Raw genomic sequence first — 60,948 nt, forward strand, 5'->3', positions numbered from 1 at the left:
TTTGCTTTGTGTTAAAGTGGGAAACAACGGAAAACCATCTTCAGCGCTGCCGACAGTAGGGATCGAACCCACTATCTCCCGGATGCAAGCTCACAGCTGCGCGCCGCTAACCGCACGGCCAACTCACCCCTTCAGATAGATCTTATGGCGACAATGGGATATGTGAGGGCTAGGAGGGCAAAGGAAGCGGCCGTCACCTTAAATAAAGTACAGCCCTGGCATTTGCCTGGTTTGAAAATGGGAAACCACCAAAAACCATCGTAAGTGCTACTGACATTGGGGTTCGAACCCACTATCTCCCAGAGGGAAGGGAGTGTCTACATGGCCCAAACTGCTCGGCTACTTTCTCGGTCGGCACCATATTAGTCTCTCACTAGTCTACAATGAGCTCGATTCGAAGCTACGTCCCGTCTTCAAACGAAGAAATATGCTTTGCTGCGCAGAAATGAAATGGGTTTCACGTCACAGTGCATCGGAAATTAGCATTATAATGCTGGGTGCTAATTTGTATAATTCTCCTTCATTTACTTGTGACCTTGTATGGCCTAATTAGTTATCTAGTCCTTGTCCTTTTCGCTGCATATTGGCTTGAGGCTCTTGCAGTTCTGAAGGTTAACCTTCTCCCGGAATTCCCTCTCATAACAACACGTCGTGCATTGTACAACATCCTCTGTACGTGCGATGGTGGCATACAAAACTCAGTTTAACACTTTCTTCGCCATCCCGACTTTCATTGTTTTATATTTAGTCAATTTACTGTCCAGGTGTACAGTATTCACTTTGCAGGTTAGGCTAATGATGAAAAGACGTTAAGAACTTTCAACAAATCCTTAGAAAAATGTAAACTAAACATAAAACAAAATTCATGTTAGTAGACAAAAGAAGCCTACAGGTAAAAAAACAAACTTAAAATTAAATAACACACCGATAGAACAAGTCACTGAATTCTTCTATTCGGGTAGTATAATTACCTCTGATAACAGGACCATCTCGAAAATCAAGAAAAGTATAGTAGTAGCGAAACAAACCTTCCAAAATAAGAAAAAACTAATTCTAAACAACCATCTCAGTTTGAAGACCAGCAAATCATTTCTCAAGACCATTCTTTGGAGTGTGCTACTGTATAGATGTGAAATATGGACATGAGGGAAGCAGAAAGAAAAAAAACTTAAGGATGTAGGAAAGTAGTTTTGGAGAAAAACTACAAAAACTAGAAACAAAAGATCTTGTTTTAAAGAACGTAAAGGATGATCTATGTTTATTAAATACAATATAGAAGAGAAAAGGTCCTTGAACTCGCTTCTCCAAACCATCATTGAAGGTAGTACTGGGAAAGATACCCAGGGAACCTCCAAGGGTGTCATACATCAGGAATTCCGTCCGTGAACTGGCATGTGGTTCATATAGTAACATGAAGTGGCTAGCAGAAGATAGTCAGATGTGGCTACAGCGACAAGGCATTGGCTTGACGGTCCAGGTTTGGTTTGTCCCTCGGACTCAGCTAGGGTTCCCACCTCTACCACCTCAAGGGCAATGTCCTGGAATGTGAGACATTTGGTCAGGGAGGAGGACCAGTTCCTCGCCCAGGTGGCCTCAACTGCTTTGCTGGACAGGGCCTTATAGGGATGGGAAGATTGGAAGGGATGGACAAGGAAGAGAGAAGGATGCGGTCATGGCCTTAAGTTAGGTACCATCCCGGCATTTGCCTCGAGAAGAAGTGGGAAACCACGGAAAATAATCTGAGGATGGCTGAGGTAGGAATAGAACACCCCTATACACAGCTGACCTCCCGAGGCTGAATGGATCCATTGCAATCCTCGTACCACTTCTCAAATTTCTTAGAAGAGCCGGGAATCGAACTGGGCCCTCCGTTGGTGGCGGCTAATCACAATAACCACCACACCACAGCCGCGGATATTATTATTATTATGATGATTTTGTTTTTCATATTGATTCTCTATGGACTGCGTGTTTAGAAGCAATCTAAATTTCAATGTATGTGTCTTGTTCGTCTATCGGCTTTGACATCCTGCCAGTATCTCTTGAGCCCATCCATCACCACTTTCTTCTGCTCCTCTGGTAAAGGCATCTCTGGTTTCTGTCTCCACCTGATAACTTTTCACCATCCTTCTGAAACTATCCCTGTTATTGACTTTATCCGCCGTAATGCCCACCTTTCTCGGATCTTTCTCACGCTCTTCGAACCATCTCAACTTAGACGCCTTTCGTTTTAGAAAATTCCACATTTTCTTAGTGAGTCGATCATCATTCATACGGAAGATGCGCCCATAAAACAGCAATCTTCTCTTTCTAATTGTTGTTGTTATCGTTTCCATATTATTGTTTATTGGTTTTCAGTCGAACCTACCCGGTGTTGCATTTGTTTGGAATTTTTATATTTTTACTAAGATGATCCCCACCTATTGCTAAGTCTAATAAAGTTTTTGATGTGATCTTCCAACAATTAAAAATATATAACTTCTACAATAATTGGTCTAACTGAATGAAATCAGACGGCATACATCCTGTTAGATGTCAAAATTACAGAGGTCTGGTAGGAAAATTTTAGTTTTTAGATGGCACTTCCTGATTTCTTTACGTGGTCCTAAACTTTTGATCTGTACTGTATGGAATGGTGTCAGAAAGGGTAGCCGATAGTAAAACATAGCCAACTCTACATGTGCAGCACTGTTCGCACACGTGGCTCCACAGGTGTGGGGAAAAACGCTAGAAGAATAGAAAAGTTCATCAATAAAGGTTTTCACAGCCGCAGATCTTATAATCACAGCAATAGAACCAGCTTTTGGGTGGTTAGGCCGTGTGCATAATGCAGAGTTTCGTCCAGACGTGCCATTTGGACTCATCAGCTGGAATGGCACGCCCCTCCAGGACTCTGCTTAGCAGAGGCAGACCAAACGGTGTGGCCCCGCCGAGTTAGCAAATCAAATTTGCTAACCTGCTAAAGGAGAAAAGATTTCTCCGTTCAAAAAAATGCTCCCCCATTGGAGATACAACATCAATAAAGGTTTTCACAGCCGCAGATCTTATAATCACAGCAATAGAACCAGCTTTTGGGTGGTTAGGCCGTGTGCATAATGCAGAGTTTCGTCCAGACGTGCCATTTGGACTCATCAGCTGGAATGGCACGCCCCTCCAGGACTCTGCTTAGCAGAGGCAGACCAAACGGTGTGGCCCCGCCGAGTTAGCAAATCAAATTTGCTAACCTGCTAAAGGAGAAAAGATTTCTCCGTTCAAAAAAATGCTCCCCCATTGGAGATACAACATCAATAAAGGTTTTCACAGCCGCAGATCTTATAATCACAGCAATAGAACCAGCTTTTGGGTGGTTAGGCCGTGTGCATAATGCAGAGTTTCGTCCAGACGTGCCATTTGGACTCATCAGCTGGAATGGCACGCCCCTCCAGGACTCTGCTTAGCAGAGGCAGACCAAACTGTGTGGCCCCGCCGAGTTAGCAAATCAAGTTTGCTAACCTGCTAAAGGAGAAAAGATTTCTCCGTTCAAAAAATGCTCCCCCATTGGAGATACAACATCAATAAAGGTTTTCACAGCCGCAGATCGCATTATGCACACGGCCTAACCACCCAAAAGCTGGTTCTATTGCTGTGATTAATAGAAAAGTTGTTTCAGATGTAAGTTCATTGCGAACCGTGATGCATTACACACACGTTTAAAATGCCTGAATTGTACCTTACTTCGGTTACCACAGACCTGTATTTAATAAAATTAATGTCAAGAAAAATGTAGAAGCTCCGTGGCTCAGGCGGCAGTGCGCCGGCCTCTCACCGCTGGGTTCCGTTGTTCAAATTCGGTCACTCCCTGCGAGATTTGTGCTGGACAAAGCGGAGGCAGGACAGGGTACTCCGGGTACTCCTGTTTTCCCTGTCATCTTTCATTCCATCTACACTCTCCGATATCATTTCTTTTCATCTGTCAGTCATTAATCATTGCCCCAGAGGAGTGCGACAGGCTTCGGCAGCCGGCACAATTCCTATCCTCGTCGCTAGAAGGTGGCTTCATTCGTCTCATTATATTTACACTAAAACGATCCCCAGCTATTGCTAAGTCTAATAAAGAATCTTGGTGGTAATGCATGCAATCAGCTAGGGTATATAGTACATTATATTTCAAAAAATTGTATGTTTTTGATGTGATCTTCCAACAATTAGAATGACTGGAAACAGGCTGTGGATTTTCATTAAGAAAAATGCTGAGTCGCCGCGCTGCCCTATTTAAACAGAAAATTTGCATATCTACCTGACCATGTTCAAGGCTGACCAGCTTCTTCAGGCCAGTTCAAAGCCAGATAGTCTCTTAATGTTACTAGCTGTTATTCGCCGCGTCTCTCGCGAGGATTTCGTAATATGATATAATTATTCCTTCCTCGGTACTGCACTAAGAATATCCCTAAATTACTACAAAAACTCACCAAAAAATTACGTTTCATTCGTCCCAGAACCTCCTTGTAAACCACGTTTCTGGATTGCCTTCTGTAGTTAAGACAATCAGGCTAGTGACAGAGCTAACTCTGAAACATGCGACATGGAACTTTACACGTGAAAAACAGTCCTCTCTCAAGTAGAATACAAAAATAAGTGTTTCTTTATTTGCAAAGGAGATTCTAAATGCCAATTTTCATGTCATTTACGTCTTCAGTTTTTGAGATATAGGTATCCTCATAAAAATAATTCAACTCCTTGTTCCCTTCTTTCCACCCACCACCCCCTTAAGCGGACTTTTAAAACACAAAAAGTACTTATTTCTTTATTCTGAAAGGAGATTCCAAATACCAATTTTCAGGTTTCAAAGGATTCAACCCCATTTCGCTCCTTTTCAACTCCCCCCTCTTTAATTGAATTTTTCGAAAATCGAAAAAGACTTGTTTCTTTATTTTTAAAGGAGACTAGCAAATGGATCCGTGCTTCGCTAAGATACAGTATTCTACGTTGTACACGGATATCGAAGTAAATTACTGAACATGCAGTGAATAAGATATTTTTAAATCGCTTGTCTCTTAGCGTTATCCAGAAACGATTCCCATACGTTATTTCCAATGTAAAGTGCGAGTTGCGGAGTTGTAATGATAACGGTAGGCTCAGTTGCCTACCGTTATTCACTATCGAGTAGGTAAGTTTTCATTACAATGGGAGGCCCCATTATCTACTACGTGGTCATAATCGATTTAGGGAGTTTTCTTTACAATGGCAGGTGCCTTTTCTCTTTCCAGACAGATTACAGTTGAGGAGTTTTTATTATAATAGCAGGACCTTCCCTACTTCTAGTCAAAATTGAGTTGTGCTGTTATCATTATAATGACAGTTCCTTTTCTTAATGACAGTCACACCGAATTGGTGAGTTTCTATTATAACAGCAAGGCCACTATGCCTAATGGCAGTCACATTTTAGATGGGTAAATTTGTTTATAATGGCGAGCACCCTTGCCTACTCCAAAACACAATCGGATAGGGGAGTTTTGAACAAAATTGCATGCCTCCTTGACTTTTGACAGTCAAATGGAGAAGAGAATTATAAATTACAAAGGTAATCCCTCCTTACTAATGCTAGTTACAAAGGAGTTGGAGAAAGATCCCATTCCTCCTGGCAGTCAAAGTCGATGTGGAGAGTAAAGATTACAATACCATACGCCCTCCTGCTGAGAGTCACTATCGTTGTAAAATATTAATTATAATGGCAATCACACCCTTCTACATCGCTACAAAACGACTTCAATGAATATAATATATTCGTATATCGATCTATATATTATGTATAATCTATATAAATAAAATCGTAACGACCGTGTGTCTGTACATTGATTATTTTGGCGAAATTTCCGTACAGTTATCCGTTTCAGGTGTAATAATGACCATCTGCATCATTTTTAGCTTTGGTGTCTGTTTGTCTGTCTGTTTGTCTGTTTGTCTGTTTGTCTGTTTGTCTGTTTGTCTGTCCTTCTATAACTTGAAAACTACTGGATATATTTCCACCAAACTTCATATTTAGAATCCACCTGTCCTTGGGTAGGTTTTAGCGCAAATATCGTTTCTAAATCCCTGAAATGAATGGGGATTTTTACGAAACCGAAACCGTGATTTTGCACTCCCTCAAAGTATACACAACCGAACTTAATGGAAATCTACCTGCCTTAATGAAAATTAATTTCTAAAGATTTTTCTCATGTACATCATTTCGATAATAGGATTTAATAAGGGAGATATCATTAACGGACCGTTTTTCGGTACAAATCCCAGCGGACTTTACGCAAAAGCGGGTGCGTGTAAAGCGTATTTCTTACAACTTGAAAACTACTGAAGATATTTGAACCAAACTTTATATATAGCATCCATCTGTCCAAGGGTAGGTTTCCTTGGTGTTTGTTTGTTTGTTTGTTTGTTTGTTTGTTTGTTTGTCTGTTGGTCTGTTTGTCTTTCTATAACTTGAAAACTACTGGATATATTTCCACCAAACTTCATATTTAGAATCCACCTGTCCTTGGATAGGTTTTAGGGCAAATATTGTTTCTAAATCCCTGAACTAATTGGGGGTTTATACGAAACCGAAACCGTGATTTTGCACTCCCTCAAAATATACACAACCAAACTTAATGGAAATCTACCTGCCTTAATGGAAATTAATTTCTAAACCTTTTTTTCTCATGTGCATCATTTCGATACCAGGATTAATAACGGAGATATCATCAACGGACCGTTTTTCGGTACAAGTCCCGCCGGACTTAACGCAAGAGCGGGTGCGCCTAAAGCGTACTTCTTACAACTTGAAAACTACTGAGATATTTGAACCAAACTTTATATTTAGCATCCACCCCTCCAAGGGTAGGTTTTAAGGTTTATACCATTTCAAATTCCCGTAATGGACTGGGGTTTTATAGGGGACCGAAATGGTGATTTTTACTCTCCCACAATATATAAAGTACAAGACCAAGCTGACTGGAAATCGATCAAACTGTTTGGAAATCCAATTCTAATTTCTTTTTCTCATATGCATTTTTCAACGAGAGGATTAATAAGGCAGATAACATGAAAGGTCGGTTTTCAGGCTAAATCTAGCGGACATAGCCCGAAAGGTATTATACGTGGAGCAGATTCCTTATCTATCTAGATAAATGATATCGTAACGACCGTGTGTCTGTGCATTGACTATTTTGGCGAAATTTTCGTACAGCTTTCCGTTTAAGGGGTAATAATGACCACCTGCATATTTCTTAGCTATAGTTTCCTGGAAGTCCTAAATTTTACCCCCCCCCTCGCCCAAAATCAAGATTGCCTCACAATCTGCCACACGAGCTCAAAAATTGAAATTAAGCAAATTTATACGTTTTAACCGGTAACCTAAGGAAAACTTCCAAGATCTTTAAATATTTCACTTTTCATGCAGAATAATTTCGAAATATAGGCAATTTAATGACGGTGCAGACCTTCGTTTCGAGGTATTTCGTTGCTAAACGGTGAGTCCTGTGACAAAACGGATGGCACGATCTCCGTTCAGTTTCGAGTGATCTACAACTTTGGTCCTGTGATATTTTGTCATCTCTCTCTCTCTCTTATAGGGTAGATTTGGCTGTATACTTAGATGGTTCGTAAATTTTGTGCTTTTTACACATGTATTACTTAGTTTGACACACATATATTAAAGGTAGAGTAATCGAATTTGGAATGCACATTTACACGACCAATGGCTATACGCGAACCCAATTTCATGATTCTAGCTTCCACATAATTATGTTTAATATAGTGTAAAATATTAAAAATGTACTCTAATTTCACCCCAATCACATATCGTAACTCAATCGAACCCATAAATGTGTGAGATACGAGAAAATGTTTTAACACCAAACATGTAGAGCGATGAAAGGGACGTCTGAGGGTTTAAACCGTTTGTTGGTATGATGTACCGTTTAGGAGCAGTAAATCTCGAAAAGAAGGTTTGCACTTTCAAACGTGCCCATGCTTATCTGTCATCTATATAAATATAATCGCAACGACCGTCTGTCTATACATTGGCTATTTTTGGCGGAATTTCCGTACAGTTATCCGTTTCAGTTGTATTACTGACCATCTGCATATTTCTTAACTTTGGTGTCTGTTTGTCGGTTTGATTGTATGAGTTTATATAACTTGAAAACTACTGAATATATTTCTACCAAACTTGATATTTAGAATCCACCTGTCCTTGTGTATGTTTTAGGGCCAATATTATTTCTGAATACCTACATTTACTGGGGGTTTATCCGAAACCGGAACCATTATTTTGCACTTCCTCAAAATATGCACATCCAAAATTAATCGAAATCTACAATCCTTAATGGAAATCCATTTCTAAAACGTTTCTTCTCATGTGAATTTTTCGACAGGGGGATTAATAAGTGAGAAATCATGAATGGTTGGTTTTGCAGGTTAAGTCCAGCGGACGTGGCCAAAATGTGTTGTACGTGGAGCAGATTCCTTATCTATCTATATAAATAGAATGGTAACAACTGTGTGTGCCTGTACATTGACTATTTTGGTGAAATGTTCGTACAGATACCCGTTTGAGGGGTAATAATGATCTTCTGCATATTTTTTGGTTTAATTTCCTGAATGACATAATTTTTACCCCCTCACCCAAAATCCAGTTTGCAGCATAATCTGCCAGATAAGCAAGAACATTGAAATTTGGCAAAATTATACGTTTCAGCCTGTAACGAACGAAAAACTTCACAGATCTTTAAATTTTCATTTTTTAATCCCCGAAGAATATCGAAATATGGAAGCAATTTTAATGACGGTGCAGACCTTCGTTTCGAGGTATTTTGTGGGATGAACGGGAAGTCCTATCACATAACGGATGGCACAATCTTCGTTGAATTAGGAGTGATCTTCAACCTTGGTCTTATGACATTTTGTCGTGTCTGTATCGCTTATACGTTAGATTCGTCTCTATTTCTCGATTTTAAGTAAATTTGGACTATTTACCTATATAATTCATACCTTCAATCACTTACAGGAAAGATAGTATGATAAAACTCTACACGAACCTTGGCCTACCCAGTACCCATATGTGAGCCAAATGCTATGTCACATAATTATCCGAAAAGTAATGCAATGTAAGATAATCTTACACAAATTTCAACCTATTCAACGTTTTTGACTCAATCTGACCCATGAATAGATGAGATGCGAGAAAATATCATAGGGCCAGCCATTTAGATCGCTAAATACTGCGCCTTACGGTACAATCCTTTGTCAATATGACGTACCGTTTAGCAGCAGTTAATCTGTAAATGAAGGTCTGCAATATTGTAAACATGCATATACTTCCGTATGTCCATCTATATATATTCATTGATTTGTGGCGATAGAGAAAGGGTGTGTCTGCTATTGTAATCAGTACTCCGTACACTGACTTTGACTGCTGGCAGTAGGAATGGAGTCCTTCTTCAACTCCTGTGTAAATGGCATTAGTAAAGAGGGCCTACTATTTTAATGAGTAATTCACTTCTCGATTTGTCTTGCAGAAGGCAAGGGATCATGCAGTTTTGTTCGAAAGTCCCCTACCCTATTGTGTTTGGCTCTAGGCCAGGGTGCCCGCTGTTATAAACAAATGTTCCAATCTAAAATTTGACTAGCATTAGGCATAGTGGCCTGCTATTTTCATGGAAACTCACTAATTCTGTGTGACTGGCAGTAAGCTGGCTGGCGGCAGTAAAAAGGGCCTGTCATTATAATGATAACTGCACAACTCAATTTTGACTGGTGGTATGGAAGTTGCCTATTATTATAATAAAAACTCCTCAACTGTAATCTGTCTGAAAGTAGGAAATGGGTCTGCCATTGTAACTAAAACTCCCCAAATCGATTGTGACCGCGCAGTAGGCAATGGGACCTGCAATTATAATGTAAACTTGCCAACTCGATTGTGAATGGCAGTAGGCAAGTGAGCCTGCCGTTATCATCACAACTCCGCAACCCTCACTTTACATTGGAAACAACGTATGGGGACCTCCCCATGCTATTTCTCGGATAAAGCTAAGAGACATGCAATTTTAAAACAATCTCATTTACTGCATGCCCAGTATTTACGTCGATATCCCTATACAATGTAGAATACCGTAGCGAAGCACGGGTACATTTGCTAGTATATAATATATTATATATTATATATCTCTCCCTCATTCTCCACAACCTGATGGTTGGTGGGTAGCATGACTGTCCTCGTCCAACGACCTTCTATCCTGAGCCAGCTGCTTGATTAGTTGATATGGACGTTGCTCTTTAATGCCATCGAGGAACCCTGCTCTTTGTCGTCCTCTTCTAGTCTCTCCTTCCAGTGGTGCACCATGATGAATGCTGGAGTAAATTACCTATCTAACTACACCTTCTTTTCGCGATCATTTCCTCTGTACTGATGGTTTCTTCAGCTCTCTTGAGAACTTCTTCATTTGTTAGCCTTGTGAGTCCGGGAAATTCGTAACATTCGACGCCAGCACCACATTTCAAATGCATCTATTCTTTTCTTATCAGCCTTTAATAGAGCTCAGGTTTCAGAGCCATAGGTCGCAATGCTCCAGATTAAGCTCTTAATGAAATGCTTTCTTACTGGTAGAGATATTGCCTTGGAAGTCAACAGGCCTTCTTTTGTGTTGACACTTCTTTAGCCTGGGCTATTCGAGAACGGACGTCCTTTTCACACCTATATTATATATCGATATATATAGATCGATATACGAAGCCTGTGCATGTTTACAATATTGCAAACCTTCATGTACAGATTAACTGCTGCTAAACGATACGTCACATTGACAAACGGATTATATGATAGGACGCCTCATTTAGCTGCCTAAATGGCTGGTCCCATGATATTTTCTCCTATCTCATCCATTCGTGGGTAAGAATGAGTTAGAAACGTTGAATAGGGTGAAATTTGGGTGAAGTCTTCTCACAGTGCATTACTTTAGGATACTCATGTGACAGCTACAAACATAGAATTTGGCTTACATATGGAAACTGGGTGGACGAATCTTGTGTAGAATTAGATGATTATATCTTTCGTATAAATGATTCAAACTATGAATTATACGTGTACAAAGTGCAAAATGTACGTACAATCGAGAAATAGTGACAAATCTAACGTATAGGGAACAGAGATACAACAAAACGTCATAGGACCAAATTTTAGATCACTCCAAATAGAAAGGCGATTTTGCCATCCGTCTTGTGATACGACTTCCCGTTTAACCACGAGATACCTCGAAATGCAAGTCCGCATCGACATTAAAATTACCTCAATATTTCGATATTTTTCGGGGGTGAAAAGTGAATTTTTTTTTGCTAGTTGCTTTACGGCGCACCGACACAGATAGGCCTTATGGCGACGATGGGACAGGAAAGGGCTAGAAGTGGGAAGGGCTGCCGACAGTGGGGTTCGAACCTACTAGCTCCCGAATACTGAATACTGGCCGCACTTAAGTGACTGCAGCTATCGAGCTCGGTAATGAAATACTTAAAGATCTTGGAAGCTTTCCGCCGGTTATAGGATAATACATATAATTTTTCCAAATTTCAATATTCTAACTCGTCTGGAAGATTGTGCCGGAATCTTCCTCGTGCGGCAGAGGGGATAAAAATGAGGACTTTCGGAAAACTAAAGCTAACAAGTAATCAGATGATCATCATTACACATGAAACCGATTACTGCACGAAAATTTTCGCCAAAATAGTCAGTGTGCAGCCACAGGGTCGTTATGATTTTACTTATTTAGATAAGGATTCTATTCCACGTACAACACCTTTTGGGCTATGTCTGCTAGACTTAGCCTGCAAAACTGACCGTTCATGTTGTCTCCTTTATTAATCCTCCTATCGAAAAATTACACCTGGGAAAAAAGTTTTAGAAATGGATTTCCATCAAGGTTGGTCGATTGCCAGTTAGGTTGTGGGAGAGTATATTGTGGGAGAGTAAAAATCACTGTTTAGGCTCCCTATAAAACCGCCAGTTCATTCCGGGAATTTAACATGGTATGGACCTAAACACCTACCTTTGGACAGGTGGATGCTAAATTTGAAGTTTGGTTGAAATATATTCAGTAGTGTTCCAGTTATAAGAAACAAGCTTTATACACAACCGCTCTTCAGTTAAGTCCGGTGGGACTTGTACCGAAAAACGGTCCGTTAATGATATCTCTCTTATTAATCCTCCTATCGAAATGATGCACAGGAGAAACAAAGTTTAGAAAATGATTTTCATTAAGGCAGGCAGATTTCCGTTAAGTTTGGTTGCGTATATTTTGTGGGAGTGCAGAATCATGATTTTGGTTTCGTATACACCCCCAGTCAGTTCAGGGAGTTAGAAACAATATTGGCCCTAAAACCTACCCAAGGACAGGTGGATTCTTAATATGAAGTTTGGTAGAAGTATATCCCGTGGTTCTGAAGTTATAGACAAACAGACAAACAAACAGACAACACAGCAAAAAAAATACTCCGATGGTCATTATTACACTTGAAACGGATAACTGTACGGAAATTTCGCCAAAATAGTTAATGTACAGACACACGGTCGTTATGATTTTATTTATACAGATTGCAAACACCAACGTTTACGCTGTAACATATTCACTTTTGATGTATACTCATTTTAAAAATTGACGTCAACTCCACTTCTTTTAACCTCCTTAAGTGGATTTTCCAGATGCAAAAAATACATTTATCTTTATTTTTAAAGTAGATTCCGTGTACCAATTTTCACGCTGTAACATCTTCAATTCATGGATTCAACCATATTTTCACTTATTTTTACCCTTAAGTGAATTTTCTGAAAATAAAAAATACACAGGTTTCTTTATTTTTAGAGAAGATTCCAAATACCAATTTTCACATCTTTAAACTATTTAGTTTTTGAGACACAGATGTCTTCATTTTAAAAATTCACCCACCTTTTCACCCCCTTAGCGATGGAATCTCCTAAAATCCTTCCTTAGTGAGCGCCTACACTGTACTATAAATGTATCCCCAAAATTTCATGTCTTTATGTCCAGTAGGTTTGGCTCAGCGATGATGAATCTGTTAGTCAGGACAGGTTTTATTTTATATATACATAGAGATGATAGAGGAACTTCGAAATTTTAGTCTTCGGATTCCCGTAGCATCAGAAATGTCATAGAAGATAAGAAAGTCAGAATTGCTGTTTACCCTCCAGTAAATTAAAGCTCGTAGGTGGCCTTGGCTTGAGAGCGAAGTGTTAATCAGGACACACAGACGAACATCAGCAATTTAAAATGGAACAAGCGTGTTCAGGAAATAAGGTACAAGAATACAGAGCCTTGTGATTTATCCGCAGATCTCTACTGGGAGCTGGAAAGACAGCAGTTCAAACGGCCTTAGTACGACCAATACTGTTGTACGGGCTTCCTCCCTGGCATTCCTCTGCAGTGGAGAAAATGACGAAACTAGAGGAAGTTCAACGTCAAGCAGAAAGGCTCAATACGCGCAAAAACTATCTATAAAAGTAAAAAAAGTATTGGGAGGTAGGAACTATTCTTTGACTTTGGTTGAGTTCTTTATATGGTGGAAAGTATTTGAAATGGCCATATCTCAAAAGAGTGTTTCTGTAGTTATGCTTATGCAGGGTGTATGTGTGATTATGTTACAAACTTTCAGGTATGATCGAGGACGACAAATGGATCAGTTTGAGATAAGGAACCATATTCCGGAAACGATCGAGTCAAAAGTTAAGCAAAATTCCACTAATCATTTAAGTCCGTTTACCTGCACAAGTTTCACAAGTTGTTCCATTTACAACAAATATTCGGAATGGCGTCCCCCTGAGACGATGCAGGCATGGCAACGTCGAACAAAGTTGTGTCGTTTGAAGAGCGTCGCAGGCACCGAGAATGCTTGCCAAGAGATCTTCTTCAGTCTCGACAGGTGTTCTATACATAAGGCTTTTCACATGCCGCCTCAAGAAGAAAAGTCAAGTGGGGGTGAGATCAGGTGAACGAGTAGGCCATGAAGCAAGACCTCCTCTTCCTATCCACTTTGCAGAGAATATCTGATCCAGGATCATTAATAACTTTTGACTCGATCGTTTCCGGACTATGGTTCCTTATATCAAATTGATCCATTCGCCATCCTCCATCATCTCTGAAACTGTGTAACATCATCACGGACACACCTTGTAACATCCTAAGCAGTCGCTCAACACTTGTTAGACTCCGAGGATTGCATTTAAGGACCATGATGGTTGTAACGAAATTATACATTTGATACTGTCCACAGTTTTCCAGCTCTCTTTTCCTCATTTTGTTTAACACATATTCTATATCTGTTTAAGGATTTGGAAGATGAAGCAGAGTATACCTGGAATACGTCCATTGAGTCCGAAGTTGGAAGCCGCATCCAGAAAGAATATTAACGAGGTTCCCGAGAGAAGACAAGAGGATCTGGCTCGCATTCGGGAGTGGATTCTGACACAGCCTCATCTTACAGCGAGAACAGGTGAACTAGTCATGACACACACAGGCAGGGTCTCTCGTATAAACTCACACCGAAACCACTGTGTTTGCACTCTGCGCTACAGCAGCTGCCTCAGCCGAACTTAAGTCGCGCTCATCCGCCCTGCCTTAAACGCGTGTACAATCTTTTATGAAATATTACCTTTTAAAAGATACTGGAAGTGTTGTCCTTCCTGGGTTATACAGGAATTGTATCTGGTAACCACATTCTGGCTGACGAGAGTGAGTTCTACCACTGTAATGTTTCTGATTTCATTCGTAATGTTTTCTTTCAGTTCCTAGAGTGTGTGAGAATTTGTTGGTTAACAGTTTTTCTTTCAGTTTATCCCACAAGTAAAAATCACACACTGTTAGATCTGGAGAACGAGGGGGAAATAGACCAGCACTGATCACTCTGTCTGCAAACACTTCCGAGATTATATGAAGGGAATCTTCTGCTGTATGATGAGATGTTGAATCTTGTTGAAACCACCCACGTAATATTTCTCCTTCCGTTAACTGGTGGAAGAACGGCTACAAAATGTCATATTGGTACCTCTCTTAATTTCCTGTCATCTAAAAAAAAAAAATAGGCCCAATTATTCGTCTTGCACTAACAGCACACCAAACACCAATCTTCCTATCATAATGAAGGACTTCATGAATACCATTAATATTTTCTACACACCAATAGCGAGTGTTATGACTGTTCGCACGACCATTAAGATTAAACCAGAAATTTTACATTCGAAAATACGGTGTTGCAATGATAACAGTCTCACCATGTTAACAGCTGAGATTCAGACTGGCGACTCATGCTTGCCAGGTCGAACACGTGCAGACTGCTTGCAAAGTGTCAAGAACTTCTTCTTCTTCTTCTTGCGTTACGGCCTCTGTAGGACCACGGACAGCTCCTTCACGGATTGCATTTTCTTCTTCTCCTCCCAGAACCTCTTCATCCTTTCTCTTCTTCTCTCCCGCTCTTCTTCCGAGATATTCAGTATCCTCTTCTCTTGTCTACTCCACTGGTGACTCTCAATCCTTTTCCTGTATCCATCCCTATCATTGATCTCTGGCATATTAGTCGGTATGTACTTGCTTTTCCAATTTTCCTTTTCTTCCACCTTGATCCCCAATTCTGACCAATCTTTCCGGAGTTCAACTACCCACTTGGTTCCTGTCTTTCCTCGTGTCCTCGCTGTTGTTTCCCATACTCTTTTCGTCATTCTATCCATATTCATCCTGATTACATGTCCCGCAAACCGTGCTCTTTTCAGTCTGATTTCTTCTGAGATTGTCCTCATGTTCCGGTATAGTTCTTCCCTGGGTCTCCTCATCCATCTCTCACCTCCTCTCTTAGGGCCTAGTATTTTCCTCAATATTTTTCTCTCTTCTTTCTCTAGTTGTTCCGCACCATTTCTTCCTAGTGCTATTGTCTCAGCAGCATATAATACAGCATTTCTCACCGTTGCCTTGTAATGTCTGATCTTTGCGTCTGTAGATATATTCTTTTTATTGTATATATCTCTGGTCATACAGAAGGCTGATCGCATCTTCTTTATCCTCTCTGTTATTCCCTCATTACTCCTATTCCTTCCTGTTATAAATTCTCCTAGGTACTTGAATTTGTCCACCTTTTGTACGGTGCCTTCCGGTGTTGTCCAATCCTCAGTGGTATTCAATGTCTTTGTCTTGTTGTAGGCGATCCTCAGTCCTACCCTTCCGGCTATATTGCTTAAGTTGTTGAGTTGTGTCTTTGCATCTTCTTCTGTCTCACTTACTATAGCTATGTCGTCCGCAAAGGCTAAACAATCTACTTGGGCCCTATTGTCCTTTTTGTCCCCAACATGCGTCTTTGGTATTCCCATTGTCTCATTCATTGTTCTCCACTGTCTGATGACTTCATCCAGAGCTATGTTGAACAACATTGGTGATAATCCATCCCCTTGTTTGACACCAGTGTTGATATCAAATTCTTCAGAGAGTACTCCTCTGAATCTCACCCTTGCCTTTGTGTCTGATAGAATTTCCATTATGAGTTCATGTGTAGTGCCATCTAATCCTCTGTTCTTCAGGATTCTTCCAAGAGTTTGTCTGTCGATGGAGTCATATGCCTTAGTGAAATCTACAAAGGTTACCACCGTTTTTTTGTTCTTTAAGGCCCTATGTTCTATCAGTTGTTTCAGTATAAATATCTGTTCTATGCATCCTCTTCCCTTCCTAAATCCTGCTTGGTAGTCTCCAATTGTACTTTCTAACTGTTCTTCCAGTCTATTGAGCAGGACTTTCGACAACACCTTATAGCCAATCTCTAGTAGCGAAATTCCTCTATAGTTGTTTGCATCCCTCTTGTCCCCCTTCTTATGTATTGGTATTATGATCGCATTCTTCCATCCTTCTGGTAACTTCTTTGTTCTCCAAATCTGGCCGATGATGTTGGTCATGTTGTCTACTGCCTTGTCACCTCCCCACTTAATCATCTCAGCTGATATTCCATCTTCTCCGGTTGCTTTGTTATTCTTTAGATCGCTTATGGCCTGTGCGACTTCATCTCTAGTTGGAGGACATGACTCTCTCTCTTCTGTGTTTGTCCCCAGCTCCAGCTCTTCTTCAGGTGGTTCACAGTTTAACAGGTCATGAAAGTATTCTGCAAGTATCCTACAGTTCTCCTTCGCACTAACTGCCAGATCCCCATTCTTATCTCTTATAAAGAGTTCTCTGCCTTTATATCCACTCAGGCTCTTTTTGAATTTCCCAAAAAAGTCTCTACTATTGTTTTTCCTGAAGTTGTTTTCAATTTCATCCAATTCCTGCTTCATCCTGTGTCTTTTGGTCCATCTTATGGTTCTGGCTGTTTCCTTCCTTACTCGTAGGAAAACTTCCCATTTTTCCAGGTTCTTCTTAATGCTCCAGTCTCTCCAGGCTTTCCTGCGATTCTCAACCGCTTCCTCACAGTCCGTATTCCACCACCAGTGTTTCTTTTTCTTTTCTTCCTTTCCCCATATTTCAGCCTGTTTCCTCATATTCAGCTTCATGTCATCCCATCCATTGCCAGTTTCTATTCCTTCCTCGTATTTGGATCGATTGTGCCGTAATTTGTCTCTGTCTATATTTATTTTTCCAGTTGGTCTACTTGTCTGTGGCAGTCTACCCCTGTGCGGAATCCAAAGGCACTTGATTTCTGTAAGATAGTGATCTGATTCTATTCTTGTGTTCTTTCTGACCTTTGTGTTCATAATCTCTTTAGTGTTTGTCCGATTGATTGCCACATGGTCAATCTGGAATTCCCCAATGTGGGTGCATGGGCTTGCCCATGTCTTTTTCTTATTCGGTTTGGCCCTGAAGTGAGTTGTCATAAGTCTCATTCTGTGTTCTCGACATAGTTCAATTAACCTTTCTCCGTTTTTGTTCGTCCTCTTGTGTGCTGGGTACTCGCCTACTATCCCCTTATGTTGCTTCTCCCTCCCTACCTGTGCATTATAATCACCTACAAGTATCTTTACTTGTCTGTGTGGTATGCTTTTCAGTGTATCATCCAGTTCTTCCCAGAAAATGTCTACAGCTTTCTTGTCTTTTCTGTTCTTGTCATTGGTAGGCGCATGTCCATTTACTATGGTATATTTTTTGTTCCCTGCTCGAATTGATAACGTGGAAATCCTTTCAGACCTACTCTTCATTTCAATTATACCATCCTCATACCTCTTGTCTATTATGAATCCTGTACCAAAGCATGTAGGTGTGTGTCTTCCTTTTCCCACTCTGATTCCTGGTTTCCCTTTCAGCACTATGAAGCCTTCTGACTCCACTGTGTCTTCATCACTATATCTTGTTTCTTGCATGGCTAGTATCCCAATGTTTCTTTCTCTCATCTCATCTATTACCTGTTTAAGTTTACCAGTCTTTGTCATTGTCTGTACATTTATGGTCCCCATCCTGAAAATCTTTTTCGTTTTGATCCTTTTGGAGGTTCTTGGGAGCTCCGACTCTTCCCATTCGCACATTCTGGCAGGTCCCCCAGAATCCGAATGCCTGCTTGCGTCAACTTTGGTTGACGGGGGATTGTCCCCCTGGGGTAATCTCAATTCTACAGTGCGATCCATTCCATGAGCTAAAAGGAATGTTTGTTGGGACAGCTCGGGACTGTCCAATTATACGACTGAGGTTGTTAGCCCCAGAAGATGAAATAAGAGCTTGATGTTCAGCTCAGGCTGGCATTTCCTCCAAACCTCACGCTTCGGTTTTCCCGCCGGTACTCGGGTGGCTGACTGCAGTGGTTTCCCACTGGGCGATGGGTGCGCCACGTCCCTACGCCACGAGTGTCAAGAACTATGCGCGCGCCTCCCATTCTGCAGCTGCCGTAGCGCAGAGTACAAACACAGTGCGTTCGGTCTGGGTTTATATGAGCGACCCTCTACTTATACTTGTTCGACAATCAAAGACAACACTTCACTGATTAGAAGCAATCAACTGGCCACTCCTCCCAGCCATACATGGATATGTAGTCCATTAGAACAGTCTTCGCTGTGTTCACTTTCCTATAGTGATAAATAGAGGAAAAGGGACCATACCGTACCGGACTATAGGAATGTATGTTTATATGACGTAACTACGCACTCCTGCAGTAGAATGTATTTCGTTTTCTTTACACACAACGAAATATGTTCTGATGGACTCCATAGCCATACATGGCTGAAGGTAAGGGTTATTCTGCCCGAAGGCAGGTCCGAACCTCCGCAGAGGTGTTCCTGAGCCGGAGTTTACGTGCGGTAGGGTGGATATATGGCTGCGAGGCATGACAAATCTTAAGGAAAATAATGGGTAGGAATATCATTGTGACATACGAGGTTTCTTCACGAAGTTTGACAACTGGGTTACAGTGAGAATTGATTGTATAACGAGTTCTTGATTTGTGGTACTTACAGATGGGTTGGACAATATGTCCCTGTTTCGGCACACTGTGCCGGTGCACAGTTGTGTTTCGCTGTTCCGGAACACCGGGTGTCGATTGTTCTGAAACATTCTCAATCGAGACCGAAACAGTGACTTGCTGTCCTGTCAGAAGCGCCACTATGCACTGCCCTTCTCCTATTAGCTGACTGTCGGTACCGGCTGTGTGCCGCCACTTGCTGGAGTGTTCCGTGTTCCGTGTTCTGTCACATCCTCTTTGTTCTGTGAGTTCCGTTGCACCGGCAACTGGCCTTCGGTACATGCAAATATTGTAATCTGTTCTGTTTTGTTTTCAACTGTTTTGTAAGAGTGTTTTCATTGAAGCCTAGTAATATATCCGCACGAAAGACAGTAAACTTTGCATAATGTCGCACCGGAGTCGTATTTAGGACTTTTTTACTAGAAGGAAACCGGACAGAGTGAAATCCAATTTATCGTCTTCTGTTTTGTCTGCAAAGGGATCTCACCCAGCACAATGACAAGACATTTCAAACTTGTGTGCGTAAATAGAGTACTGACGAATGTTCCTTCAACTGTGCAAGTATATTTTTAATTGGTGAAAATAACATTGTGACATTTGTAAACACATCTACTACCAGTGTAATTGTGACAGGTGTATTTCAGAATGAATGAAAACATTCTTATTCTAAAAACAGCATTTAGACACAATTTTTTGGGTGCGTATTTCAGAGTTCCGACTGCTTTATCACGTGCCGTGAAATTTTACCCTGGCCCTGTTTACTCACAATACAAGCCGATACATTCAACTGGTGAAAATATCCTTGAATCAGTTACTTTTAAACACCTGTACTGCCATTGTAACCGTGTTATGTGTATTTCATATTGACCGGAACAATATTAACCTATAATCAGCCTTTAAACGTATTTATTCGGCACGATTTTCAGTGTTCCGACTGTTGCTTCATGTTCCGTTCAGCTTTAAGCTGGTTGTTACTTAACACAGCACGTCTGGTACAGCAGCTGACGCGGAACATGTCATGTTGCCTCACAAAGTTCTCTCTACTGCGCAGTTAGTCCCGTGTGCCGACACACTGTACCGAAACAGTCCACCTCAAGCTCCTAATGTTCCGGAACAACTGACTCTTCCGGTCTTCCCAACCCTAACTTACAGGGGTCAGACAAGGCTGTAATCTTTCACCCATATTGTTCATAGTTTACGAAGGGGTGCCCAAAAATAACAGGAATAACATTGCCGTGGGCGAAGCCTATGTAGTACGTATTTCTACCGCTAGGCGTGTATGGCGCTACTGATTGTCAGTCCAGTGTTGTCGACCTGGCTTGTTCTGTTCATGTGCAGTGACTCTTTTTGCTAGCGCTGTTTTGTTCTTGTTTCGTTTTTTCATGATGGCCAGTTTAAGTAAACAATGTGTAGTTGTGAAATTTTGTTTTCTATTTGATAAAAGTGCTGCTGCAACAGTTTTAATGTTAAAAACAGCTTACAAAGGCAAGACCTCAACTGAACGGGTTGTTTTCTCGTTTTAAAAATGGTGCCATATCGACTGATGACAAACCTCATTCTGAACGTTCATCAAGTGCCCGAATCGACGAAAATGTTGAAATAATTCATGAGCTTGTGCTCATAGGCAGTCGATAGACAAATTGATCAACTGTCAGAGACTAGTGGGTTATCCTGGAGCTCGGTTCTGCGAATTTTAACGAAAGATTTGAGAATAAAAGTAGTCGCTGCCAAGTTTGTTCCTCGGGTTCTGATTGACAATCAAAACGAACCTTACTCGCATGACCTGGCCCCATGCAACTTTTTCTTATTTCCACACATGAAATGGGGCATGAAAGGACACTGATTTGACAACATTGAAGAGATCAATAAGAAAATGAGGGAGGAGTTGTCAGCCATTTCTGAAGATGACTACAAAAAATGTTTCGAACAGTGGAAGCACCGGTGGGACAAATGTATTAGTTGTAATGGAGGGTATTTTGAAGGGTATAAGGTTGTTTTGTAAAAAAAAATGAAAATATATAGCTTTTACAAAATATGTTTTTTGGGTACCCCCTCATACATGGATCATCTACTGAAAGGCATTAAGTGGCAGGGAGGGATTCAGTCAGGTGAAAATGTCATAAGCAGTTTGACGTATGTTGAAGACTTGCTGTTAATGGCCGATTGTACCAAAAGTCTGCAGTCTAATATCTTGGAACATGAAAATACGTAGGTGCAATGAGTATGGGTTGAAAATTAGCCTTTTAAAGACTAAACTGTTGTCAGCAAGCTAGAAACCTAAGATAATTGAAGGCCAGGGTGGGAATACAAAGCTGAATGTGTAGATAATTTCAAGTATTTAGGATATATGTTGTCCCAGAGAAGTGAATGTCAGGGTGGGAATACAAATCAAGGTGCAGTAAAGCTAATGCAGTGAGCTCCCAGTTGCGATCAACAGTATTATCTGAGAAAGAAGTCAGTTCCCGGATGAAACCATCTTTTCACTGGCCTGTTTTCAGGGAGTACAAATTGGTAGACTCAGTATATATAATATACACGTTAGGAGTAACAGAAATGAAAACAGCGAGAATGATCACTGGTACAAACAGGTGGGAATAATGGCAGGAGGGCTCTCGGAATGCTAAGTTAGGAATGAACTCGATTTATGAACCTGCACGCATAACCGGCTTCGGTGCTGCGGTCTAGTGAGGCGAATGGTCGAGGATAAGTTACGTAGAAGAATAATGGACTCTGTTATGGATGGTAAGAGAAGTAGAGGGAGACCAGGACGACAATGGTTAGACTCAGTTTCTAATTATTTAAAGGTAAGAGTTTTAGAACTAAACGAGGCCTTAGAACTAGTTACAAATAGGGGATGATGGCGATAGTAAATTCACAGAGGTTTGAGGACTGAACGCTGAATGGCCTAACAGTCTCTAATGAATATCTATGTGTATATGAATGTATGAACATTTATTTTCTTTAATCGCTTGGCCGGCAGGCGCGTGCAGCTTATCTTACCCTCGTTGACTCATCACTTCCCGTCACACAACGCAGCGACAGCACGGGAATGTCCGCACTTCGCAGTTCAGGTCCGTGCTTAGAACGTGTATTCAATGTTTACCTGTCACTCCAACTGTTCTCGAGTTGTGAAGTGTTATTTCGGGGTATAATTCTCATAAAGCCTCCACATATGTACACGGTAGAGGAAGGGGTATTTATGTACGATAATTATGGGGAAATAGAGTCTTGCCGGGAAGTCGTTAGCGATTTGTAACAATTTCCAAGTGTACGTCCTCCACATAGAGAGACCGTGTGGAAACTCGTAAGAAGAGACGTGTTAAAAACGTGCTTAATAAGGAAAAAGTAAACTGAATGGCAGAAATATTAGAACAAACGCCTATAAAATGATGTAAGACGAGTTGGACAGGAAGCCGGGGTTTCGAAGATCTTAGCATGACAGGCTACGTAAATGTTAAAATTGAAACCATGTGAGGATGCAGGAGAAGAACATTTCCAACATCTCCTGCCATAAGGTACGAGCTTATTTTCTTAGTTATAATTGTTATCTCATGTCATGCGAAGTGATGGAAGTGCTGTTCTTGTAGCTACGCCGCAGAGCGGGAAGTGATGAGTCAACGGGAGGCCGGTAAGCTGGGCGCGTCTGCCGGCCAACCGATGAGAGAAATTCACTGTATGAATGTATGTATATTTTGAAAGATAAGGCTATTCTGTGGCATGACATGGGAATATTGTGTGCTGGACCAGCTGCCATTTTGTTAGAGGTAAATCATGACGGTACATATTTCCTTCTATTAATCTGAGCTCTTTATCTCCCTCATAGGGGCTGCCTGGCCTTCGCGGTAAGGACGTGCTCGGATCACCCGGAAAGACGTGGGTTCGATTCTCCTTCAGGAAATTGGAAAATTTAAGAAAAGAGATTTCCACTTCCGGAGGTGCATAATGCCCTGAGGTTCACTCAGCCTACACCAAAAACGAGTACCAGCTTAATTGCTGGGGGCAAAGGCGTCCGGGCGTAGAGCTAACCACTCTGCCCCACCAAGTGCCCGGGTGACGGATACTGGAAGCCTTTACGTCCCCACCCCACCCCTCCAAGGGCCTTCATAACCTGTACGGAGATGACTTTGCTTAGCTTCGGTTTATCTTTCCTGTAGATGGAGTGAAAGGATGCATTGTCTGTACCACGTACACCTCATAAAAAGCGACTAAGAGGGGAAAAAGCAAAGAAACTCCATGATTCTTTGCTTTCCAGTGAAGCTGAGAAATTTACGCACTCTATAGGCCTATCAGTTTTTCGCCGGCCTCGTGCTGTACGGGAAGCGGAGGCTCCGGGTTCGATTTCCGGCCAGGTCAGGAATATTTTTACCTGGATCTGAGTGCTGGTTCGAGATCCACTCAGCCTACGTGTTTACAATTGAGGAGTTATCTGACGGTGAGATGGCTGCTGCGGTCTAGAGAGCCAAGGATAACGGCCGAGGGGATCCGTCGTGCTGACCACAGGACACCTAATATTCTGCAGGCCTTTGGGCTAAGCAGCAATCGCTTGGCAGGCCAAGGCCGTTCGGGTGGTGGTGATGATTATTGTTTTAAGAGGAAATACAACTGGGCGACCATCCTCTATGTAACACTAATCAGAGAGAAAAATGGAAGGGGTCCGACACTTTGAAAAATGAATACATTGGCCAAAGAAAGATAAGGGCCAAGAAGGGCGTGAAAATGAAAGACTCCCTAGGCCTCGAGTGCTCTAATACTATCAGGGTCAGGAAAGAACAAGAGTTGACCGAGGGAGGTCGGATAGGATAGATGAAAATGAGGAGCCTGACACAAGTAAATGGAAACAATGCCAGGACTCAGCTAATGGGTCCGTGGTCACCAACCCACGCTCCCAATTTAAGAGCCCGTGCGACCCCTTCTAGTCACCTCTTACGACAGGCAGGGGATACCGTGTGTGTTATACAGCCCCCATCCACTGGGGGAGGCCCTTGGGGGTTGTTGCGCCATATTTTCTTTATATACTGTATGTGTAATATTTTTTCAGGGTTCCTGTAGGGCTACCGTAGCGCTCTTGGAGCGCAAGAAGTCCCCGCTGTACTACAAGCAGTTCCTTACTTCATGCAGTTGTCAGTCCCACACGGCCTCAACAAGGGTTTGTATTGATGGCGGACCCAGCACGACATCATGAAAATAAATGTTTCTTTTTCCTGTTCGCAGATGACGCGTTCTTGCTGATATTCCTCCGAGGGTGTAAGTTCAGTCTGGAGAAGACGAAAGAGAAGATAGACGCCTACTACACCTACAGGACGGCGTTACCGGAGTTCTTCAGCAACAGGGACCCCATGCTACCAGAGCTGCAGACACTCCTGAATACAGCGTACGTGTACCAAGCATCCTCTGTAGGGGCGAGGACTGTGACAACCTGTCTCAGAATTCGCTTCCCAAATTGAATACCAGTGTCTCTCAGAACTCTCAAAAGAACATGTCTAAAAGAAATTTAAGTATTAAGGAAGCTTTTCGCAATGCTTTATTTCACAATAATTTAACTGGAGTGCATATAAGAATACGCCAACGGCCGTAGCCGTGAGATCTCCGAAGTTAAGCAATATTGGGCGTGGTCTAGATTTGGATAGATTGCCACCCGCTGTTGGTGGGGGATAAGGGAATGGAGGATTGGAACGGAACTGGTCACGCTACCGTATGTAAATTCCGGCTCAGGCACACCTCTGCGGAGGTTGAGACCTCCCTTCGGGCAGAATACACTCTTACCTTACCTGCATATAGGAATACGGATAAGATTAGTGTTCTTTAAATAATCTGTTAAAGGTATATAAGTTAGGGGGCCTATATTTCGTTCCCTTAGCAGATTTGGACTTGTAGACATTCAGGTAATATTTCCGTCACGCTAATTGTAAACGTCCAGGCTGTGGTGTAAAGTATGGATGGATGGCCAGACAATATTACGTGGCAACCGTGTAGGCTGTGATATTAAGTTATGGATGGATGGCGGACAATATTATCTAGCAACCGTGCAGGTTGTGATGTAAAGAATGGATGGATGGCCAGACAATATTACCTAGCAACCGTGTAGGCTGTGATATTAAGTTATGGATGGATGGCCAGACAATATTACGTAGCAACCGTGTAGGCTGTGATATTAAGTTATGGATGGATGGCCAGACAATATTATCTAGCAACCGTGCAGGCTGTGATATTTAGTTATGGATGGATGGCGGACAATATTATCTAGCAACCGTGCAGGCTCTGATATTAAGTTATGGATGGATGGCGGACAATATTATCTAGCAACCGTGTACGCTGTGATATTAAGTTATGGATGGATGGCCAGACAATATTATCTAGCAACCGTGTACGCTGTGATATTAAGTTATGGATGGATGGCCAGACAATTTTACGTAGCAACCGTGTAGGCTGTGATATTAAGTTATGGATGGATGGCCAGAAAATATTACCTAGCAACCGTGTAGGCTGTGATATTAAGTTATGGATGGATGGCCAGAAAATATTACCTAGCAAGCGTGCAGGTTGTGATGTAGGTTATGGATGGATCGCCAGACAATATTACCTAGCAACCGTGTAGGCTGTGATATCAGGTTATGGATGGATGGCCAGAAAATATTATCTAGCAACCGTGCAGGTTGTGATGTAAAGAATGGATGCATACTCAGGCAATTTTACCTAGTAACCGTGCAGGTTGTGGTGTAAAGTAAGGATGGATGGCCAGAAAATATTACATAGCAACCGTGCAGGCTGTGTCTTACGGCTGGTTACCATCTGAAATTAGCAGCCATTGATGGGTGGCCATGGCCGAGAGACATATTTATGATCATTTGATATTGGCGAAAGGAAAATGGTTTCATTTCTTGAACAACGCCTTCCCACGACAGTCGATCGGGCGTTGGAGCCAGTTCATTCGACTTCTCGGCTTCCTGACCATTTTTTTTTTTTGCCAGTGGTTTAACGTCGCAGTAACCAATCGATGGTTTTTGGCGACCCAGAGGTTCGGAAGGCCTAGGCTTGGGAAAGAAGCGGACATGACCTTAATTAAGGTACAGCCCCAGCATTTGTCTGGTGTGAAAATGAGAAAACACGGAAAACCATATTCAGGGCTGCCGACAGTGGGATTCGAACCCTCTATCTCCCGGATACAAGCTCACAGCTGCGCGCCCCTAACTGCATGGTCAACTCGCCTGGTCGGCCAATTGGAGACCCACACTGAGGCCACATTTTAACTCTGTTAGCTACTGATAACGCTGTCTCACACGAGAACACGGCGTCTCCGTGTCTTTTCACAGTGATCACTCAACATTTGACGCTGTTCACGCCCCTTATACTCTACCAGGCCTGGAAACAACATTAAACACGAATAACACTAATCTACTTTGGTGGTCCTATCTACCTGACACAGAGAATTGGATCTCTTATTATCATTTACATACCGGCCGATGATGTGTTAGTGTACCGCGAAACGAACCAATCAGCAAAGCTGACATCACGTGATGCTGGCGCTACGTCGTGAGAAGATTGTGAAGCTCGATTGTAAACAAACACTTCTTTCTAAAATAGCAGGACTAAGGAAGCTGTTAGCGTTTTACTGGACGAATACCAGAAATATCCTCGTTTGTACGAAGTTACAACGCCACTTAAGTACAACAGAAATGCAAGAAGAGAGGCAGAAAACACAATCGCCTAATTCCTATATGAATGCTGGTCCTCTAACCTCAAGTAAATGTCGACCAAGGACAGCAATCCTCTACCTTCGTCTCTTCTTTTGATCCAATCCCGAGTCCAGCATTTCCTGGCATTTCTTTTCTTCCTTTTTACCACTGTACAACATATAATTGCAGCTAAAGCAGCAAGTTTTGTTTTGTTTGTTGTAGCCATACTCTCAAAAGCAATGTAAGTTGAACAGCTGATTCTTGATTAAAAAAAAGTGTATCGACAGATGGCAGCACATACACGTCTTAGTTCAGAAGTGAGTTCATAGATGGCCATCCTGGTGCTTCTACGGATTTTATAAAATAATTTTACCATGAGCAACACAACTTGTGTTCACCAAATTTTTATAAAATTAATTGTACAACAAATTTTACGAACCATTTTACCGTGAGCAATAGGGATTACGTTGACATTCGACCATTCCTGCTGGGTGTTTCAATTTTTTTTTTGTCAGGCTGTGTACATTGGCATTTTACCAAATTACAGTTCAAATTCCTCATGTACCTTTGCCTTCAGGATGGTGTTGACGCTAGACTGCGAGCCGGACTGCGGACCACTGTGGCTCTATCGGCCATCGAACTTCGACCCCAAGGTGAGCAACGTCAACGATGTGGTGAAGGTGATGTTCATGATGGTGGAGATCGTGCTCATGGAGAGTGAAGAGTCCGTCATCTACGGCCAGAACCTGCTCATAGACTTGGAAAATGTGAGCATGTCACACCTGCTACAGTTATCACCTCTCCTCATCAAGAAGCTGTTCCAGGTTTGGCAGGTTCGTTACCACCAAATATACAAAGATAATCCCAAAAATCTGGGGAATCCTAGAATTGGTAAATGTGTGTTTGAATCAAATTTGTTAATGTTTAAACCAGGAAAATAGTCAGTCACAAGGTTCCTGGTCTGTATAACCAATTCAGTGAATAACAGATGTATACAGAGGAGTCTTACACACGGTTTATTAATAACAAATTGCCCATAAGCAGTGCATGCATCGGGTACAAAATTTATGCACCGTTTATTAGTAAGACTGGGAATCACGGGTCGATTGATCTTCGCGAGTACCTTCGGATATCCAAGGATGATGGTCTGCATTTCTTTCTCCGTTTAACGTCACACCCTTCATGCCGAAAACCACCACAAATTTTGGTGACATAAGCAATGTGCTACGGGAACACCGCATGGAAGTGGTGGGGAGTTTTGTTTGAGGAGGAAGTACAACATGGTAATCATCCTCTCTGAACAAATTAAGTGGAAAAGAAATTTAAAACTAAAACAATATTACTTATTCAACGAAGGAATTTCAAAACGAAGTACAAAATATAACAAAATAAGATATTGCACTAAGCCGAAAATTTCTAACGTATCATAAAGGAACGTGAATTCCCTCAGTAACAGAACACTTACAATTTACAAAACCTTGATTAATCCACTGTCGCACATAAAGTAGATGACGAGATCAGCAGTAGTCGAGTCACCAGCTAATATGCGTTCGAGTGTTTCCTGCAGGTCCAGGCTCCGTCTTAGGCCAGAGAGATCAGCGCACTCTGTGAGGATGTGGGCCACGGTGAAGTCGGCACCACAAGAACACTCTGTGGGGGGGGGGGTGTCCTTCCCTCTTTAGGAGATAAGAGTGCGTAGATCGTAAATGACCTATCATCAGCCTACACAATACTATGGCCTCCCTCCGTAAAAGGCGGAAAGATGACCGCCACGCGGTAGTTGTCTTCTTAATTGCTCTCAGCTTGTTGGGAGCTAGCCACTCCGATTTCCAGGACGCCAAGATTGTTCGACGCAGCTGAGAATAAATATCTTTAGCAGGTAAAATAATCTTAATCTTCACTGTTTCTGGAGACGCCGTGCTGCCAAAATTTTGACCAACAGTTCCTTTACGTGCCAGTAAATCTGAACACATGAGGTTGGCGTATTTCAGTACCTTCAAATTCCACCAGAGTGAGCCCAGATTGAACACGAACTCTTCAGCTCAGAAGGCAAGATGTCCACGGTGAGGGCCGTACAATCCAACCTGCAGCGATTAGTATCACTTTCTTATCGCTTATACCCTTAGTTCACGTGTTTATTTCGGGGATTTGCAGTCAAAAACAGGAAACTCATTTCTTTGCATGGGGTTTTGTCATGGGGATGCAAGATATTCCATATTTTCCCGGTTTTTCCACGTTTTTCCTTTATTTTTCAGTCATTATCTGTGTTTTTAAGTTACACACTGAACTGTATCATAAGAATCTGTATAATCCCTAGCAAATTCTATATTTCAGATACCTTCCGATTAAACTTTGATGTTCGATTGCGGTGTTTATGATAGTAGGATAGAATAGTTCATCCTGGCACAGGGGCTAATCCGCAAGATGACGGGCACCTCTGATACCCTTGAGGCAACAGGATGACGTCACCCGTTTCAATTACCTTTACACATGCTATATATTTTTTCATAACAGTACCGGTCTCATTTTCCTCACGAGCTGCCCTTCCCTACATCATTCCTTGGTTGAGTGATGTAATAACTGTATCATTTTTCTTTCTCTGTAGGTGGGTGGATGGTAGAATGCTGTTTTAAGATGCTACTGAAAAGGATGCTAGGGACTTTTAACTTCTTATAATGTAAGTTAAGTATTCAGCATGAAAGCAGGTTGGATCTTCAATATAATAATCTTTTTTTTTTCTCCGTTAGTGTCTTCTAGGGACCACGTGGGAATTTCAGTTTTTCAGTCTTTGGTGCTTCTTCTTCCTCCAATACTCCTTCATCTGCTCACTAGGTCTCCTTTTCAGCCTCTTTTCTTTAACTCCCGACCTTGGAACCTTCCATTTTTAACATATTCTTTCTAAAAACTCTCTCTCTCTCTATCTCTCTCTCTCTCTCTCTCTCTCTCTCTCCGTTGCTGCTTCTTCTCTTATATTGTTCTTTCCGAATCATTCTTGACTTCATGACTCCAGGTTGTTGTTGACTTCTTGTTCTAAAGATATTTGATGATCCGTTTGGTTAACCTGTGGTCATTCATCCTGTATAAATGTCCAAAATAATCAATCGCCTCTTCCGTATTCCTATTATTCCAACCAGTTTTCTTTCCCAGATGCAAAGCTTAGTTCTATATGCAATTCTAAATAACGCCAGACTCAGCTAGGAGTCTTATAGCCACTAACCCATGCTCGGAAGTTAAGAGACCTTACGACCCCTTTTAGTCGCTTCTTACAACTGTATTTCACCACTCTCCCACCTACAGAGAAAGAAAAATACTACAGTTATTGCATCACTGCACCAAGGACGGAGATTGAGAAGGGCAACCAGTTAGAAAAATGAGGCCGGGCAGGGACTTTTTCAAACTCATTCAGTTAAGAAAAAAATATATCATAAGTAAAGGTAAACGAAACGGGTGACCTCATCTTATTGGCTCAGCGTATCAGAGGTAGTTGCGCGAGGACGCCATCTTGCAGATTAGTTCCTTGTGCCATGAAGAACTATTTTACCTTACTTGCGATCTTCAGATTTCAAACGCCTTCTTCGCTCTTTTATGTATTTGTAACACAGGCAATTAATCAAACAACATCAGGTTGTGTGTATATGACAATGCCACTCTGACTTCAGCATGATCGTGGCACCATCACATGTCCAAGCGTAGGTCTCGTAGTCATTAGGCAGTGATCTACGATGAAAAAAAAGAACTGGAGTTTTTGTACCAAATTTATAGAAACTCCTGTGTTTTGTTATCAGCATTTCAAACACAAATGCTCATACTCAAATAGAATTTTCATTAACGAATCACAGACGGACAGATGGAAGAAATAAGAGATCTGTTCAACTTACAAAAGCAGACAAACAGTTTGAGAAGTGTCTGTCTATAGGGTACTTTATCCACTTCATTTTATTCTATATATATTTGTCTTTCGTCCACATGCGTTACAGTAGTTGAATATTATCGAATGCTACGAGCAATCCAGACCAGAAAGATTTAATTCCGTACACGATCATGAGTAGGCCTAGGTTCTGTGTTCCCATTATTTGCCTATTATTATACGTTTCCTTGCGGTTTTCCACAACTTTATTAGGGTAGAACGTAATTTCAGTTACTCCTCTACTGATAAAGAATTGTCTAACTTATTAGAACCAAATTAAAATTGTTATTCATGCATCCAAGTCAAGTTAGCCCACCAAGTCATAACTAAATGAACTCCAGTGACTGAACATTCTCCGTGTATAGTTTAAGGTTGAAAGTTCCGTTTGCGTGTAACTTGGTAGGTTTGGACATGAAGATTTTGCACGAGTGTATTTTTTACAGTTTAGAAGACTTCCGTGGAGTCTGAAACAAGTCCAAGTCGGATGATACAACACTCAACTGTACCATTACGTTACATTAGCGGCCGTAAATGTCATGGAAACAGTGGACAAATATGGCGCACAAAGCTTCAGGTAATGTGCAAATACACAGAGTAGAGATCTAGTAAATCGATATCGTCCGGCCGCAATGAAAAGGAATCTCAAGATTAAATAATGATGGACTAAAAAATTTGAATGAAACCGATTCTTGACTACCTTGAGAAGAAAATGTTACGAGTTGAAGAGGAGCAGCACGACTTACGGAAGGATATAAAAGGGTCAACGCAACGTTAAATACTAAAGTATTAATATACAAACAGCAGTGAAGATTACATTTGCAAAAATATCGGCAGAAAAGGCGTGGATTTGAAGGAAAATATTTGTTACTGTAACACCTAAACTCAGAAGCGAAAGGAAACTACAGCCGAGTCATACATTGCCGAAATTAGTATTATAGCGGCAAATCCTTGCTAAGGAAGGCATAATTTATTGTTTCCAGGAGGGAGACAATATCTGTTTAAGCGAAAGAAATAGCAAAACGTAGGCCGAATTAGAGAAATCTCTAAATTTAAAAAAGAATATTTTCGACCAATACGAGATTCTGAAGACAAATATTACGTATTGAGTAGCCTACTATTCACCAGTATAATATGAATTCTACTATGTATTTGTTCTTTTATGATTTCATGAGAACTGGTGACAAGATGGAGTCAGCTTAAACAGATGGAAATGGTCGCTCAAGATGAAATAGCTCAAGCCAAGATCCCCAGCCGGAGCCGCAGATGACGTAATCTTTGGACTGCAGGGGCTGCCTACTCCAAGATGCCCTAGACCAGGAGAGATCCAGCAGCAAAATCCCGTTACGAGATAAGTATTATGAGTTGCATCGTAATGAATTTGAAATCAATTGATGAAAAATATTTATATGTGTGCAGGAGTGCTAGAAGTAAGAGATTTAGTGCCAATGAACGGATATTAGAGTATAAATGCCAATTATTAGCCGATGATGTGTGCCAATTTCTGCAATATAACTATGGTGCTAATGTAATAATTTTAAGGTTAATGGAAACTAGATCTGATTGAGTATTCGTGCATGTTTAGTGCCAATCCATACGTGTAGACCGTGAAACGTTTAACCAGTTGTGGTTGTAGAAAATGCAGGCGAGATACGAGACGTAACCCAAAACTTCAGGTCAATATGTGTTGCAATCATGGCCAGTACGATAATTGTATTGTAAGGAAATGTTTGAAATATTACGAAGTTGCAGTGTATGAGAGAATAATCAGGTTATTAAGTATTGCTACCGAAACACAGAGGTTACTTAAGTGGAATTGGATGAATATATTTTTAAATATGGAGATATATATATATATATATATATATATATATATATATATATAAAGGAAATGGAATGTTAATGTGGCAAGTTGTAATTAGAGTGAGGTGATATGTTTCTGTTCGTTGCTTGAGAATGGGATAGATGATTGAATTGCGAATTCCTGTGTTACATATTATATTTATATTTGGATTAGCACTGCGAGTGAAGGATTTAGGCCATGTTAAGTTGAATGTATGTCTTGAGCCAAGCATAATGTGTCTCGTAGTAACTTTCAGCGGAAGATATTGATAGGTTACGTGTTTGTTATACATTACGTAATATAAATATTCAAGAATAGAATGGAGTCTCGCATATTTATATATTTGAAGGTCAGCGCGTCAACACTAGTATGAAGAACGGTTTTCTTAGACAAAATCTTGGCACAGCGAAGAGATATTTGAGAATAAGTAAATATATTGGCATATGATTAGGAATTCATGGCACGATTTTCGCAGGTTAGACTGACGTACTATCATATCTATGGCACTCTGTAGTAAGATTATTTGATTTATTTTGTACATACGGTGATGTACAGTTTTAATTTATTCATTTTTTGGTTATGATAGGAATGTTAATAACTGCATGGGTATTTTGAACCCAGATTTAAACATGATAATGCTTATCTCGTAACGTGATGAGTCAAAAGTGAAAATCCAAACAAGAATCCAAACATGTATCCAAGTGAATTTGGTCAAACAGACCGAAATGAAAGATGAAACCTAAATGATGCCCCAAAGAAAATCCCAAACAATATTAAAAGGAAGATATTCCACTCCTCCTTGGATTAATAAAGTTTTGGTCACTATTCTTCCCCTTGTATCCATTTAAACATGGATGATATGGTATATTTTTGAAACTTAACGAAAATGTAAGCAAATATGATGATAATTTAAAGATTTTTCAAATATGTTTATCTCGGAAGTCAAGCATTTGAGAATGATATTTGTAATTTCACACGATTTTCCTTTCTTTATTGCCGATGGATGCATATTATTCAATTTTATAATACATTAGCATGCTAATAAACTAGATATAGTTTTGATTTTGCGTTTCTATTCCTTAAGTAACTTGTAGTACATAGTAGTATGATAATATACGGGTCTATTGAATTAATTTATGCTAAATACTAGGTGATGATCAGATCATTTCCTTGACGTATGGATACGGAACGACTGGTTGAACGGACAGATACTCTTCAACGGAATCTACGATTTGTCTAAAGCATATGGGAATATAATGAAGCGAATTTACCCTGAGAAACAAATATACACCATGTTGTTGTAGCTCGTGTTCATAAATGATATCTCAGTTCAGAGACTAGGTATGATTTTCGACCCGATGCTTTGAATTTTGTAGCCGGAGCAATATTTAAACAGGTGTATATTCAGTTAATGCTCCAACGCGGCGTAATAGAGGAAGTCACCGCGGGAACATTAATAAACGAAAGGTGCACCACGAATGTGATAAAACATTCCATACTACCTCGAGAAGATTAGCATAGAAACAATATTCTCATCTCTCAAGAAAATCTGAAATTTCACCAAACGTATAGCACCTTAAACCTTGGCTTATCAAAAACACTTTCCCCACACATTTCAAAAATATTTTGAGACGTCACTCTAGCCAGTTTATGCTAGTCGTTTATAGATCACTGTCATGTGACTACCAGTACCTGCGCTGGGACATGCGATGGTGCTACGATCATGCTAATGAATTAATAACAATACACACAACCTGATGTTGAGATGCATTCCTCTAATATGGGAACATTACTCCCTTAAAACAACTACCACCACTGTCACCAACATTTAATATGAGAAGTTTTACCCTTAATACCCCTGTTACAGGCTGGATATCCCTGCAGGCCACAAGCAATGAACTTCATCAACACACCATCATTTTTCGAAACGCTGCTTTCTCTGATGCGATCTCTTCTGAAGGAGAAGTTAAAGGCAAGGGTAAGTAACACATAAGAAAAGAGGAAGTTAGACAACTATAAAGCTCGAACAATCTGTTTTCTATTGCTTCATTTAAGGCAGCAAGGAAGTTTTCATCGTATTACCCAAATCAAAGGTTCGTTGTCGACTCCGAGCACACCTGGTAACAGTCACCAGGCCAACAATGAATGTTAGGGAGACAGTTATACTGTTTGATTTTTCATCGTATGCAAGAATTAAGCCGTCAGTGCTTGAAAATGAGTACGGCAGACTTTTCTGTAGTAATAATAATACTGATTATAAGCAGGGACACGGTCAGCACCAGAAAATTCCTGTAAAATATGTACTTCTTCAGTCATCAGCTGCATATTGGAAATACACACCTCCATCCCTTCTCTAAACTCTTTTAATATTTAGACTAGAGGACACTTGCTGCTCCGAGGCATTCCTTATAAATAGGTCAGATAACTCTGATCCCTTCATACAAGCTTTTATAGGACCGAAATATCGTAATCGACGTCACTCTCAGCAACAATAAGCCAGATATTATTCTAATCGGTAAATCAAAAAGATGTGCATCCCCTAAAGGAAATGCTTCTCCAAATACCTCCAGTCTGCAAACAACAATAGCCACGTAAATATTAAAACACACAACACTGGCAATAGAATTACAATGCCTGTGGAAAATAGAATCAGCCATCACAGTTCCAATAGTGATGTAATGGTGTTATTCCGGAAAGCTTGCACGGCTGTCTGGCCGAATTAAACCTGCATCACCACACTGCAGAAAGCCACCCTCCTGAACACCTGCCACACTGTGAGAAAGTGTCTAGGAACGACTTTTCCTCTCGGTTACACTAAACAGCATGCAGATCCAGGCATCACTTCTGGTGATACTGAAGGACAGATTCCCAAAAAGGGTAGATAGAAAGGTGTTTAGGGATATCATTTGTGCACATTTCTTGTGTATATTTGTGTTGTAATTATATCGGTTGCATAAAATCTATTCATATATTCGCGTTTTTAATTCCTGCAATTCTTGATGCATCGTAGAAGGCAGTTCTATGTAGAACGGTTGTCTTGTGAGCTCGAAGTAGCGTCTTTGCCAGTGTAGCTAGGTTATCCTGCGATAAGTGTTCACAGATAATGTCTAACGCACATGTCTGTTTGTACGTAGACCTTTTTCTCTTAGCAGAATGCAAGTTATTAGGAGCGCTCTTGCCATCTCTTGTGTATATTCATAAGCTCGGGAAGGTCAGAGAACCAAAGATTATCTAGCAGAGAATAGTATCCTTCCGTGATCAGAGAAAATGTGTACTGTCTGGTTTGAGAGGTAGTAATCAAACATGGCTACATGCAATAACATTACTAACGATGAAAATCATCCCTTCAGAATATAAATGAAAGTGTTGGTCGCTTAGCAACCTGCTAAGTACAGAATGTAATGCGCGTTATGGTAAGCCTTCGCCTGCATTTAATGGAGTAATGATTTAATGATTTAATTTTATGATTACTCAAAGTTGGCTGAACTTAGAGACCTAACAATATCTCGTGATTCATCGGGAGGAATTTCTGGACAGAATAAAACAGAAATGAAGCAAATCGGTCCAGTAGAACGGCAGATGGTTTTGCCAAAGCTGTTTTTAGTAAACTCTTCCAATATATCGATTACAAAGTAGCACTAGGATTTGCATCGGCCTTGATGGACAGATTGTCACTAGGCGACAACGACTACTCTGCATCATGATAGTCAAGTAACAAACGCTGTAAGTAGGAGGTTCGAGTACCTTCCTTGCTAGGAGGTGCATGACCGTGGCTGTATTAAAGGAGGATGGAACACGCCGCCATGTTTTATGACGTACCTCTCTTGCTAGGAGGTGCACGGCCGAGGCTGTACTAAAGAAGGATGGAATACGCCGCCATGTTTTATGACGTACCTCTCTTGCTAGGAGGTGCATGGCCGAGGCTGTACTAAAGAAGGATGGAATACGCCGCCATGTTTTATGACGTACCTCTATTGCTAAGAGGTGCATGGCCGTGGCTGTAGTAAAGGAGGATGGAATACGCCGCCATGTTTTATGACGTACCTCTCTTGCTAGGAGGTGCATGGCCGAGGCTGTACTAAAGAAGGATGGAATACGCCGCCATGTTTTATGACGTACCTCTATTGCTAAGAGGTGCATGGCCGTGGCTGTAGTAAAGGAGGATGGAATACGCCGCCATGTTTTATGACGTACCTCTCTTGCTAAGAGGTGCATGGCCGTGGCTGTACTAAAGGAGGATGGAATACGCCGCCATGTTTTATGACGTACCACTATTGCTAAGAGGTGCATGGTCGTGGCTGTAGTAAAGGAGGATGGAATACGCCGCCATGTTTTATGACGTACCTCTCTTGCTAAGAGGTGCATGACCGTGGCTGTAGTAAAGGAGGATGGAATACGCCGCCATGTTTTATGACGTACCTCTCTTGCTAAGAGGTGCATGGCCGTGGCTGTAATAAAAGAGGGTGGAATACGCCGCCATGTTTTATGACGTACATCTCTTGCTAAGAGGTGCATGGCCGTGGCTTTATTAAAGCAGGATGGAATACGCCGCCATGTTTTATGACGTACATCTCTTGCTAAGAGGTGCATGGCCGTGGCTTTATTAAAGCAGGATGGAATACGCCGCCATGTTTTATGACGTACCTCTCTTGCTAGGAGGTGCATGGCCGAGGCTGTATTAAAGCAGGATGGAATACGCCGCTATGTTTTATCAAGTACCTTTCATGCTAGGAGGTTCATGTCCGTGGCTGTTTATAGGAGAATGGAACATACCGCCATGTTTTATGAAATACATTTCCGTCGAATTCATAATTTTCGGGGTCGCTAAGATGAAATGTGACACTCTGGATGCCATGTAAGTCAATGTTCAACCCCTTAGTCGGAATGGGGATTAGAAGGGGTGAAAAAGTGGATGTCCAAAGTGACAGAAATTACGGATGAATATGTGTATATTCCAGCACAGCGCTCAGCCAGACTTGGAACGCACATGACTTACTATCTGAAGAAAATACTGTGAGGGTAAGACACCACTAACACTCCTAGGGAATGGGTTGATATTGCAAGTTGTAAAATGTATATTGTGGTCCGTATTGAACTACGTATAAGCTTATGAAAGAATTGTCTCATAGAAATCCACCTTTCCGAATCGAAGTTACATGTCAAATGGGGACATATTTCGCCTTTAATACAGGCGTCTTCAGCCGTATTGTCCTTAACATTAAAATGAATATTAAATTGTCAGACTAGACTTAAGGCTAAACATAAACTGCTACATAAAGTGGCTTATAGCATTAAAAGAACTATTACAAGAACATTCTTGTTTAGATAAAATAAGCACTTGAGTGAGAATAACATTTTTGTTGTGTCATTAAAATTTAAAATTAATATTTGCAAGTACACAGGTTCAATCGTGTTTATGTTCCTCAAGCTTGTATCTTCCTACGATAAAAGTTCTACTGCTGTTTGAGACCGTGACTGTGGCAATTTAAAACCATGATCTTATGAGTCGTGGTAGCAGGGCTTGATTTGTGTGCGTCTCGAAGAGAGAGTAGCCCTATATGGCTGCAGTAGAAGAGGGGACTTCCGGAGAAAGTTCTTCCTGTGGTTGGATATTCTGTTTTAGTACATAAGAAATTTAGGTTATTCTGGGAGAATAGTTCGAAACGAAAAAAAGAAGGGGAAATTCCTTAGTTATAAGCTCTAGGCGAATATATGTTGGGGGGAATATGGTGGAGGACTGATATTTAGCGTAAGACTTACCCACTTGCTGTCCAAACTTTGCTGCTGACAGCCTAGTGCTGCAGTGTGTTGATCAGGCCGTAGCCAACGGGTAGTAAGGGGAGGAGGCCTGTTGGTAGGCGACGTTGATGTCAGAGAGGGTTTATCTGTGATTTGACAAAAAATCTCTCTTAAGTTTTTATTTATTAATAAAATATGGAAACAGTCCGCAGAGGGAACTACGTAACTCAGTGTCATCGTTCAAGTTGCGGCCTCGGCTGTTAAGGCACTCGTTCATTAACCTACCCTTATTTAATCTCTTTAAAATAGTTAAACCCTTCTCTATGTTAGTATAAGTATGATCTGTTTCACTCATGTGGATACTCATTGCCGAAAAACTTTGGTACTTGTTAGAGTTAAAGTGCTCTATCAATCAGTCACTACTGATCTGCATTTAGGGCAGTCGCCCAGGTGGCAGATTCCCTATCTGTTATTTCCTAGCCTTTTCTTAAACAATTGCAAAACAATTGGAAATTTATTGAACATCTCCCTTGGTGAGTTATTCCAGTCCCTAACTCCCCTTCCTACAAACGAATATTTGCCCCTAATTATCTGGTGGAAAATCTTCTCCCAATCTGCCCAACATATGAAACTCGGCACTGACAACAAGTAAGCTTATAAATCCCTGATTCAGAAAACCGGTCTTTCGCGGAATTAACGGGGTTGTGATTTAAAAATCGATTCTGGATTGTGTTGTTAGTGGCAAACGAAGCAATAGAATCATATTTTTTAAATGCATTGGAAATGTGATGTATGCTAGGGCTATTGTAAGTGAAGGTGGCATACTTCGTCTTTTTTGGTTCGTCAGTGATCATCATGGAAATTTGTTTTGTTCTACTTTAATAACAATTTTGTTGACCATGTTTGCTTTATTGCCATTAAACTTAGATATATTTCGTAAGAATTGTAACTATTTATTACGGTCCTTGCGTAAAAGGGTGAGTATGAAGCCTTGGTAAACTAGGCTGTAATATGACGCTCTTTCTTGGGCGTCCGGGTGAAGAAATTCTTTTTTTATAGTAACCGGTGAAAACGCGGGCTTTCTAAAAATTTGGTAACTAAAGCTGTCTTCTTTTCGTGTTATGGTAACATCTAGGACATTTATGAAGCCACCAACTTCATCCTCTAGAGTAAATTTCATTTTTGATCAAAAGAATTAAGGAATTGTAACATATTGCTACTACTATTGTGACTTTGTCTATGATCGCAAACGTGACATCAACATAACGGATCCAGAGCTCTAAACCTTGTATTTTGATAATAATTTTAGTATGTTCTAGATGGTCTAGGTAAATATTTTTTGGTTAAACGTAAAGTCGTTGTTATTAATAATGAAACTTAGGATTCCTAAGAATTCATCTATTTGTAGCTTACTGAGATGACTTTGTCTCCGTAAGTTGTCTTGGATTATTTTAATGGTTTCTTCTGTTTGAACGTTAGAATACTTGTTAGAAATCCAGGATTCACTATATTGTCCCTCTTTACGTTTTGTTTTGACTACATTATTAAATTCAGTTTACCTTTAGTTTTATTTTTTTACTTTTTTATTTGTCAAATATTAATTCAAATGAACTGACATTGTTGGGTGATCTTCTCCCCCAATTCAATTGTCCTGGGTAAAATAATATTTATGTTTTATTTCACCCTTTTATGCAATTGTAAAGTAGTATTTTAAGAAATTAAAATTATCAAACCTTTATTTCATTTGAACTATGCAAATTATTTCATACTGTACCTCTATTATATTTGTGGGATTTTACGAAAATTGTCCTATTATTAAAGTGCGACCCGCGATCAAGCCTAAGGTTTCCAATGTGGCCCTCGAGCCTTTACTAATTGGAAACCCCTGTCATAGCACCCAAAAGTAACATTATTTTCTTATATTGCTGACATTCTAGGCTCTCATGAAGTAGGGTGTTGTTGGCATATATTTCTTTTTGATACATTATACCCAAGTGAGGAGCGCGGGTGAACTTAATTACCACAACGTTTCTTCTTGTCTTCCCAAAATTTCTTTATCCTTTCACTGTGCTTCTTTTTGCGTTCTGTAGCTGTAGCTGTCTTTCAGATTAATCAGCCAATTTATGTTTATTTATGAGATTTCTGATTTTTTCCATCCTGCAAGATTTCTTCAATTATACCATTTCCTGAAGATCTTTGTTTATTTCTGTAAGTCAGTTGTTGTGATTTTTTGGAGACATTGCGAGATTTAGTATTTTCCTTGTTAGCCTATTGTTATCCATCTTGATCAGGTGACCATAGAATTTTAATATTCTTTCTATAATAGTGTCTGTGATTTTTCTGTTACTTTGTAGTTTTCCTGTGATTACCGTTTCATCTAAATATCATTTTCGCATTTAGGTCCTAGAATTTTCCTCTCTTGTTTTTCGATCTTTTATATTTGTGATCTGTCACCAGTTACCAGAGTTTCTCATGCATAAAGGGCTTCTGGTTTGACAACTGTGTTGTAATGTCGTAATTTTGCGTTTTGGGATATATTTTTTGTTGTATCTGCTCCAGACAATTGTGTATGATTTTTGTAATTTTGTAATTCTTTCTTTCTTTCTTTCTTTGCATGCTGATTTATCCCGTTTGGTTGTATAATTTCGCCTAAGTATTTGAATTTATCTACTTGGGATATTTCCCATATCTAGTGATTAGAGGAGGGTTGTTAAATTCTGATTTTGTACCTTCGACATACTTTGTCTTTTCATATGAAATTTGGAGACCTGTTCTTGCCGCTATTTCATGAAGTTCTTCTACGGACTGCAATGCTTCTTGTTTGTTGTTGGAGAGGATTGAGAAGTCTACCAATATTGATCCCTTTAGTGTCATTTTTCCATTCTCGAACCACTTTTTCCAAAACTGGATTGAATAGTAGTGGTGATAATCCATCGCTTTGTCTGACCCCTGTTGTAATTTCGAATGGCTTTGAAATTCCTCCAAAAAATTTAACTTTCGCTGTTGTGCCTGTTAGAGTTTGCTTGATTAATTCCCTTGTTTTTCTGCTGACTTGAAATTCCTCAAGCATGCTGAACAGAGTCTGTCGGTCTATTGAATCATAAGCTTTTTCGAAGTCAACAAAGATAAGTATTGTTTGTTTTGTTCCACGAATTGGTAGAATAGTTTTTAGTTTTAAGATTTGTTCTGGGCATGATCGTTCCTTTCGAAACCCTGCCGGATATTCTCCAATAAGGTGGTCGGTTTGTTTTTCTAATCTATTCAGCAGGGTTTTAGAGAAAATTTTGTAGACGACTGATAGTAAAGATATCTCTCTGTAATTGTTTATTTCTGATTTATCCCTTTTCTTGTGGAGTGGGTGAATTAGTGCACATTTCCAGTTTTCTGGAATGTTCCCAGTATTCCAAATGTTCTGTATGATTTCTTGAATTGCGTAAGCCATTTTCTCACCACCTGTTTTCAATATTTCAGCAATAATCCCATCTTCTCCTGGTGCTGTATTATCTTTAAATTCTTGAATTATTTGCTTAACTTCTTCTAGAGTGGGAGAGATTCTGAGTCTGGATTTGGTGTAGATTTCTCAAAGGTTAATCGGTTTTGTGAACTTTCGCAATTTAACATTGTAAAGTAGTCTGCAAGAAGTTTGCATTTTTCTTTCTCATTTATTTCTAATGATCCGTCTGATGTTTGAAGCAAAGACTGGGCGCTTGGTAATTTTGGAGTTCTTCTTAAAAATATTGTAGTATTTTCTGGAGTTGCTTTTCTGGAAGTCTTGACCTATTCTCTTCAGACGGCTTTGGTCTTGTTTCCGTTTTCCTGCTCTAATTATTTTGGACGTTTCCTTCTGTACTTTAAGGAATTCTTGCTATTTCATTTCAGATTTATGAGAGTTCAATATTTGCCATGTTCTTATTCTTATTTATATTGCTTTGTCGCATATGTTGTTCCACCGTCTGTGTTTACGTTTTCTAGACGGTGTGCCAATTTTCTGGGATGCTTTAGACACTATATTTTTTTGAAATTATTCCAGTCTGAGGGGACATTTGATGGTAAATTTTCAAGGAAACTATCGGAATTTATTTGAAAAATTCTGGGTCAATTTTTGGCGTTTTAATGTTCTCATTTTGGATCTGTTAGGCTGAAACTTCCCTTTTACAACGGACAAGTAATGATCTTAATCTATAGTTCCTTTTCTTGACTTTAACATTCATGCCTTCTTTTTCGTTTTGCCTGGTGATGGCTACAAGATCAAGTTGAAATTCCCCTAGATATTGATTGGGGGACCTCCAGGTAATTTTCCTTCTGTACAGAGCCAAGAAGTGTGTTGAGATTCGTTTTAGCTTGAAGATTTTTGCAGAAGTCTATTAATCTTTCTCCATTTCTGTTTGTTCTGTTATGTGCTGGATATAATCTTACTATGCTCCTTTTCTTTACCAATTTGTGCGTTGAAGTCTCCTAACAGTATTTTGACATGGTGCTTTGGTATCTTATTTAAAACTTCCTCCAGCAGTTCCCAGAATTCATCTACTTTACGTGGATCTTTCCAATTGTGATTATTTTGGGAGCATGGGCATTTGATTAGTGTGTACACTTTTCCCCCCGATTTGATCGAAAGGAGTGAGATTATTTCAGAAGGAGACGTGAAATCGAATACGCAAGTGGTAAGGCTTTTCTTGACTGCAAAGGCTGTGTCAAACTGCATTGGAGTTTTGGGGAAGGATATTGCTGGCTTCCCTTTATAAATTCTGCAGTTCCCCGATTCCATGTGATTTTCGTCTGCATATCGAGTTTCTTGTATTGCAAGAATTTGAATGTCAAATTTGTCCAATATGTCTGTTAGTTGTTTTAATTTGCCGGTTTTCAACAATGTTTTGATGTTTAAAGTAGTTATGACCGGGCGATTTGGTCGTGCGGTTAGGCGCGCGTGGCTGTGTGTTTGCATCCGGGAGATAGTGGGTTTGAATCCCACTGTCGGCGGCCCTGAGGATGGCTTTCCATGGTTTCCCATTTACAAACAAAGCAAAGCCTGTACCCGAATTAAGGCCACGGCCGCTTCCTTCCAACTCCTAGGTCTTTGCTATTCCATCGTCGCCATAAGGCCTATCTGTGTCGGTGCGACGTAAAGCAACTAGCAAAAAATATAGCTATGAAGTGTTTTCGCTTCGGTGGAAGAGATTTGGGAAGCTCCGATTCATTCTCGTATGACGTTCTCGGTACCCCAGAATTCGAGATAAACTAGTACTTGTACTAGGGCCTGGTGCAACTATTTTGTCAATTGACATTTCCATCATACTAACAAGTTGAAGATAGTGGGAAGATCGATCGAAGTCGGTCTCAGGGATACAACTAAGGTATTGTTGAGCCTTAGAGGTTGGCTCAAGATGCTTCCTGGCTGTTATTTTACGGGTTTAAGCCAACCCTCTTCCTTTATCCGGGCTTGGGACCAGCAACAGCAACCATTGAGCTACTTAATCCTCTAGGTGGCAACTGCAGGCGGAAATTATTATTATTATTATTATTATTATTATTATTATTATTATTATTATTATTATTATTATTATTATTATTATTATTATTATTATATAAGCAGAATACTTGACACAGTTCTGCGTAATATTTTGAAGTTTTGTGGTTTAATTCGGAGGCGGTTATCAGAGGGGTATTTTCTCCAAACTCGACGAGATCTTAAATAAAAACTGATTATTCTGTTACAGTTCTTCCTGCACCCCAACATCGAAGCTCTACAAACTGATAAACTGAGGAGTATACTTCCCACCGAGTATGGAGGAGATGCTGGCTCAATGAAGTCTCTCGGAGGTACGATCATTTCTTCTTCTTGTTGTTCATTATCGCCTTTGCCCAATTAATTGTGGTAGGTTCAACATAAAGATAAGGCTCAGATTTACGGCGGTATTCCCTTTCAGGAGCAAACCACATGTAAAAGACGTATAATACTTTGTATACTTATATGTTTTCTCTACATTTATCACATCGGATTTACATAAATAGCTCTTGTTAAGATAACGAGACATCGAAACCGACTTACGTTCGGGTTCGGGTTCGGATCCCACTGGTGTCTGGTTGGCCATTTTTGTTCTGTACTTAACATCTCTTCATCACGTACTAAATGTACGTAACACGACCTAATAGGTTGAGAGTCGGTTTCGATTACAATGCGGTCGTGAAATTTCAATATTCATAACGAGACATCATCGTTTAGGATAGGTATGTTACTTCCATGTGGTGAGCAATGAAACTTCAAGGGAGATAATGTCTCGCGTGGAAACTATAGTAGTTACGATAGGTTCGGCAATGAAAACGGCGACAAAAACATCATTCATTCAGAATAAGAATTGAAAATTGACATCCTGGCTAACTATGATGATGTGAATGAACACTACGCTAACATAAAAATAGTTCAAACAAACTATACAAGTGACTGCACACCATTATTCTCATTTACTTCGATTGAGGCCAGGAGATATCTCATTAAATACTCTGATACCCACTGTAGATGGGGTACGCAGATTTATTTATTTATTTATTTATTTATTTATTTATTTATTTATTTATTTATTTATTTATTTATTTATTTATTTATTTATTTATTCTTTCTTTCTTCGTTATGCCCATTCATAGAGCGCGTTTGAACTTGTTAGTTGGTTTGATGGTTTGTGCCTTCTTATCTTGCGTTCTGTCGACAACTTCCTACCAGTTGTCTTTTTGGGTTTCTCCCTAAATTTATGATTGGCTACTTTTGTTCTAAAAGCTCCACGATTTTCCATGATGTGGTCTGTGATTTTTATTTCTTGGAGGTCCGCTGTTCTCCTCTTAATTCGCATTCCATTTTCTCTCGTCGACCCATACATTTTCCTGAGAATTTTCCGCTCCTGCTTTTCAATTTCTGTAATTTTAGAGTGACCACCTAAGCATATGGTTTCTGAGGCATATAAAGCTTCAGGCAAAACAACTGTCTTGTAGTGTCGTAATTTTGCATTACGCGATATGACTCTTTTGTTGTAGTAATTCCACGTCAGTCTGTATGCCTTATGTAGTTTGGTGTTTCTTTCTACATTGGCACCACTGTCTAATCCTGATGGTAGTATAATTTCTCCAAGGTATTTGAAGGAGGGCACCTGTGAAATTGTGCCGTTTTCCATCTCTATTTATTTATTTATTTATTTATTTTATTGCACACTAAAGGATTTAGTGTCCCAATTACAGTGGCAACTACGTCAGATAAGCTACAGTTAACATGGAGATACTTATATCTAAACTATATTCTACAATTTTATCTAATCTCCTATAATATTAATATAAAATATCAAAAGCTAAAGCTAAAAGCTAAAGAACCTTATGTTAATATGGTGGAACAACACACGACAAAGTAAAATTAAAAAATAAATGAAGCAATACACGTACAAGCATTATATCATAGAACTTCACCTTACAATTTCCACTACTTTTAGGACTTTATACAATTGCGCGATGAGGTTCAGTTACAAACTCACGCAATGGCAGACTGAAGTCAAGGCCATTATATTTATGGAAGACGAAAATCCTAACCGAAAATATAACTATTACGAAATATACAGGAGTATGTTTCACTCATCTTCCCGAATTGATGGTGAGTCCTGTTTTTGACTTTCTTCTTCTGTTATAGATAGAGCCCGGTTTTTTATGCATTAATAGATTAGAATGCAAACTTACTGAAGAGAGTAGCAAGTATAGTCTGCATTCACAACGATTATGCTATGAGGTTTGCATAAACATTAGGGGTACGGCCCATCAGAACGCCTATAATTTATGTTACTCTTGCTACATTATGGAAGAACGTGTGTGGCCGACACTTCCTACCAACCAAATCAGTTTGCAATCTAACCTGTTACTGCATACAAATCCGGGCTTTAGTTATGGATTAATAGCAGTGCGTTTCATTATTGATAAAGTACAATCCTAAAAGTAACATAGATGATCAGTAACCAAGTGAGCCTACATTTATGATATATCTTGGATTAGGTAATCCTGAGAATGTACAATAAAATCAGATTCCAGTCCAAAATGTAGAACTAAGTGCAGTTTATAAAACCCAACATTCTACCAGTTGTATGCATGTATTTTCCCATTTCACTAAGAGATGGCGCCAGCAAGCAGCACGCAGCGTATGAATTTGGCATATACGTAAGTTTGTTCGTCTGATATTAAACTACCAACAAACACAAGTTGAGTCCGCCAAACACTGCGTTGTATTGTTCAGTGATCTCGTTGACGTTCGTGCCTGAAAAAAAAAAGAACATTTGCGGGACGATATGCTTTTCTTATACAATCAAAAGAAAAAAGCCGTGGAAAGTCATCATTTTCTGGTAGAAACATAAATGGTGAATACGCTCCATCGATTAGAGCATGGGAAACATAATTTTGACAATTTAAACGCTGTGGTTTCAATGTGAAAGACTGGATGACGACCCAACTCAAACCCAACAGCAATTGGCACAAGCATTAAATTTGAAACAATCAGCAGACGTTTACGAGCAATGGGAAAGATCAGTAAACTCGGTAACTGAGTCCCACACTATTTGAATGAACGGCAAATCGAAAATCACAAAATCACTTGTGAAATGCTGCGTCAACGCCACGAAAGAAATTCATTTCTGTAGCGAACTGTGACGGGTGACGAAAAATGGATTCATTTCCAAAACCCGAAGCGGAGAAAATTGTGGCTGTCACCTGGCGAAGCCGGTCCTTCAACACCAAGTCCAAATCGCTTCGGCAAGAAGACTATGCTATGTTCTGGTGGGAACAGAGCGGTATTGTGTATTATGAACTCTTGAATCCCGGCTAAACCCGTGAATGCACAACGCTATCGCTAACAAATGGTTAATTTAAATCACGAATTGATCGAATGACGATCGGAAGAGGCCAGAAGACATGGAAAAGTGATTTTGTTACACGACATTCCACCATCTCACACAGCAAAACCAGTGAAATACGCGTTGAAATCCCTTGGATGGGACATCCTTCCGCATCCGCCGTACTGCCCTGACCTGGCGCCATCTGACTGTTATCTCTTCGCATCAATGGGGCACTCGCTTGTAGATCAGCATTTCAGCAATTTAGAAGAAGTTAGAAAATGGCTCGACGAATGGTTTGCTGCAAAAACAATCAGTTTTTCTGGCATAGTATTCATGACTTACCTGAAAGGTAGGCGAAGTATTTAGAAACCGAAGGCGAATATTTTGAATAAACTAAACATTAATTTCCCTTGAAAATTACGTGTTTTGTTTACCACAAAAGCCGGCAAAAACTTATGCATACACCTAGTATTAAATAATTTTGGCAGTGTTATACATACACCTGGAATAATTTGGATTAAACTACTGGTAGTAAACAATGTTTAGGTGTAACAAGCAATACAACTTAATTCCTCGAAGGATAGCGGCAGAAGTTCCAAGAAAAGAAGCCAACGGAAGCTACACTGTACTTACGGTCACCTAGGACAGAGGTGCTTACGCTGGGCATTTTGTGCAGCGGGTGCCCAGCACCGTAAGCGGGCGGGCAGGCAGGCGATGAGCGTATGCCACGTTGTGGCTACGTCACAGGCCATAAAGGTTGGGTGCAGATCTCTGAGGCACTATTGGTCAATGCGGCGATACTCGAGTTAGAAACGGAGTCAGAAAGCAATGAAAAAAAGAGGGCAGAAGTCCACGTCATTCTCATGTTACGCTGTAAGAAATAAGTTACCGTATTTACGCGAATAATCCCCGCATAGTTCTTATTAAATTTAAGCCTTCCTGAAGTTAGGGTGCGAGGATTATTCGGTGGCGGGAATTATTCGCGTAAATACGGTATTTGTGTTCTTTGTAGTTTATGTATTTTGACCGAATACAATAAAGAGTTAGGCCTACAACCTCAAATATCTTTAAAATAAACGTAATGAATTACAATTTTCACTATTGCACTTTAAGAGTTGGTTTAGAAATATTTCTAATATAATACGGAGTTAAGGTGGATGAGCTGTGACTCATAAACTCACCAATAATCGAATCATGCTTACCGGTAATAAAATCAGTTATGTTATTTGTTTGAAGGCATACTGTGTAGCCTATCTGTTTGGTAGATGCATTTAAATGGTTGTGCTTTAAACTTGGATAGTAAATATCTACTGTATGTCCTCACTCATTATGACACTCCCTCGCCATTTAGAGGCTAGCTATTATCATCGGATATCTGATGAGTAGGGTTCGGATGTTTAAAACCTAAGAATAGCCCAAATAAGCAAGCAAATATGACGTCAAAAGTGGCGAAAAATGACATAAAAATTACAAAATATGACTCAAAAATGATTAATATAAATATGGGCATTTTAAAATAAGTCATAAGTCGAAACGGCAATTCCTTTGTTACATATTTGTTAACTTAATTCCTTATTCATATTATCATATTAATTTTCTGAATATACATGTTTATCAGTTATTCACAGTCTGCTGTCCTTGATTCACTTATCAAACATTTGTGAATATGTACCTATAAAGCAATAAGTTCGCTAAGATTATGAGATCACACAACATTTTAAAAGTCAAAACATATTTGCTCCCTGAATTGGTGGTTTAAAATACAAGAAAACTAGAAACCAATATAATTTTAAAAATATTTTGGAACGTTTAAGCCCAGATTTCATTGATATTACCGTAATTCGTTAAAGTTTAAATTGAGCACCACGAAACAAATTAAGTAGATGTCTTTCAATACGTTATGGTAGGGCGTCATGGCCTATAGTGCAAACTCACGTGCCTTTTGCATTCTTCTCGGCGGGTGGAATTGAAGTGTATGACAAGATTCATCTTCAAAGTATCGGGCGGGAAAGACCTCAGGTTATCACTTGACACATTCTTGTAAGAAGAGAAACTCCTATCTACGTCACAAGGCGCTATTGATGCATATATAAACAGCGCTAAATCACCGCTGTCGGATATGCATTCATCTCGAAATGTACTGGTACCTACTCCTCTGAGAACATCATTTAGGGCCTTCCCTGCACACACAACGAAAACAGTGATTTCGATTAAGGACGTTTCAAAGTATCCGTTTTACACTGTCGCTAAATATTCCATGTGATTCTTACACTTAAAGTTCAGCATTTCTCACAATGTCAATACTTGCGTGAATTTCTAAGCTAGGAGCTTCTAAACGAGTATTTGCACTCGATATGATTCCAAAGTTGGACTTAATATATGCCAGACTTTCTGGCAAACTCTTGGAAAACAATTTATGCGCAATCTTCATAAAAGAGGCAGAGTATTTCACTTGTATGAACTGCAGATGTGATACCAAGAAGCAGTTTTATGAATACTAGTTCATATTAGGTAAGTTGAAAATGACTTTGCACACCTACAGCTGTCATCAAACCGCCGAAATATCACGTTTCTACGAAAATAGCACAAAATATGACCTTATGACAAAAATAGCCAAAATATGCATTTACGTGACAAATAAAAATCGCTTAATTGCGACGATAATCACTTGATTTGCACCAAAATCTAATCAGGCAAGAAGAAAAAGGACAAAGAAGAAATATGACTTTTCCTGAACATCCGAGTTCTAATGATGAGTTTTAAGAACTATTTGCAGAAATTCAGCGAACAGACAGTCACACAACACTACAATACCATGCAAAATCAAGCAGTAAACTTGTTCAATTATGTAAATATATTAGTTTCTGCTGAATGAATAACACGAACGTTACTTTTTAAGAAATGGGAAATACTGTCATTCCCATCCAAGTAATTGTGAATCGTAGCTTGTACACTTAAACCCCGTACCTTTATAAATTGTAACCCAAAAATCATAATGTGTTATTTTTTTCGAATCTATAAGTGTGAGAAAATAAGGCTACATCGCGGGCAGTATACATCAAACCGGAATATCTTGTAAAGGTCGGTTTTCATGTGATTATAGTGGGTTTTAAAAATATTCTACCCCATTCAGCATTTCGCTGGGTAGTGAAGGAGAGCTTTGTATTGGCAGTCGAACGTCACTGTTCCCTTCCCTAAAAAGTGCACTCGCGCTCTCGCTTCACTGTGACGTATGCTTGCTACGTAAGCTGCCCGCATTTACGTCACGCCAGCCCGGTCGCACTAAGCTAGCCTCAACGGTAGCCCACCTGAGTACCCCTGATCTAGGAGTATGGTAGCAAAGCCTTATTATCATATTTTTATTTTTGTACGTTCTTTGTCTCCTTATTTTCATTTATTATTATTATTATTATTATTATTATTATTATTATTATTATTATTATTGTACTTTTGCGGCCGCATTGGACCACTGTAGTCAACTTCTGTCCGGTCTTCTATGATGTTTTATGTTTATTTATTTTCTGTTCTTCCAGTATTTCTTCAATCTATCTGATTTTCTTCTGAAAATACCCTTTTTTGTTCTTTTTCTATTATCACATTTTGTTAGGGGTCTAATTTTACTATTCTTAAATTTATTTACTTTGTTTGATTTATTACTTAAATCCTCCAGTGTTATGTCTAATTATTTCATATCTTCTTTTATTTCTTTTATCGAGAGAGGTTCTTGTTTTTGTTTTCAAAGCTTTTCCAAAATTCTGCGTATTAACCTGTCTTGATGTGTTCTCAACAGATGACCAAAGAATAATATTCTCTTCTTTCATATGAAATCTGTTATAGGTTCTATTTCCATTCCATTTCCAATATTCCATTCTCCTTCTTTTTTGGTACTTCATATTAATTTTTAATCAATTTTTAAAATTTTCTCTATGTTATTCTTTTGCGTTAGTTTAAATAATGTTTCTCTTCCATAGGATATTTCAGGTTGGACTACAGTGTTATAATGTTTCAATTTTGTATTTATTGACAAACATTTCTTCTTGTATGTTTTTCTGGTTAAATTTTGGGCTCAGGGTAACTTATTCGTTCTCTCTGTCCAAGAATGATTTTCATTTAAATTGTATGTTATAGTTTCTCCAAGGTATTTAAATTGTTTATACAATTTATATTTCTTTCCCACATATCAGAACACTGCTTATTAAAAGGGCATGTATTGCCATTATTTTTTTCAAATGAAATTGTTAATCCTTTTTTTCCAGCAATAGTTTAGAGACTTGTGATTTGACTCCGAGCTTCATTAGGGTTATTTTTCATTAATGCACAATAATTTTGATTTGTTGTGAACAAAGATGAGTACATTATTCGTTATGCTTTCTTCATTTTGATCACATTTTAAGCCTACTTCTCCTAAAATTACATAGACGTAACGGTAGAATTCTGGTTACACGTTAAAATAAATTGTAAACAAGTTAATAAAGTCATCATCAGTCGGTTTACTCATTGCTGAGCGTCGTGACTTCATTTCTTCGCTTCGTTAGTAACTGCATCCTTAACGAGATTTTTCCATGATGAGCGGTCTTCAGCTCTTCTTAAGATATTGTGAAGAGGTAGACCGGTGATCTTCTTTGCTTGGTCTAACCATCTACTTGTTGTTCTGCCTCTTGGTCTGGTGCCTTCAACTTTTCCTTGCAGAATGGTCTTTTCTAAATTGTCTCCTGTAATTTAAAATGGTATTTGATACATAAAATGCCGATTGGCGTTGATATACTCGTACAAGAGTACAATGTGCCTCGTGTTGATGCAGGAGATATCGCGTCACATCGCATAGCATGAGCTCCGCATGTGTCCAACCGGAAGAACTAGTCTCATGAAGAAATATGGCGAGCGAAAGCAGCGCCCAGTGCTCCAAGGAGCAACTGTACGAAACGTCAAGTCCAAACACTTACTTAGGAGATATCCAAAGATTACAAGTGTTAATAACCTCACCTGCCATATTAATACAACATTTGAGAATATTTCTTAACCACAAGGCTTGTGCTTGCATTGTGCGTGTCGGACGGAGGAAACAGTACGCCTCCTTGTGCGACGTCATCGAGAGTACAGTAAGGCCTGTACATCAAAAAGGCGGTGACAAAGTCCAGAGGATACCAGCGCATGCGCAGTTGTTTCTATCTCTCTGTAACAACATACGCTCTGTGCATCTTCTGAATCACTATAGAAATGATACATTTAAATACAAATTGGTACTACGTTGTTTTAAGATGTTTTTTCTTGTTCGATCATGTTTATTTTCAAAGTCCATTTGATATCATTTCAGCTGCTTGGAAAGCGAAAATCGAGAGTTACAGGGATTACTTCCTGGAGGACGAGAAATACTGTGTGGACGAATCGAAAAGGCCGGGGAAACCCAAGACGGTGGAGGAAATGTTCGGCGCTGAAGGCTCTTTCAGATCCTTGCAAGTAGACTGAAACTTGTACGATGTAATTCATAACGCATTACGTAATACACGTGTCTTGATTATATTATGAGGTAAATAAACTGAATGTGTAATATGTTCTGATGACACCCGATCTTTGCTTGGCCACCAAGCTTTCCTGACTTGAATCTCTCTGGAATTACACCTTTGGGGGCACGTAAACTCTGCGAAGATGAGCGGAGGCCTTTACGAGGTATATTTGAACATTTCCCTATGTAAGGCAGTTGCAAGCTACGGGTTGGGCTGATTTCTCTATAGTCTATACCATCAGAAGTAGTATAATGGGAGAGTTCGGCCGCCACCGCCACCTCCGGCTCCCAGTGGCCACCTCCACCTCAGCCAGAGGCCTCTTCCAGTACTGCCAACTTAACCTAACTAGCGCGACAGTACTGCCAACTTAACCTAACTAGCGCGAAATTTGAATTTGTAAACAAAGCCACGTGCTTTTTGACAGCTGTCATCGACAACAACGCATCGCTAACCTCAGTACTGCCATCTTGACGGGCCTAAACCTCAGTAGTGCCAACTTAACCTAACTAGCATGAGGTAAACAAAGCCACGTGCTTTTTGACAGCCACGTGCTTTTTGACAGATTTGTAAACAAAGCCACGTGCTTTTTGACAGACAACAACGCATCGCTAACCTCAGTACTGCCATCTTGACGGGCCTAAACCTCAGTAGTGCCAACTTAAACTAACTAGCATGAGGTAAACAAAGCCACGTGTTTTTTGACAGCCACGTGCTTTTTGACAGATTTGTAAACAAAGCCACGTGCTTTTTGACAGACAACAACGCATCGCTAACCTCAGTACTGCCATCTTGACGGACCTAAACCTTAGTGATACCAACTTAACCTAACTAGCGCGAGGTAAACAAAGCCACGTGCTTTTTGACAGCCACGTGCTTTTTTGACAGCTGTCATCCGCCATCTTTAAACCACAAAGCACTGTGCTGCCCTCTATATCGCAGTAGCTGCAAAATTCGTCACCTGTCATCGGCAGTGCTGCCATCTTGACGGGTCTAAACCTTAGTGCTACCAACTTAACCTCACTAGCGTGAGATAAACAAAGCCACGTGCAGCTGTCATCCACCATCTTTGAGCATCGTGCTGCCCTCTTTAGCTACTTACCTTTGAAATGTGGTACGTTATCCGCCATCTTGCATCCGAAACCTCAGTGCTGCGCTCTATGTAGTGGCGGCAAATTCCATGTGCTCTTGTTTGGAAACAAAGCCACGTGCAGCTGTCATCCACCATCTTTGAGCATCGTGCTGCCCTCTTTAGCTACTTACCTTTGAAATTTGGTACGTTATCCGCCATCTTGCATCCGAAACCTCAGTGCTGCGCTCTACGTAGTGGCGGCAAATTCCATGTGCTCTTGTTTGGAAACAAAGCCACGTGCAGCTGTCATCCACCATCTTTAATCACCGTGCTGCCCTCTTTAGCTACTTACCTTTGACAGTTGTCATCCGCCATCTTGCATCGCCAACCTCAGTGCCGCACTCTATGTAGTGGCGGCAAATTCCACGTGCTCTTGTTTGGAAACAAATTCACGTGCTTTTTTGACAGCTGTCATCCGCCATCTTTGAGCACCGTGCTGCTATCATGCGGGCAATTTCGTTAGCTGTCATCCGCCATCTTTAATCCAGAGAGAACAGTGCTGCACTCTATGTGGTGGCGGTAAATTCCATGTGCTTTACAAACCTATGTGCTTTTCTGACAGCTGTCATCCGCCATCTTTAATCACCGTGCTGCCATCTATGTGGTGGCGGTAAATTCCACATGCTTTACAAACCTATATGCTTTTCTGACAGCTGTCATCCGCCATCTTTAATCCAGAGAGAACAGTGCTGCCCTCTATGTGGTGGCGGCAAATTCCACGTGCTCTTGTTTGGAAACAAAGCCATGTGCAGCTGTCATCCGCCATCTTTGAGCACCGTGCTGCGAGCAATTTCGTCAGTTGTCATCCGCCATCTTTAATCTACAGAACACCGTGCTGCCCTCTTTATGGCTACTACCTTAAGCACGTAGTAGCGGGCAATTTGAAAAGTTCTGTTAGCTATCATCCGCCATCTTTAATCACCGTGCTGCCATCTTTAGCTAGATACCTTTGAAATGTGGCGGCGGATAATTTGAAAAATGCTTTTTGACAGCAGCTATCTTTGAGCACCGTGCTACCCTCTATGTGGTGGCGGCAAATTCTACATGCTTTACAAACCCACGCGCTTTTTTTTTTGACAGCCATCTTTAAGCAACAGAGTACAGTGCTGCCCTCTTTGTTGTGGCGGCAAATTCCACGTGCTCTTGTTTGGAAACAAAGCCACATGCTCTTTTTGACGGCTGTCACCCGCCATCTTTAACCAACAGAGCACTATGCTGCGGGCAATTTCGTTAGCTGTCATCCGACATCTTTAATCAACAGAGCACCGTGCTGCCCTCATGCGGGGTAATTTCGTTAGCTGCCATCCGCCATCTTTAAACACCGTGCTGCCCTCTTTATGACTACTACCTTAAGCACGTAGTAGCGGGCAATTTCGTTAGCTGTCATCCGCTATCTTTGAGCACCGTGCTGCTCTCTGTAGTAGCGGGTAATTTGAAAAGTTCTGTTAGCTGTCATCCGCCATCTTTGAGCACCGTGCTGCCATCTATGTGGTGGCGGCAAATTCCACATGCTTTACAAACTCACGCGCAGCTGTCATCCACCATCTTACATCGCAAACCTCAGTGCTACACTCTATGTGGTAGCGGATAATTTTAAAAAGAAAAATTCTACAGCAGCCATCTCTCGACGCTAATTGCACAAGATGGTAGCTATACATGACTCCTTAAAGGTGCTCATGCAAGATGATCGCTATACATAGACGCCCTTGGGATGCTTGCGCAAGATGGCGGTTATACAAGGCTCCTTATGAGGGATGCTTGCGCGAGATGGTGGTTGCTCTTATGAGGCGGCTCAAGGATCCATGGCTAGAGACGCCCTAAGGATGCTTGCGCAAGATGGCGGATGCAAGATGGCGGCTATACATAGCTCCTTATGAGACAGCCAGTACAACATGTGATCAGAACATTGATTGATGTGTTCAGAACACAAAATAAGTAGAATCGAACACTGTACTCGATACAACATGTGATTAAAACATTGTGTGGTGTGTTCAGAACACTAATCGAACGCTGTATTAGGGGATACCTTTGTTTAGATTGAAACATAACAAGACTAGAATTGAACACTGCACATTGATTGATGTGTTCAGAACACAAAATAAGTAGAATCGAACACTGTACTCGATGTCGTTAACTTCAACATGTGATTAAAACATTGGCTGGTGTGTTCAGAACACTACATAAGTAGAATCGAACGCTGTATTAGGGGATACCTTTGTTTAGATTGAAACATAACAAGACTAGAATTGAACACTGCACTCGATGTCGGAAGATCAGATTGAAAACATAACAAGACTAGAATTGAACACTGTACATTGATTGATGTGTTCAGAACACAAAATAAGTAGAATCGAACACTGTACTCGATGTCGTTAACTTCAACATGTGATTAAAACATTGTCTGGTGTGTTCAGAACACTACATAAGTAGAATCGAACGCTGTACTCGATGTCGTTACATGTGACCCGATACAACATGTTAGGGGATACCTTTATCCTAAGAACCGAACACTGTACAACATGTTAGGGGATACCTTTGTTTAGATTGAAACTAACAAGACTAGAATCGAACACTGCACTCGATGTCGTTACATGTGATCCGATACAACATGTTAGGGGATACCTTTGTTTAGATTGAAACATAGCAAGCCTAGAATCGAACATTGTTTGATGTGTTCAGTACAACTTCAGTGATTAACATACACACTGTGCACATATCGCATAGCTAAAAACACACTGTGCACATATCGCATACCTAACACTTCAAATGATTTGCTTAGTACGAAAATAAAAATAAAAAATCTATACCGCGTAGCTAACTCGTTCATCACACTGCTAAGACGCTTAGTAATTGTGAATACACTCATACGAAAATCAAGAAAGCACACTGCGTAGCCAACTCGCTCGGCACGAAAAAAATCTATACCGCGTAGCTAACTCGTTCATCACACTGCTAAGACGCTTAGTAATTGTGAATACACTCATACGAAAATCAAGAAAGCACACTGCGTAGCCAACTCGCTCGGCTCACTCGCTTAGTAATTGCAACACACACGGATAAGAATGTTCCGAGATACTTACATGTTTTTTAAGGGGGGTGAAAGATCATAAATTATATGTACACACATGTTGTCTCCTCCAAGTTGTAAGATGAAATAGACGCAGTACTGCGAGTTTCCACTCTAGCTGGCGAACGGAAGTAGCATGATATCTCAGCAAAAAATAAAAATACGCGTGAGCTTGCAAGTCAGACACAATGATGGATACCGCGATTCAAATCCTGGTAACTTATGCCGTCGGGAAGGGCATCCGGCTAGATCATGTAATGATGATCGCACAGGTCCCACGCCTAGCATTTACAGCTTCCAGTTCGAACCCGCTATCATCCGAAGTAGCGAGAATGATTGAAGAGTGTTTTAGTGTGATTCATTTGTTGGATGGAGGCGTTAAGCTGCCTTCTTCGGTAGGAGTAGGCTATGTCGGGATATCGATTTAAAATCCTAGTCAGGAAGGGCAGCCGGTCGTAAAACTATGGTGTGAGGCGGGGTGTGCAAAAAAGCTAGCAATAAGTAAGGGCTGTTGATGGGGACGTTAAACCTTGTGCAGACTCCTTCGAAAATTATTTTTTGAGTACAAGTGTGTTGATGCTGATTCATTTGTCGGATGGAGGCAATAAGCCTTGTGCAGGCTTCTTCAGTGGAGTAGGCTATGTATCGGTACCGGGATATCTAGTTATAAAACCCGCTACAACAAATTTATCGCGTATACTGCGATTTAAAATCCTAGTCAGGAAGGGCAGCCGGTCGTATAAAACTATGGTGTGAGGCGGGGTGTGCAAAAAAGCCAGCATTAAGTAAGGGCTGTCGATAGGAGGCGTTAAACCATGTGCAAGCTCCTTCACCAGGAGAAGCCTACATGCCGGTACCGTGCAGGTTCTTTCGATAGGAGTAGGCACTGTGTGTGTTTTAACCTCTCCGTACAATCATGATAGTTTACGTTAGGAACTTACATAGGCTAAATGCTACACATTCCGTGGCAGAGCCGGGAATCGAACGCGGTCGAAAATTATTTTTTGAGTACAAGAGTGTTGATGCTGATTCATTTGTCGGATGGAGGCAATAAGCCTTGTGCAGGCTTCTTCAGTGGAGTAGGCTATGTATCGGTACCGGGATATCTAGTTATAAAACCCGCTACAACAAATTTATCGCGTATACTGCGATTTAAAATCCTATTCAGGAAGGGCAGCCGGTCGTATAAAACTATGGTGTGAGGCGGGGTGTGCAAAAAAGCCAGCATTAAGTAAGGGCTGTTGATAGGAGGCGTTAAACCATGTGCAAGCTCCTTCACCAGGAGAAGCCTACATGCCGGTACCGTGCAGGTTCTTTCGATAGGAGTAGGCACTGTGCGTGTTTTAACCTCTCCGTACAATCATGATATTTTACGTTAGGAACTTACATAGGCTAAATGCTACACATTCCGTGTAAGAGGTTAGATAATACCAGTTTTGCGTTAGGAAGGGCAACTCAACAAATTCTTGCGATTTAAAATCCTAGTCAGGAAGGGCAGCCGGTCGTATAAAACTATGGTGTGAGGCTGGGTGTGCAAAAAAAAAAGCCAGCATTAAGTAAGGGCTGTTGATAGGAGGCGTTAAACTATGTGCAGGCTCCTTCACCAGGAGAAGCCTACATGCCGGTACCGTGCAGGTTCTTTCGATAGGAGTAGGCACTGTGTGTGTTTTAACCTCTCCGTACAATCATGATATTTTACGTTAGGAACTTACATAGGCTAAATGCTACACATTCCGTGGCAGAGCCGGGAATCGAACTCGGACCTCCGGGGTAGCAGCTAATCACACCACAGAGGAGGACAATTTCAGAATATTTTACAACCTTAATTGGTACTGTGTTTTAAGAGCTTACACTCAGCTAAGAAGACGTTCGCGAGTTACAAGTCGCTTATCAGTGTCCTCGCTCAAGGTTGAGCCGGAAGATACGTGTACAATTTCAGCTAACACACGCATTCCGCTGCTCGCTCAGAATGACTGTGCCGATACTTCAAGGACTGTAGAACAAACCCATAGCCTACAGTATGCATGCCTCTCACCCGGTAGTCTCGGGTTCGATTCTCTTGGGAATAAAATGTGTTTAAATCGCATGAATTTGTTGAGTTGTCCTTCCTAACGTAAAACTAGCAGTATCTAACCTCATACACTATAGTTTTTTAACCGGTTGCCCTTCCTGACAACTCGGATTAAGAATCTGTTTTGTTTTAAGACTAGTTGTCCTTCCTGACGCAAAACTGGTAGTATCTAAGCTCTTACATCATACGCTATTGTTGTTAACCGGCTGCCCTTCCTGACGTCAAAGAACTCGGATTAAGAATCTGTCGAGAATCGGGGGGTTTTTCAGCTAGATGCTCTTCTTAGATTTTAAATCACGAACTATTGTTTTACTGCCGGATGCCCTTCCCGACTAAGATTTTAAATCGCAAGAATTTTGTTTTAAGACTCAAGTCTTGTTATGTTTCTTTCGTAATCTGCAAGTCTAAACATGCATATCGCTGCACACTCCTGCCTTCGCGATGCGTGTTCGACAATTGTTGTTAACCGGCTGCCCTTCCTGACGTCAAAGAACTCGGATTAAGAATCTGTCGAGAATCGGGGGGTTTTTCAGCTAGATGCTCTTCTTAGATTTTAAATCACGAACTATTGTTTTACTGCCGGATGCCCTTCCCGACTAAGATTTTAAATCGCAAGAATTTTGTTTTAAGACTCAAGTCTTGTTATGTTTCTTTCGTAATCTGCAAGTCTAAACATGCATATCGCTGCACACTCCTACCTTCGCGATGCGTGTTCGATAATTGTTGTTAACCGGCTGCCCTTCCTGACGTCAAGGAACTCGGATTAAGAATCTGTCGAGAATCGGGGGGTTTTTCAGCTAGATGCTCTTCTTAGATTTTAAATCACGAACTATTGTTTTACTGCCGGATGCCCTTCCCGACTAAGATTTTAAATCGCAAGAATTTTGTTTTAAGACTCAAGTCTTGTTATGTTTCTTTCGTAATCTGCAAGTCTAAACATGCATATCGCTGCACACTCCTGCCTTCGCGATGCGTGTTCGATAATTGTTGTTAACCGGCTGCCCTTCCTGACGTCAAAGAACTCGGATTAAGAATCTGTCGAGAATCGGGGATTTACAGCTAGATGCTCACCGGATGCCCTTCCCGACGGCATAAGTTACCAGGATTTGAATCGCGGTATCCATCATTGTGTCTGACTTGCAAGCTCACGCGTATTTTTATTTTTTGCTGAGATATCATGCTACTTCCGTTCGCCAGCTAGAGTGGAAACTCGCAGTACTGTGTCTATTTCATCTTACAACTTGGAGGAGACAACATGTGTGTACATATAATTTATGATCTTTCACCCCCCTTAAAAAACATGTAAGTATCTCGGAACATTCTTATCCGTGTGTGTTGCAATTACTAAGCGAGTGAGCCGAGCGAGTTGGCTACGCAGTGTGCTTTCTTGATTTTCGTATGAGTGTATTCACAATTACTAAGCGTCTTAGCAGTGTGATGAACGAGTTAGCTACGCGGTATAGATTTTTTCGTGCCGAGCGAGTTGGCTACGCAGTGTGCTTTCTTGATTTTCGTATGAGTGTATTCACAATTACTAAGCGTCTTAGCAGTGTGATGAACGAGTTAGCTACGCGGTATAGATTTTTTATTTTTATTTTCGTACTAAGCAAATCATTTGAAGTGTTAGGTATGCGATATGTGCACAGTGTGTTTTTAGCTATGCGATATGTGCACAGTGTGTATGTTAATCACTGAAGTTGTACTGAACACATCAAACAATGTTCGATTCTAG

General features: G+C 40.5%; 1 protein-coding gene across 1 annotated transcript; it reads left to right on the plus strand.

The window, feature by feature from the left end:
- Positions 1-14,351: 14,351 nt before the first annotated feature.
- Positions 14,352-53,085, plus strand: LOC136886087 (retinol-binding protein pinta). Its single transcript, XM_068230500.1, has 6 exons — positions 14,352-14,511; positions 24,646-24,805; positions 27,685-27,940; positions 34,722-34,832; positions 44,308-44,410; positions 52,760-53,085. Exons 1-6 carry the CDS (start codon positions 14,358-14,360, stop codon positions 52,909-52,911), a joined length of 936 nt encoding a protein of 311 aa, XP_068086601.1. The 5' UTR covers positions 14,352-14,357; the 3' UTR covers positions 52,912-53,085.
- Positions 53,086-60,948: the final 7,863 nt, after the last annotated feature.

The sequence above is a fragment of the Anabrus simplex genome, chromosome X (genome assembly GCF_040414725.1).
Source record: "Anabrus simplex isolate iqAnaSimp1 chromosome X, ASM4041472v1, whole genome shotgun sequence".
NCBI classification, from domain to species: domain Eukaryota; kingdom Metazoa; phylum Arthropoda; class Insecta; order Orthoptera; family Tettigoniidae; genus Anabrus; species Anabrus simplex.

Excerpts from the sequence above, each read along its gene's own strand:
- LOC136886087 (XM_068230500.1), top strand. The coding sequence starts at position 14,358 with ATGAAGCAGAGTATACCTGGAATACGTCCATTGAGTCCGAAGTTGGAA. Across the intron at positions 27,941-34,721 it reads AGCTGTTCCAGGTTTGGCAG|GCTGGATATCCCTGCAGGCC; the intron begins GTTCGTTACCAC and ends CCCCTGTTACAG. Across the intron at positions 44,411-52,759 it reads CTCAATGAAGTCTCTCGGAG|CTGCTTGGAAAGCGAAAATC; the intron begins GTACGATCATTT and ends ATATCATTTCAG.